The 56714-nt window shown below is 52.8% G+C and overlaps 13 protein-coding genes across 13 annotated transcripts; 8 read left to right on the top strand and 5 right to left on the bottom strand.

Moving 5' to 3' along the window:
- Positions 1–1272: 1272 nt before the first annotated feature.
- On the top strand, positions 1273–5802 carry QC762_203740 (uncharacterized protein; the record flags this gene model as incomplete). Its single annotated transcript, XM_062887269.1, has 1 exon — positions 1273–5802. The coding sequence occupies one exon, from the start codon at positions 1273–1275 to the stop codon at positions 5800–5802; it is 4530 nt and encodes a 1509-aa protein (XP_062747069.1).
- A 932-nt stretch (positions 5803–6734) lies between these two features.
- DCR2 (Phosphatase dcr2) lies at positions 6735–11653 on the top strand. Its single transcript, XM_062887268.1, has 5 exons — positions 6735–7677; positions 7710–7768; positions 7878–9265; positions 9823–11207; positions 11473–11653. Exons 2-4 carry the CDS (start codon positions 7754–7756, stop codon positions 10097–10099), a joined length of 1680 nt encoding a protein of 559 aa, XP_062747068.1. The 5' UTR covers positions 6735–7677; positions 7710–7753; the 3' UTR covers positions 10100–11207; positions 11473–11653.
- Positions 11654–14427: 2774 nt separating this feature from the next.
- Positions 14428–17228, bottom strand: QC762_0034800 (uncharacterized protein; the record flags this gene model as incomplete). Its single annotated transcript, XM_062883271.1, has 3 exons — positions 14428–16027; positions 16085–16922; positions 16970–17228. The coding sequence occupies 3 exons, from the start codon at positions 17226–17228 to the stop codon at positions 14428–14430; spliced, it is 2697 nt and encodes an 898-aa protein (XP_062747067.1).
- Positions 17229–21901: 4673 nt separating this feature from the next.
- Positions 21902–24840, bottom strand: QC762_203720 (uncharacterized protein). Its single transcript, XM_062887267.1, has 6 exons — positions 23382–24840; positions 23102–23346; positions 22975–23037; positions 22832–22902; positions 22481–22767; positions 21902–22420 (listed from the first exon to the last, which is right to left on the bottom strand). Exons 2-6 carry the CDS (start codon positions 23250–23252, stop codon positions 21922–21924), a joined length of 1071 nt encoding a protein of 356 aa, XP_062747066.1. The 5' UTR covers positions 23253–23346; positions 23382–24840; the 3' UTR covers positions 21902–21921.
- A 72-nt stretch (positions 24841–24912) lies between these two features.
- On the top strand, positions 24913–28183 carry QC762_203710 (uncharacterized protein). Its single transcript, XM_062887266.1, has 2 exons — positions 24913–26147; positions 26204–28183. Exons 1-2 carry the CDS (start codon positions 25843–25845, stop codon positions 27669–27671), a joined length of 1773 nt encoding a protein of 590 aa, XP_062747065.1. The 5' UTR covers positions 24913–25842; the 3' UTR covers positions 27672–28183.
- A 296-nt stretch (positions 28184–28479) lies between these two features.
- QC762_203700 (uncharacterized protein) lies at positions 28480–34785 on the bottom strand (the record flags this gene model as incomplete). The annotated part of the gene is made up of 2 exons (XM_062887265.1): positions 28480–31049; positions 31138–34785. The coding sequence occupies 2 exons, from the start codon at positions 34783–34785 to the stop codon at positions 28566–28568; spliced, it is 6132 nt and encodes a 2043-aa protein (XP_062747064.1). The 3' UTR covers positions 28480–28565.
- A 360-nt stretch (positions 34786–35145) lies between these two features.
- On the bottom strand, positions 35146–35458 carry QC762_0034760 (uncharacterized protein; the record flags this gene model as incomplete). Its single annotated transcript, XM_062883270.1, has 2 exons — positions 35356–35458; positions 35146–35289 (listed from the first exon to the last, which is right to left on the bottom strand). The coding sequence occupies exons 1-2, from the start codon at positions 35422–35424 to the stop codon at positions 35146–35148; spliced, it is 213 nt and encodes a 70-aa protein (XP_062747063.1). The 5' UTR covers positions 35425–35458.
- A 1790-nt stretch (positions 35459–37248) lies between these two features.
- QC762_203690 (uncharacterized protein) lies at positions 37249–38070 on the bottom strand (the record flags this gene model as incomplete). Its single annotated transcript, XM_062887264.1, has 1 exon — positions 37249–38070. One exon carries the CDS (start codon positions 38068–38070, stop codon positions 37249–37251), a length of 822 nt encoding a protein of 273 aa, XP_062747062.1.
- A 1782-nt stretch (positions 38071–39852) lies between these two features.
- QC762_203680 (uncharacterized protein) lies at positions 39853–40737 on the top strand (the record flags this gene model as incomplete). The annotated part of the gene is made up of 1 exon (XM_062887263.1): positions 39853–40737. The coding sequence occupies one exon, from the start codon at positions 39853–39855 to the stop codon at positions 40735–40737; it is 885 nt and encodes a 294-aa protein (XP_062747061.1).
- Positions 40738–44374: 3637 nt separating this feature from the next.
- QC762_203670 (uncharacterized protein) lies at positions 44375–46371 on the top strand (the record flags this gene model as incomplete). Its single annotated transcript, XM_062887262.1, has 2 exons — positions 44375–45631; positions 45710–46371. 2 exons carry the CDS (start codon positions 44375–44377, stop codon positions 46214–46216), a joined length of 1764 nt encoding a protein of 587 aa, XP_062747060.1. The 3' UTR covers positions 46217–46371.
- Positions 46372–48198: 1827 nt separating this feature from the next.
- Positions 48199–49632, top strand: QC762_203660 (uncharacterized protein; the record flags this gene model as incomplete). The annotated part of the gene is made up of 1 exon (XM_062887261.1): positions 48199–49632. The coding sequence occupies one exon, from the start codon at positions 48199–48201 to the stop codon at positions 49630–49632; it is 1434 nt and encodes a 477-aa protein (XP_062747059.1).
- An 891-nt stretch (positions 49633–50523) lies between these two features.
- Positions 50524–53188, top strand: ssh4 (the record flags this gene model as incomplete). The annotated part of the gene is made up of 3 exons (XM_062887260.1): positions 50524–51788; positions 51860–52165; positions 52227–53188. Exons 1-3 carry the CDS (start codon positions 51488–51490, stop codon positions 53186–53188), a joined length of 1569 nt encoding a protein of 522 aa, XP_062747058.1. The 5' UTR covers positions 50524–51487.
- Positions 53189–54321: 1133 nt separating this feature from the next.
- Positions 54322–55633, top strand: QC762_203640 (uncharacterized protein; the record flags this gene model as incomplete). Its single annotated transcript, XM_062887259.1, has 2 exons — positions 54322–54472; positions 54737–55633. The coding sequence occupies 2 exons, from the start codon at positions 54322–54324 to the stop codon at positions 55474–55476; spliced, it is 891 nt and encodes a 296-aa protein (XP_062747057.1). The 3' UTR covers positions 55477–55633.
- Positions 55634–56714: the final 1081 nt, after the last annotated feature.

Raw genomic sequence — 56714 nt, 5'->3', positions numbered from 1 at the left:
GGTGAACGAGGGCCGTCTTTAGTGGAGCCTTTCTCGCCCTGCCCTGCCCCGGCCCGGCGACTCCACTGGCAACACAACCCCAGGGCACTTTGCCATCCTACGAAGTACCTCTCTCCCTCTCTCTATGTAATGCATTGCTTCGTCAGAGCTGGGCTGCCTCGACCCATTTCTTTTCAACGGGCCTGCAGTCAATACCACAATCCCTCGTGAGTCAGCAGCAGGACTGGCAACTGAGCTCTCTCAACGGACCCTCTCGCATCTTTTTTCTGCCCAATCCTGCCATTTGTCGGCCATGTCCATTTAGAACGAACCCACATGACTTTGCCGACATCCTCCAAGGGGTTGCATGCAGGTCTGGACGACGGCGTCTACGCCACTCAGGTCAAAGATAGCTCGAGATACAAGTGTACATCGGCCTGGCTCTCCATCCATCCTGTCCAACAGGGTCCAGGAAGCCCTGGATTTTCAATGGCATAGCTAGACATACACCTCTGTGCTGTCTGGGGAAAACTCTCACCGTCTCTCTTTCAAAGATCAAACTGTGCCGTGGGCCTCTCTTCTATTCTCTTCTAATTACGACTTCCCGAGCTTCTCATCTTATTTCACCGGTTCCTCTCCTCGGCAACCCGTGTAAGACCAGCCGTTGAACGGCCTTACCAGGACAGGTCGAGTTAAGGTAGACCCAAGACAGCGCAAGCGCTTCCGCTCTCACGCCCCCACCTCTTACCCGCGTCCGCGAGCTTACACCCACCCACTTGCACCTCGCGGGACACTACCTACCTACCCTAGCGACCCCTCTACCCATTCGACTGTTGATATACCTACATCGATATCCCCTGTCCCGGCGACGACTCCCACCCTTTTTACGTTTCTTTCTATTCTGACTTTGGTCTTTTGCCATCTTTAATTTTTAGTCATCTCTTTACTCTTGGCCCCTTTTTGCTTCAGGGGCGAATTCTTGATATCAACACACACCACGAGGCTCTTTGCGCCTTGTGTCACCAAGGCCTCACCACCAGGCGGCCTGATATCGAAGGCGTTCTGGTCAACAGGAGACTTGACCCGAGTGTCGGTTGCTTGAGGTTATACATAATTGCCCGGTTGCAGATTTGCCCCAAAAGCTCCCCTCGATACGCGGCCGCCACTTTCGCCTCCATCGTATTAGGGACCACCCGAGACAGCTTCCTTTTGCGCCACCTCACGCCGTATTCAATGAGCCACAGGTGATTATGGTCTACATGACCTACTTTGATTCCAAAACATAGAATCCAAATGGCTTCAAGGAGGCCAGGGCCAAAGGCTCTTGGCCGGTCAGGTGATCTTGGGGTCAGAAACACAGGAGCTCAGATGGAAACCCCAAGGGCTACGATAGGGTCCGGCACGAGTTCGAAGACCAAACAAGGTCCAGATGCCCGCCGTGAAGTGTTGCGGGCCATCCCGCAACCCAAGATGTCCAGCCGACTGCCAATGGCTCTCTCACATCGACGACCGTCCGATGGTCAGCTCGAGCCTTCTCGTCTCGGTCAACAGTCACATTTCCGGGCTTCGATCGGCAGCCCCAACACTTTGGGGTTAACAGGTTCAACTGTGACTACGACGATAACCAGCAGCAGGCTTCCGGCCCCCAGCTCCAAACCACGAAATGTTCTCCGGAGAAAACGCTCAGGGCTGGTCCAAGACACGGCCAACCGTTCCGATCTCCACGAGGAGTCGACCAGGACCAACTCCTCAGACTCGGACCCATTCTCGCTGGCTTCACCCGACTTGTCGGGCTTACAGCTTGATCGCGAGCTCACCCAGAGCCCGATGGAGATACATGTTGCTCACCAGGTTGAGATTGCCAAAACCACAGCCCAACCAGTGACAATATACCCGGAACTGGACAGATACGGAGATGTTGTGCTCCACCGACTTGCTACTCATGACCTTCCCCCCCCCACGCCTTTGTTCTCGGGAAACAGCAGTCAAGTTAGCGGAAGCCCCTCAACCAGGTGGTCCGAATCCCCGGGGCCTGGCCCTTACAGCCGTGACACCACACCAACGTCGATGTGCTCTCAATCTCCTGGCCTCGTGGCTCCGTTCCGGATTGCACCGCCATCTACCGGCAGACTACGACAGGCCGAGCTTGTTCAGACTCGACCTCCAGTCACCAAACGCAGGAACGGAAGCATATCAAATGAGGTAGATTGTGCAAGCGTTGATCCTCAGGGGTTGCCGGTGGTAAGAGAGCTGTCCAATTCGTCTTCGTCCAACTCGACAGTTCGCGCAGGGGCAGATGGGAAAGAGAAGAAAAAGAAGAAGATTGTGCTTCCACCGACCCCCCCACCTCGAAAGTCGTCGCACAAGTCCAACGGTAGCCGAGATGAAGGCCAGTCGCCATTTCGACCCGCACGCGAGGCTGGCCAACCACGGACGGCCTCTCCTCCTCCCGCCAAAGCCACATTAAATTCCCGCCCTCGAGATGTCCAGGCTGCGCAGCCTGTCACTTCGCCCAAGTCGACGCCACCTGTCAGACCCAGTCGAGATGGAACCCCGGATCTTCGAGTGCCATTGGTCCAACCTATCCCGGTCGTTCATAGCAACTTATCATCTACCTCGTTGTCTGACCGAAGACATAGTGCCCTGGCGACCCAAGGACCTGCAAGTCGACCTCCCCCTTCGTCATCTCTTCCGGATCGACCGAGCTATCTCTCTCGGCGGCCCCCTGTTCGAGAAGCTACTCCAGCACCTCGGGCTGCGACCTTTGGAGATGTGCCGGCCTCTTCCAAACCAGAAGTTGGGAGGACCACCCGGACACCCAGTCCTGGTGTATCAGTCTTCAAGAGCCGCTTCACGCTCTTTGGCCGGCGAACCAGAACAGTACCGGAGCCAAGCCAGGAGCAAGAGAAAAAGGATAAGACGGCGAGGAAAGGACCTGCGGCTGGCACTGGACACGAGGGCTATGGGCGGTTAGGACATGCACGTCGGAGAAGCAGCACCACCCTCCCTGGTCGTGTAATACCTGGTACCATGTCCTCGCAGGAGGGCAAGCCAGGCGATTCGTTTCTTGCGGAGCGGATGGCACCCGTCATCATTGCCGGGGGCGAGATTATCGAAAACAGAAACGCGAGTGCCGAACTGACACGCACCGAGAGCAGCCAGAGCATGTCTCTTCGACGCCCCAGTCTTGAGTCCAGGAATAGCTCCCAAATCTCGCTGTTCTCTCACGAACAACCACGCAATACCCTGTGGCCGTCACCTATTCCACGCGGTGTTACACCATCCCCTGCGCCTTCGTCTCGTCGCCCATCTGAAAGCAGTGTTTCCGAGGCACAAACGTTGAAGCCTACCCTCGCCCTCCGGAGATCTATGCAGCGGCTCAAATCTGGAGAACAAGAGCCTCCGAGACTGCCTAAGCCGATCGTCACCAGGCCGCAAGTTGTGTCACCCTCTCTCACCAGCTTGGACGCCAGCATCATGTCGGATGACTCCGTCTTTGACCCCTCGGTAGGCCTGGCCAAGGCCAAAACGGAACCGGCCACCTCGACCAACCTCGGCCCCAAGAAGCTCATAAAACGTTCTCGATCTCCCCGCAAGTGGAACTTCTTTGGTCGATCCCATAGCCAACCTGCCGTGGAGAAACAGGTAGAACTAGAGAAGCCCACTGTGGCCGCCGTCGAAGCACCTCCAAGCAAGCCTGTGGCCTTCTACACCTTGATCGACTCGTCAGAGGCAGAGGATGCAGAAACCCCAGACCTTGATGAAGTGCTTCGAGAAGCCAAACGGGCAGATACACCGCCAGCTCAACCGCCAGTGAAGGTTACGGAAGATAAGAGACGCTCGACGCAAATTCCAGTGCCCCAGGCGAATATGACTCCATCGTCTATCATCCCAAAACGTACCGTCACCTCTCCTATCAACCCTGCGCCGATGTCTGCAGTACCAATGTCGCCACCTGAGAGGCAGGCCATGCCTCCACGACAGGCTCCTCCTCGACCGAGCAGACTCCCGCAAGTTGGTCGGATTCCAAAGGTTGTCAGCGCCAGGACAGAACAACTCTCGCCTCCCAGTTTCTCGAGACCCTTCAACAGACGAAGCATCCAAGCACCAGCAGTGAAATCCATTGTCCAGAATGTTGAACCAATGGCCACTGCGCCCATGTCTTCCAAGGACCTGACGCCTGAGCTCGTTCAGGACGAGCTGACGGAACGGAGCATCAGCAACATTTCAGCGTTGATCTATGGTATCCCGAGGTTGTCTCCTGTCGACCCCAATCGCTCTCATCACGAGTTCCTCTCCTTTTCGCCACGGAAGAACTCCCAGTGCACGACAACATCTTCGAGCAGCTCGGGTGGCTTCTTCAACTATGCGGAAGCCACTGCAGTTGTCCCAGACCCCAGCGCTCCGCTTGCAGAGGATGAGATTTGGGACGAGTATAACGATCTGCTTGGGGAGGATACCCCCAGGTTCTCTGCCATTGGAGGCAAGGCCTGGCCGAAACCACTTCGTCTAGAGGCTACCAAACGGATCGAGCCGGCTTTGGAGTCGCCTACTCTCAGCCCTCCGCCTCTGCCTAGTTTGGTGCAGGCTTTGCGTCAGGGCATGGAGCAAACTAGCTCCAGTGTATACACAACGGAAATGGCTGAGGAAGTTCGACGTGCCTTGGATACTGGCATGTCTATCTGCGTCTCTATTCCCACTGCTGACATGCCCACCACGGCTGCCGAACCTCAGAAGCCGGAGCCGGCACCGCAAGTCAACAGCACACCAGCACAAGTTCAACAGACCCGCATCTCGTCCGGCAGCTGCAGTAGCCAAAGCTCTGAGGAGATCACACCAACCTCTCAAGTCAACCTCCGTGTGGGCTCCATGACAGTCTCCAAGTGGCTCACTTTTGGCCATGTGCTTTTCAGTCCCATCCGCGACGAGCTCATTCCTGAAGTTGGCTCCTTGAAACGTCCTTCCATCTTGGTGATTGACGGCCTCGGAAACGACGACTGGTCTTTTTATGCTGCCGAGACGTATCCCGCCGCAACTTTCTTCAACCTTTCTCCTCGGGCTCCTTTGCCTGCCGAGCATCAAAACCGCAGCTCAACCTCCTCCAGCACCACCATCCCTTTAAGCCCACCCAACCACCACCAAATTCAGTACCGCTCGCATCTCGACAAGTTTCCCTTTGGTGCCCAATCCTTCACAGCAGTTGTATTTCGCTTCCCTGCCGCCGGTCCTGAGTCCCACTACCGCAACATCATCTCAGAAGCCCGCCGCGTTCTCAAGCCAGGCGGATTCATCGAGCTGTCCATTCTCGACGTTGACTTTAACAACATGGGCAACCGTGGTCGGAGGGCTGTTCGTCGTTTGAAAGAAAGGATCCATGCCCGCACCCCTGACACCAGTCTTGGTTCCACCTCGGACTTGATCCTGCGTCTCATCAACAGGAAGGGCTTCACCGACATCAAGACCTGCCGAGTCGGCATCCCCGTCGCAAGCCCAGCTACCCGATCTTCAAGAGTCTCCTTTACCCAGACCAACACCAACAAGAAGGATGAACGTAGCCTGCCAGAGCTGATGAGCGAGGAGGGACCGGTCGCTGATGAGAGTATCACGAGCATGGTGGCCAAGGTGGGGAGGTGGTGGTATACTAGGTGCTATGAGAGCGCGGGAGTTGCCAATCCGGGGATGGGGTGGCCTGGGTCGAAGGGAAGCATGTGGAGGGATAGGATGTTGGTGAAGGAATGCGAGGAGTGGGGGACGAGTTTGAAGTTGATGGTGTGTTACGGACGAGTGCCGGATGGGAATAGGGCGAGGGTGGCGAGTATTTAATCTCCCACAGAGAAGGTTTACGACACTACCACCAAGCAACGCACAACAACAACAACAACAACAACAACAACAACATACATTTCTGTCAACATTTCCGAAGACTTATAAGAAAGACAACAAAGAGAAAGACTCAAGAGGGCGCAAGCCCTTCTTTTACTTACTATTCTGTACAACTTGGACATTTATTTTCGCCTCTCATCACTCACGGCCGGTAAACACAGCACGGCGACATCATCATCTTTTTCGCTTCGACAAAATGTCTTCACAATCGACAGGAGCGAGGAGGGACATACATGGTTATTAATAGGCAACATTGTTTTTTTTTTTTTTCCTGGAGATAATACGTTCGACGAGGGGAAGAGTACACCCACTATGATATGGAACACCCACTGGATGGATGGATTACATTGGAGGAAGGGGAGATGAAGACAATGAACGTTATGGAGTTATGAATTTTTTTTGGGGGTATCATTAGTTTGGGCATCGTTTGAGCGATTTGTTTGTTTGTTGGAGAGAGAGGATGGAGATGAGGATGAGATACCCCCGGTCGGTCTTTACTTGCTGTGCAGGAGATATTGGATGGGAGAGGAGGAGGGAGATATTGAATAGCTGGCTGTACATATTGATAGGAAAGATTTTGGAAACAAGTTAAAAATGAACGACTTGTGTGTTGAATTTAATGTGAATATGGAGTTGCATGTGCGTCGGGAGAGATATTTATCTTTCCTGCTGGCCAGGCCGGTGGTGATCACACCATCGGAATCATCAGTTGTTGAGAGACTAGGCGTTTAAGCCATTTGCTCGTGTTCTGGAGTACACTCAGACGGCCATGTTTAAGTTACGCCTTCATTCAACCACACCGAACGTCACCACAACCACAGGGGAAACAGCGTTGGTTACATTCTCGTGGTCGTGGTTGTGACCCAGGAGTTTGGGTAGGGCAGAGTTGATGTCAGGGTTGTGTCGAGTACCCAAAATATCTTTACCGAGAGGATTACCGTTCAGTTCATGTATTGTCTATCTATTTGCCAGCGTATTTACACCAATGATGTGTACTTACCGTCTTCAAATGTCCCTCCAAGAAAGATTCCAGAACGTTTCACCCCTTAACCGTCCCCACCCCACCTAACACCAGGATCTTGGCGGGGCGGCTGCTCACCTTACCCCGGATTGCCGGCACTCCGCCGCCTCAAGCCCCTTGCCTGCCTGTCTTGGACAACTTCAAATCATCCCCTATCTCAACTTTTTTCTGTTGCCAGCACCACGTTCAACGACCTACCCATCGAGGTACCTAGAGCTTTATTGCTATCATTGCAACGCCGACGACCTTAGCTTTCGTGGCTCACCCTTACGCTTCGCATCACACGCGCTCGAGAGCATTTCCAACTGGTTAATAAGCGAGTCCATCACCCTCCTTGCTGCGTCCAACGAATTCGACATTTGGCATACCCACAGAGACCGAACCTTGAGCGACGGCGACGGCGACGACGATCAAGATCGGTAAATACAGAGAGAGAGATAGAGAGAGAGGGAGAGAAAGAGAGAAAAGAAGAGAGAAAGCTTGAGGGTTCTTCTTTGCGTGTGGCGCGACCGGCATGGTAGAAAGATGGGCATAGACCCTCGACCACTGCTGCTGCTGCTGTCCACCCTCCACGACGCTGCTGCTGCTGCGCGGCCGGTCCCAGATCTTTTTTCCTGCGAGTTCGTCTTTGCGTCGAGGTAGAAATATATTGGATCGATCTGACGGACGAAAGCGATACATCCAGTATATAACACATAATACCCGACGGGGAGGGGGGAAGCTCTGTCTACAAGTCCATAGGCCAGACCTATCGATACAGTTGGAGACCTTTCCAACACTTTAGCTTTTGCCTTTTTTTTTCTTTTTTTTTTCTTTTTTTTTTCTTTTTTTTTTCCTTTTTTTTTTCAGTACAGAAATCCAACAGCCACAATGACACGACGAATTGTATGTGCTCTTCTCTCTTGTTCTCTGCCTAGCTTGGGTGTGATCTCATTTACCCTGCATACACGTCCTACCACCGGCTTGCCGACCCGCCGCTAACCCCCTCTCCCAGGTCCGGACAATAGTCCAAACTTCCACCGCCGCCATCTTCACCTTCATCGTCATCTTCTTCCTTGACCGGCACTACCGCGTCTTGCCAAACGCAATCCACACCTATCTCCCCACGCACCACCACGGCTCCGTCATCACGGACATCACCCTCACCACTTGCTCCTCTCTAAACCCCTTCTCAAGCTGCAAGCTTGATCCCAAAAAATGGCACAGGGTAGAGAAGGATTTGTATCTCAAACAGTCGGTGCTCAGCAGCGCCTACCTTCACGTCCAGCGTAAGCGAGAAGAGGAGTTGACCTCAGAAGACAAGGTCGTCATCGACGTAACAGTCGGGAGACTCAACCCTTCCAAGTCGTCCGAGAACTCAGACTCGGAAGAGAAGTGGGAGTCCCGTCCTGGCGGCCTCTGGATCAAGCGCTCCTCCAAACGGGGGGTATCAGACTCGAAATCGGCCGTCACGGCGGTTGATGTTCTTTTCGGGGACGATGCCATCGAGGCGAGGGCCGGGTGGATGCTGACTGGTTCGACGGCTTTGCTTCTCGACGGAGGGAGGAAGTTCCATGCTGCACACATCACTGTTCGGAGGGGGGCGCCGGTCGAGATCACCAAGCCTGTGCCGCGGGTGAAGGATAATGGACGGTATAAAATCATGCAGTTGGCTGATATTCACTTTTCGACGGGGGTGGGGAAGTGCAGGGATAGCCTGCCTGGTGGGTGGGATGAGAAGCATGGGGGCAAGTGCGAGGCGGACACGAGGACGATTGATTTTATCGAGAGGGTTATCGAAGAAGAAAGGCCTGATCTGGTGGTGCTGTCGGGGGATCAGGTTAACGGGGAGACGTCGCCCGACACGCAGTCGGCCATCTTCAAGTACGCCCAGCTGTTGATCAAGCACAAGATCCCGTATGTTTCCATCTTTGGCAACCACGACGACGAGGGGTCGATGTCGAGGGCTGCGCAGATGGAGCTGATCGAGGCGTTGCCGTATTCCCTCTCCAAAGCCGGACCAGTGGATGTCGACGGTGTGGGGAACTATTACATCGAAGTGCTCGCACAGGGGAGCTCGGGGCATTCAGCCATCACGGTCTATCTGCTTGACACGCACGCGTATAGTCCGAACGAGAGGAAGTACCATGGGTATGACTGGTTGAAGCAGAACCAGATCGATTGGTTTCGGCAGACGGCGAAGGGGTTGAAGAAGGCGCATAAGGAGTACAGGAAGCATCATATGGATGTTGCGTTTATTCATATTCCGATTCCGGAGTATAGGGATATGAATCTGACGATTGTGGGGGAGTGGATGAGGGAGGCGAGTACGGCGCCGGCGTATAATTCGGGGTTCTACGGGGCGTTGGTTGAGGAGGGGGTGATGATGGTTAGTTGTGGGCAGTAAGTGATACCTTGTTCATTTGATGTGTTGGCTTGCTGGAAGAGGGATGGGTTGGGCTTGGGGAGGGCGAGGTGTGAGATGGACCATGCCGAGTGGTACGGTTATCTTTCATGGCCGATTTAGGTCTTGGGTGGCCAGCTGGTGGGCCCTGTCCTCAACTGGCGAGGTGTCTTTCACTGTCAGTTTGGGTCGGTCTTTCGTGGCCAGCTGGTGGGCTCTGTCGTATCAACTGGTGTGGCGCATCCATGACCAGTCTGAAGTCTCTAATGGATAGTTGGTGGCTCTGTCGTTGAGTGATGGCGTGTCCTCCATATCCAGTTAAGCCATTCATGGGCAGTTGGCGGCTCTGTTGACGCGTGGCCCAGCCTCTCTCCAGTCCAGCCTGAGGCTTGCATGCCCAAGGCGTTCTGGGTCACTGGGTCCGGAGCCTGTGCTCGTGAGGTTTCGCCAAGCGCTCAGCTCCACGGCCCACCCCGTCCGAACAGCCGTTCCGCCTTGTTCCAGCCTTGAACCTACCACGGTAACAAGGTTAGTTGGTGCTAACCCGCTTTGGCAGTGACCACGTGAACGAGTACTGCGGCCTGAAATCCATCAACGCCGAGGGCCAGCAGCCCAAGCCCGCATTGTGGATGTGCTACGCTGGCGCGACTGGCTTTGGCGGGTACGCCGGTTACGGTGGGTTTCACCGAAAGATCAGGATATTCGATTTCAACACCAACGAGGCGAGGATTACGACGTGGAAGAGGTCAGAATGGGGGGAGGATGTGGGCAAGAAGATTGACGAGCTGATTATTGTCGATGGGGGGAAGGTCGTGGCGCCCATGCAGGGCTGAGGACGACTGCCGTGGGGAGTGTACCTACGTAACGGGGCAAGATATTACATACTGTGTACAAATGACAGCGGTTTTGGGGCAGCTGAGATCTTGACAGGTGATGGCGGGTGGGGAGGGCGGTGAATCAAGTTTCAGGGGCACTGACAACGTCTGACGGATTGGAAGCGCGTTTTGGTATTGAGAGCGCATTTAAGTGCTGAGAGCGCGTTTTGGAGAGGCTGAGAGACCAGCGCTTGATATTGATAATTTGACAGCATATAAAATCATGAAAATTCTACGAAAACGGCATTTTTGCAACGAAAAACAGACGATAAATCCGTCAATTTCAATGTTTCCAACGATTTCCCGTCAAAAGAGCATTTCCCTGTGTTTTTATGACCAGAAATGATATATCTCGATCTTCTCAAGTTCCCAAGCAAAAGCAACCCCTGATTTGTTTGCTTCACGATCCTCTGCATATGCACGAAAAAGGGGTGCTGCAACCCCTGCTTTTCCCGCGTAAAATCCATGTTCCACAAGGCAACTCCCAAAAACAGTGTCATTTTCGCATATTTTCCGCAAAAAAATAGAAAGAAAAAAACCCCCCTTCATCACCATAACACCCCCTTCGCGATGCTTGGGATCTTGTGAACGTATAGGCCAGCCAAGCGACCGTGCGCGCACGGGAAAGGGGGACCAGCGACTGCGCGGATTGACGTTGGCGGGGGAATCAGGCCTCTCCTTTTTTGGATATTCCTTCCTCCCCCTCCTACGCGGGCGGCGAGTAGAGGTAGATGCTGTGGTGGAGTTCGCGTTGTATGTAGATGATGAGGGCCAGGGATGTGGCTGCGGGGGTGGCGTTGGTTGTAAGGGAGATATCTACCTAGGCAGCAGGGTCGGCCGGGAAGGGGAAAGAGGGTGGTAGAGGTGATGATGGTAGAGGTGGCAATGATACTGATACCTCTTCGTTAGCGATGTCGATCAAGGGGTGCTTCTGGCGAGTAGTGTTGAGATCGTCGTCGGGTTTGGAATGCTGGGGGTGAGGTTTGCGGTCGGGATCGTAATCGACGGTTATTGCTTCGGTGTGTGATATTTTTTGGGGACGGAGATGGCGATAGAGATGATGAAAGTCTCGATTTCGATGTCCGTGTGGATAGCAGAGGGTTGACAGGTGAGTGATGGCGTGGTTGCAGTCGACGGGTTGGAAATGCTGGCTTTTGGTTGTTGATTCTTTGATTTTCTGAGCGAGATGGACAATCGGATTCGGGGGTTTTGCAGGATATCGAATTAACGCGCTAATAGTGACTGAGTGTCAGGTGGGAATTGGGGAATAAGTTTCAAATGAGCTGGCGGTGCTTGTTCACAATTACCAGGACGGTGGATAGGTGAGGAAGTCCATTACGCTTCTAAGTGGTAAAAAGGGTAGGTGGGTTCAGCGCTCTCCGGGTGGTTCTGGGGGTAGTCCTAGGGCTGGCAGGTGTTCTCATTGCGCCAGCAAGTTGAATTCTCAAGAGATAGGAATTGCAACAGCAACAGCAACAGCACCAGCACACTGAACGCCCAAGAAATAGAAGCCAAAGAGGACGATGCAAAGTTTCGTGACCTATCAGCAACTCCTCCCCGCCTCGCGCTGGGTAATCTTCCTGCTGGCGGTGTCCAGCAAGCATGTAAGTTATCTTTCCCCATTATGAATTCCTCTTCTTACTTTTCTTTATTTCTTGTTCTTCACGGTCGAGGGAAACCTTTTGCCGTTTCCGGACTCGCTCATGGGGTGTCGCAATAACAAGTCGCACTCCACCCTCCTTACTGGTCATGTTATTTTCAGCATTATCCGAAAATAACTATCATTGCGGCGTTTGAAATTAGCTTATAGTTTTCAAGAGAAGCAAACTATGAATAAGTTAAGTGTTACGCCCCAAGCGTAATACCCCTGTACAGGAACCACTGGGTGGTACCTGTCAGAAAGAAAGGTCTGTTAGCGGTGGCCATGGTCTGTTGGCCGCGGCCAAAAGCAAGCAATACAAGCACACTGAGCAAGGTACAAGGATACCTCAGAAACATATGTAGATAGCTTCACATAAATAGGGGGGAGCGCCTGGCGCTCCCCGTGTCGAGGAATCTGATTCCTCATGCAAGCAATTCAAGTTCATTTGTCTACAATCTACTCTCAGTAGCTCTTTGTTAGAACAACCTGTTGTTGACAGTGAACCCGTGTCTGAGACGCTTGTCACAACCTTCGATCATCCTGTCATATTCACCTCTGGCGTACTGCCTTGCAGTCTGTATCCATTCCTGGTGCAGGTTGTAACATTAAGATATATCTATTGCTAAGATACGTCTCCGGCAGCCAGTTGATTGGGCCCTGCCAGTAGGTGGAAGCAATTACCGTGAAGACTGGGGTTCCTGAACTGCGAGGTACGACGGTTTAAGGTAGCACCGAAGAAAGGCAAGTGTAGGAAACTATGCCCTGTAAATAAGATAGTAGGCACTGAACTACGGAAATCTATGCCCTGGAAGAGAGTGTAGTGAACCAGTATATTGAACTTTAACTGTTTGACTTAAACTTAAATCTAGGAAAGAAAAGAAAAGACCATTCCAAACACATTGCGAGGGAAACCTTTTATAGGCATTCAAGACTTGTACAGATGTACGTGTAATGCAAACTGCGGAACTATATACAATTAGCTAGTTCCTCCGTAATACCTCTTGCTGATTGGCCCATCCGTTGTATCTGCGTTTGTCCGGGTTTATAATGGTTTGGGGTGCGGTTATAGGCCTGAGGGTTTGAGTAAGGAAGTGGGGCTCTCGGAGGATTCAGGGGTTCAGGGGTTATGTATATAAGCGGTCTGCTTCGGGCATTCTATTTTAGATAGGACATCGACTTTTATTTCTTTATATTTTTGTGCCTTGCACGCGTACAGGCAATTCTGGCCCTCTAATCAGGCCGATCAGGTGCTTATTATGTGGTTTGCGAGCCTATAGAGTCTTTTCTTTATCCTACGTGGAGTGCGGCCTGCGAGCGAGCTACTATTACGCGGGTATATTTATTTAGAGACCCTATTAAGGATATATTTATGGTGTTGTAGTTAATTTGTGTATTTTCTTATTATTTTAAATAGAGGTCGTGCCCGGGTTAAGTAAAGTTTAAGGTCTAAACTGGACTTAAAAGTTTTAAGTGCTAAAGGAAATACAAAGCTACGAACGATAATAAGTACTAATAACTTTATTAAACCCCGCGAGGTTCGGTAAAATTAATTCGTTTTTATTTAATTAAACGTATATTTTTATTATAAATTTGTTAACGTGTGGCACATAATAGGTGCCAGGTAAGACTCAGGTGTTGAGGTACTGGGAAGGTCATCCAACTTCTTCCCCACAAACCTACCCGAGAGACATCAAGGGAAGGTTTGTCAGCTGTCGAAGGATATCGAAGTCCATAGAACTTAGCTATACCATCCATAGCTTAGTTGTCCCACAGAATACCTTGCTACTCTATGGGGGCCCAGTGCCCCACAGAGCCTGCTGGAAGACCAGCACACTTATATAAGTAGACCTCTCCTCTCCTCTCAATCCTGTATGTAGAATAAGCAAGCGTAAGCAAGAATATAAGCCAATAACATACATGCACTAAAAGCCTCTGTATTAGACTACGTACAAGCACTCAAAGCCTCTGTACTGTGGCGTCCTGCTCACTGTAATAACAGTGGTCTTGCTTCCTTCAGCACTGCTGTCGTATCCCCCTTTTTTCTCCAGCTTCCGCTACGCACTGCTACAAGCGCATAGTTCGCTGTAGCTCCCCTGTAGGTACTGTATTACAGACCTATAGGGCAACGCAGCAAACAATATATAAAGTCGCTACTGCTATAGATGTTATACTGATAGTAATCGCTGCCATTTGCGACACACAATATACGAATGTTATACCAAGCCAACGACTGACTGAACGGGACTAATCTGCTTTCCATACATGCATCTGCCGAGTCAACTTGCAAGTCAATAACCTCTTCGGCATAGCGAGAAAAGAGCTAGATAAGTTGATAACTATCACTCTTTCCTGCCTATTGTATTAGTGTCCGACAAGTAACATCCCTAAAGTTAATGCCAATAATATCCCTAATAAGAATTCTACAACTTTATTATGCCCATTTCTTAAAGCTCCGAACAACAGCGTTGCATCGTAGTGGTCTTTAGTGTGTAGCTCCGATGGAAACTTAGTTAAACAGAATTGCACTAACATATAACGACCGTGCCGTGTAACATGAAACAATGCCGCCCGGCCATCGTCGTCCTTTCTTATAGCATTAGCTTCACAGTGATGCAGAAGAAGCTTAACTACGTCGGTATATCCTCTAATAGAGGTCGTCCACCCATGAGAAGTACCATACATGTTTATCGAGAGCTGTAATATCGGCACCCCTGTCCAGCAAAAGTTGAACAATATCTCGGTGGCCTCCCTTTGAAGCAGCCTGGAGAGCGTTACCGTACCAGCCACCCTTTCCGTTGACATCGGCACCCCTGTCCAGCAAAAGTTGAATAATATCTCGGTGGCCTCCATTTACAGCAGCCTGAAGAGCGTTACCGTAATCGCCGCCCTGTGCGTTGACATCGGCATCCCCGTCCAGCAAAAGTTGAATAATATCTCGGTGGCCTCCATTTACAGCAGCGTAAAGAGCGTTGGCGTACCAGCCACCCTGTACGTTGACATCGGCACCCCTGTCCAGCAAAAGTTGAACAGTATCTCGGTGGCCTCCATTTGCAGCAGCCTGAAGAGCGTTACCGTAATCGCCACCCTGTGCGTTGACATCGGCACCCCTGTCCAGCAAAAGTTGAATAATATCTCGGTGGCCTCCATTTACAGCAGCGTAAAGAGCATTGTTGTAAAGGCGGCCCTGTATGTTGACATCGGCACCCCTGTCCAGCAAAAGTTGAACAATATCTCGGTGGCCTCCATTTATAGCAGCGTAAAGAGCATTGCCGTCATAGCCGCCCTGTGCGTTGATATCGGCACCTCTGTCTAGCAAAAGTTGAATGATATCTCGGTGGCCTCCATTTACAGCAGCGTAAAGAGCATTGTCGTAAAGGCCGCCCTGTATGTTGACATCGGCACCCCTGTCCAGCAAAAGTTGAACAATATCTCGGTGGTCTCCATTTGCAGCAGCCTGAAGAGCGTTACCGTAAAGGCCGCCCTGCGCGTTGACATCGGCGTCTCCGTCTATCAAGGCTCTTGAGACTGCTGCAAGTCCACCCAGGCAAGCATAATAGAGTCTTAATTCTTGTCGAGAACCCGGTGCTCTGGTCAGCATATTGTCCGCCTGGTACAGCTGAACCCACCGCTGAAAAGTCGACTCGTCCTGTAAAAACTTGATACTTATTTGAACAACGTCTTCTGATCTTTCCGCCAAAGCGGCATAGTCCATCCAATACATCGCCGCATATTGCGCCATCGCAAATCTCTTCTTAATTTCCCACCATCTACCCTCAATATCAGTAAGGTATGTCAAACAAGTCCTGGTAATGACAATGCTAGCAAGAGGTAGACCAAACTGCCCTTCCTTCAGAAGATACTCTTTGACTGAGAAATGGGCAAGGTGGAGCTCTTTTCTAGCCCCGTTATAAGCTAAGACATCAATAACCGACACTAGACTGGGGCAGTACTGTAGAATATCGTCACCGCGAAAAAGCCTGCGCTTTAGGTCGAAGCCTCGTGGCTCCTCATCCGTCTGTGTGGCTATTACCTCTACGGCCTCATGTAGCGTCAACGGCCGCTTGCCGTGGACAAGGAACTGTAGGAGACGTATAGCATCCTTCTTAAGGTTTGCTGGTATGTTTTGGAGCATGCGCTGATATGTCTCATTGAGATCCCCGGGCAAAGTCTTCAGAGCTGTTTCGATATCCCTGGGACTCATACATTTTGCAAGGCTAGCCAATTGACATGCTGCCCATCTGAACCTATGCTAAATGTTAGATATTCGTTTAGCTATATGGACAGCCGGGGAGGAAACCCACATCCCGTCAGCCCTATCTCCGACTTCATTCCGAATCCGTTCGCGAAGATCCTGAGACAGTTCCTTTTCCAAGAAATCGGGACTCTGCTCAAGCTTTGCCGTGACATAGGAGCGTATGTCGGCGTTGACAGCCTCTTTATCGAGTTGCAAACAGTTGTTTTTACCTATCCAACCGGGAATACGTCTCAGAAACTCTTCATCTGGCCGGCCAGTGGCGATCATACGAACATGGCCTAGGTCGGGCGCGTTGAAGAATTCCATCATCCATTGGAGCAGTTCCCCTCTCTCTGTGCACTCGTCTAGTGCATCCATGACTAGATAAATATTTTTCGAGTCCTTCATCATTGCATGGAGTGTTTTTGTTAAACTTGGATTGTCTGGCTGTCTCTGGTAGTCGAAGTGGGATTGGTATAGGCTGTTAAGCTCATTAGAACTAGATCCTAATTTGTAGAGCTGAAAGACAAGAGAGCGCAACACGCCGTCCACCTTCTGTTTCGAAGTGTCGTTGAAATCGAAGTAGAATTGCAGGACTATGCAATCGTTCCTCTTCTGGAGATGATCCACTATCGTCGCACTAAGGACAGTTTTGCCACATCCTGCTAAGCCGTGAAGCCACAGATGATGTGATCCACACTTCCACTCATTGAAGGCAGGGCTATCGAGGAACCATAGCCCAGACCCTTCGTGCCATTTTCTTCTCGCTTCATTGAAGTTAGTCGATGCGTCGGGTGGGCAGAGCCATCTCTCAACTTCAGCGAGGTGATGATTGCGTCTCATAGTTTCGACCTCAGCTTTGGTCTCATTCGTCGTCTGGTGTAGGCATCCCAGGCCCTCTTGGACTGCTCATAGTTAGATGACATTCTATAATTGGAGCTGCACTACTAACGTGAATTAACCACTTCGCCAATCCTCCTCTCTTCCTCGACCTTATTAGACGGGATCTGACGCAGAAGATCCTTCGCATACGCCGCTGCCATCATTGCCGCATATCCTTGCCAATCCTTGTTCTTGTGCGAGTCGGAGTAGTCGCATATCCCGCGGATCACTAGGCACGGGAAATGGTTCATTAAACCGGCCGCCTCCATCTCGAAGCAAAGAACCCCCTTTTCATCCGCTAACTTGTCCCGGATACGCGCATCCTTCATCAGTTGGTTTCCACTGGCAATTAAGCCGTAGTGAATTGCGGGATCGTTGTCCTCTTCATCTCGTTTATCTCGGACCACCAAGTTGGCCTCGTCATTACCGCATGTGATCTCGCAGCTTTCAGACGAGTGCGAAGGATGTACAACGTCGGATCTGTATAATCTATCGCTTGCTGGAGTAGGTTTTCTGTACTTTTTCCGCTTCTTGATCTTCTTCAATGCCATTTCCACATCGGCCACAAGCTGGTGGCCCTTCATATCGTATGTGCCTTTGAGCGTGCTTACAGCCGCCCGCAGCACCGTGGGTGGTTGGTCCAAGAATGCAGTGTCTTGGAACGTCTGATCCTGAATGGTCTTGCCAAAGTCGTACTGGAATACGCCGCCTTTCCCGCCACCGGGACTGCTGACTATTACATCCCCGAGTCGGATATCACGCTTCCGACTAGGCGCACCACCTCCGATGCCGACCATCAATCCAATGCGTACGTTCGGAAAGCTGTGAAGCATGTCTCGGGCTACTGCCGCCGCGGACGTTGTGCCATATTCTGCATCAGGCAGGACGGCAATTACGACATTGTGACTGCCGATCTTGCCCAAGATATAGCTATTGTTGTCGTGCTGGGCGACTGCTTCAAGGCCGCCGTATTCTTCATCGAGGAAGGCTCGGGCTGCTACAGATTCCGTAGTTAGAGCGCAAATCCAGCCGACTGTATACTCCGAATTCGCTCCTTGTCGAGATATTGGCTCCCGATGTCTCCAAACCATCAGAAGCTATTCTCCCCCTCTTTCTACTTTCGGCCGTAGTATTGCCACTGTTTTCCGTACTTAATGGTCGCTTGGACATCATCTAAGGTAGCTCTGAAATGCCAGTTCCGATATAGAGTTGAGTATGGCGCTCTGAGGTAGAGTTTAGCTCGTCGTCAGAAATACTGGGAGCGGGGATGATGGAAGAAGAAATAATGAGAGCACGCAGCAACTCAGCTTCCGAGCTTGATTGAGCGGGGTAGGCACATTTCTACAGCGAAGCCACCGTTGGCGATTGGTCGCGATGTCGGATGGTCCTCCAATTGGAACCCGATCAGGTCCAACCTCCTGGCCTGTCCGCTATCTAATGTGGTTATGAATAAAAGTAAAACCCAATGTCATGTATCGTTGCGCAAGCCAACTTCACCCAACTTGCGCAAAAAAAAACCCCCATGTGGACCCTGCAACTAATCTTGTCGTAACCTGCTTTGTATTCGACTGTAGCTGTCTATATCTTACTGCTCTTGTTAAAAAATTGAATCACCGGCTGGAGAAAGGCAGACCCTAACCCTCTACTTGCGAACCTGCCTTGGTTGGCCAGCCACCTGCACCTCTCTCCCCAAGACAACCAACCAATTGACTAAGTTTGAACCCCATACTGTTGTTTGACACCTATTATAAGCAATTATCGAGGCGATTAGCGAGAGTCCCTGTGGGCTTGATGTGATGCTGACCCTTGAAGGCGGTTTCGATGCCTAGATCATTAACCTCGCATGGTAGGCATTTGATGGGGTTGGCGCCTTAACGGCTGGCGCTAGTTGCGCATGTTCGAAACATCGTGTTACGTCCCAAGCGTAATACCCTTATACAGGAACCACTGGGTGGTACCCGAGGTGCTGGGCACCTCAGCCAATCATTGGGCCAGGGATGGAAAGACCCACAAGCCCCCGTGCAACCAATCAGGAGTTGCTCAGTCTGATCAGTGGCCAAGACCACTGAGCACACTGAGCAAGGTACAAAGATACTTCAGAAATATATGTAGACAGCTTGACATAAATAGGGGGGAGCGCCGGGCGCTCCCCGTATCGAGGAATCTGATTCCTCATGCAAGCAATTCAAGTTCATTTGTCTACAATCTACTTTCAGTAGCTCTTTGTTAGAACAACCTGTTGTTGACAGTGAACCCGTGTCTGAGACGCTTGTCACAACCTTCGATCATCCTGTCATATTCACCTTCGGCGTACTGCCTTGCAGTCTGTATCCATTCCTGGTGCAGGTTGTAACACATCGTTATTGGTGGTGGTACAAACGTACACGGACATCCAAGCGTTATCCAGTCGTTCAGCTAAATCCTCAGCAAAACGCATTCCTTCCGATAGTACATATAATCATGATTTCGTCTTTGTATGCCCAGACATGCAAAAAGTTATGCTTCATGATCATTCCGCTTGAGAGCCTGGAAATACAAGTTCGATGTAGCTACTTCGCCAAGTACCAAAGTACCTTTATTTTTACCGCCCGTTTTATTTTCGATTTCTATTTTCTGTCTGCGCTTGGATGCTTGATGTTCATTGGAAGACTGAGGGGAGTGAATGTAGAAGATAGGGAAAGGAATATTGCTCAGTTTTTGGCAGTATATCTTCCAAAACCAGAACCCAATTTCCCTGGACATGACAGTCGGGATGTTCTGTTTGTTCAGGCGTTTTCAGATGCCTTCACTGTTTTCTTCCTACATCTGCTCGCCTTATAGTTTTGATTTTAAAGCATCTGCAATGGCTCTGGGGACCTTGTTCTTACATTTGCTTGTGCCTTTATTTCAACGGTCAAGGCGGGGGCTTACGAATAGCTTTGGGATTCCGTTCCTGAAATTTGCAAATACCTTCATCGATTCTATCATCACGTCTGCTTATACTCTTTTTCAAAACATATTGAGGGCTTGCGAATGTCTTCAACGATTTGTCCCCTCGTCTCCTCTCCCAACAGGCCAGCGTTGGCGAACGTGGTTACTCGTTTACAAACGCCCATGTTTTTTTTTTCATCCGAGCTCATTTATTCATACTAATATGATGTCTAAATCCCACTCTCTCCCCTAGCCCGCCCCTCGCCTTTAACCTCTACCCCCCCACCAGGAGTACAGTACGTAGCCCCCCTTGCTATCCCCGGTTGTGTGCTGATCACATGTGTGTGTAGAGAAACGCGTCATGGCAATGGAGTTACACGCGAAAGCTCAAGCCGAAGGGATAAGCCTCTGGCTTGGGACAAGCTCACAGATTGGGGGAGGAGGAGATATCTGACGGCGGCGAAGTAAACGATTGGGCAAGAGAAGAGGAAGGCCGCCATTGCCGAGCAAAACGCGAGGAGAGCGCGGGTTGAAGAGGTGGTTAGCAAGCGGGCAACAACCTGGCGGGCAGCAGCTCGCTCAAGTGGAGGACGACATTGTGGCCCCGGGGTTTGGGAGCGGTTGACCCAGGGCTCACAAACGGGAATTTTGGAGGAGTTGAGGGGGAGCAGCTTGCGCAGGCGGGTGAGGAGTCTGTGGACTTGAGTTTGGGGCTGGAGGATCTCCAGGCGCCAGTGGCAAGTCATTTTGAGGAGCGGATGGGGACATCTGATCCTTACGGTCTTGGGGTCCTGGAGGGCATCTGATCCAAACGCGGACTGGCTTTCCATGGACGGATATGAACAGGGTGGTCAGTGAGATGAGATGAGACGAGATGACCCTCATCTTGACTCATCCCACGGACCCAGGCCTTCGGCTCATCCCACGGCCCACACGATGTATCTCATCTCACCGGCTCATGAGACCTCTGGTAGTTTGTTCAGCCCGATATCTTGGCAAGGTTAGTAGCCACAGAGCCACAACCTTCATCATCACCCAGGTCACCCTCACCCAGGCCACAACCGTCACCGGACACCCACACAACATCCTCACCGCCAAAAAAAACCAAACGTCACCACTTTTCAACAGCCAAAAAAGGCTCAAAAATACACCCTTCCTCCCATGAGACGTAAGATGAGACGGAGGGTCGTTTTGGCTGATCTCACGCAAAAATGAGGCTATCTTGGCTCATCTCATTGACCACCCCCAGTCTGAGGGGAGGATCTTTTTGTCCAGTCTGAAGGGAGGATCTTTTTTGTTTTTGGGTTTTTGTTCTTTGGAATGAGGACAGCGTTGGATTTACTTGCATGATACCCCCCTCGAAGTTTTGGAGTCTTGGAAACGACATGGAAATGATGTGGAAACGACACAGAAACGACATCAAACATACAACAATGATACCTATACAGTCTCGGTTTGGAAACGCTGGTTATCATGTAATTTGGTTTTGGTTTTGGAGTGTATATACTATGGAGGGCTACCCGAGGTTGACTGGGTGGAAAGATGACCGACTGGACGATCGTGCTGGCCGCTCTTTTTCCTTGACCCGTGAAGAAAAAAGCCCAGGAAGGTTTTAATGAGGCGACAAATCTACGATAGGTCAGGGGACCCGCGAGACTCGTAGATATCTGGCCTAATAAATGTCATGTTTGACCGACGATTGCTGTGATTCTTCTTGATGAATAATGTGTTGTTTACTTTGCGACTCGTCATGCCTTGATGTTGGATTACCTGTTATCATCTCGTCAATATAGATGTCCTGTGCTATAAGACAACAGTGCCATGTGCCCACCACCTGTGCGGCATTTAGTGTCATGGCCATCACCACGTCTCTCATTAGACCACCACTAGAACCGTCATGATGACCATTGGAAAAGTTGTTGTACACCACTCTATGTATATATTACAGGGACCGGTGCCCTCTCTATCCTGAAGCGAAAACACACCAAACAGCCATAACCAAAATTTTCTTTAACAATCCAGTCCAAGTCATGCACACATATCCTCGTCATTGCATTTTCCCTCCCCCCCTCGTCAGTATATCCAGCAAAAACCCCCCCAGTTGTCAGTCCCCTAGTTGCGAGTAATAACAACCTCCACCTTCTTCGTAATCCCCTCATGATCCAAAATCATCTCGGTGCTGGTATTCCCCTTCATCACATGCCCCTCAAAACTCCCGTCCGTAGCATCATGCACACTGCCCAATTCCAACGCCTTGGACCTGTTGCTCTTCCACGTCCTCATCGCATATCTCGAGCCGACGTCCTGGGAGGCGTAACCAGTCTTCTTGGAGCGGAGACCACTTCCTCCACCGGTGGATTTCTCATTGTAGTACTTGACCAGCGGGGCGAGGGTGGGCACGTTGGCGACGATGATACCGAGATTGTTTTCCACGGCGGACCAGAGGATCAACGGGGCCGAGTCGAGGTAGTTGGCCAATTGCTTGACGGTTTGGATGCGGATGATTTGGATGACGGTGATGAAGAGGCCGAGACCAAAGAGGCCGAGGAGGACGAGCTTTTTGCGGTTTTGGATGCGGGATTTGACGAGGACGGGGAAGGGGGTGAGCATACTACAGGGGAAAAACAGTCAGTGACGGGTCTAGGCTGGGTTGGAGGGAAGAGGGCCTTACACAATAACGTCAAAGACGATGGTGAGGGAGGCCATGCTGGTGTAGAAGGGCACTCCCTTGATGCAGGATCCTTCTGTGATGGTTGGGTCCCATTGTAAAGCGATTGGCTGGCAGAGGTTGATCTGAACGATGAGAAAAGAAAGGTGGAAGAGACAGCAGGCGACGATGACGCCAATGGTCATGTATCGGTAGATACCCTTAGGGATGAAGCGAAGGTAGGAGAACAGCAGGGCTAGTTTGAAGCCCAAGATACTGCTGATGTAGAATGGTGCGCCCATGTATTGAATCTGTTGGTGATGGCGGTTAGCCTCATGATGATTTTCTTTGCTAGGTTGATGGTGGCACACTGACAAGCCCAAAGTTATAAATATTTTCGGGGGGCAAGTCATCAATGTTCCGTAGACCCAGGCCCCATTTTGTTTCTGGACAGCCGAGATGTTAGTGCTTTTCTTTTCTTCTTCGCTGCTTGGTGTTTCTTCTTCGAGGATACTCACGAACAATGGTGACGACGGCAAAGCCAGCCGCACACACCCAAGTGATGAGAATTAGGTAGTCATCTGTGAGTGGACAACTAGGTTAGAGGCGATATCGACACATCCAAATCTCGCGTGGGAGTCTTACCGACACCGAAGGCTTTGATCATGGCAGCCCGAACATAGACCCGGAGACATACCGTCATGAGAGAGACAAAGGTGAGAGCAGCTGAAACTCCAGTGATCAACGGTCCAATGGTAGGGGCATCCGGGTCCCTGGTGTTGAATGTCCAGCCCATGTTGACTGACGATTTCGGGAGGGTTCGAGACCAGAGATGGTGGTTGATCTGCACGTCGGACGGAGAGCGTCGAGAACCAGAGACGAGACGAGACAAGACGAAACGAGACGAGACGAGACGAGACAAGACGAGACGAAAGTTCAGACGAGGCCCTCGAAACCCACGACGTCTCGGGGAGGCAGGAGGAGGGATATACACCGTACAAGCGTGCTATCCTCGAGGTGGTATGTGCATGTTTCTCTGTATCAGAGACGAATATTGACGCCCCCTTGGACCTATACAATCTATGCTAGGTAGCAGGTTTAGGAGAGAGGTCAAGGCAACGCAGCAAGCGGGCAGGGGATTCTGCCACTGTTGTAACGGCAGGCCCGAATCGAATTCAGAAACCATGCAGAAAGCGTTGCATCATGCTCTCTGGGAAAGAGAAGTCGGTCACTTGGCAGGGGTTTCGGGTCTCTTGCTCTGGGGGTGTTTGTCTATTCACCAATCGGTGCGTTGGCCGAGGGTGCGCCACACGCTGGGCTCTTCAAGGCCGCGAAGATCAAGGAGAGCCACCTCAGATACCACTGCGCGGGATGTGCGTGTAGGGGATCACGGGGGGGTGTTTTTTTCAAGAAACAGTGAGCATGGCTGCTTGGCTGCCACAGTTGATGCGAGTGGCACACTGTTGTCGTGGTCAGTGGAGTACACCGAGTTTCTATCACAGGATCGGCCCATGGAGGTTGAGAAGAATGCCACGGGATCATCCATCCGATCGCCTCGTCTTCTTTCGTGTTCGAGTCAGGGTTTCCATGGTATGGTAGCGAATCTTTTTGAAGTGCCGGCGGTGGGAGTGTCCTTCTGCCCCTTCCTTCTGTCTATTCTGCCCCTTACCTCTTCCTTCCTCTCAGCAGCAACTAGCAGGCTCGAGCTCGACGCCCCCAAATTAGGGCCATTAATCAAAAATCACTCATCCGGGAAGGTGGCCGAGGGGAAGTGCCCCCTTCCGGAAGGCGGGATCGTCGCCTCGGGCCTCCACTTTGGATGATGGCGATGAGCTGCCACGATCAGAGTGGATTGGACGCTCACGACGCCGTTGGTGTTGGCGGACGAGAAGGGCGGGCAACTGCGGGGTTTGTTTCCAGGTGCGGCGCTCGCTCCGGGGATGATGCATGGTTAGATTTGAGTCTGCCCCCGGCAAACTGCAAGATGGTGGGCCCTTCCCTGTCTCTCACCAAACTGGGTGACTGGGTGACTGGGTGACTGGGTGACTGGGTGACTGCTGGGTGATTTGGCTGCATATTGTGAACTATTGAAGGCAACGAGAGAATTGCTGATAAGAGAGAGGCATTCTCCTCGAATGTTGAACAGTGTCTCTCTCTGGTTGACGGTTGCTTTTTCTCGAGTGTTCTGGCACCGCAGGTTGCAATATCGTGTGTGACGTGATATGGACGACGTTGGATCGCGCTGTTTGGCAAAGAACAAAAGAACCCTTGCGGCTGAGGCTAGCGAGGCTAGGAACGGCCCCCAGTGTTCCCGGGCGCTCCACGATCCAGGCGGAAACAAGCTACGTAGAAAACCAGGGTCACTGAGTGGGGGCCGGTCTTTCCCACTATCAACCCTGGGTAAGCACACCAATCTTATTCATCCTCATCCCTCGCATAATGACGACCCTTGGCCAGCCTCTTCGGCGCGCAGAAAAAGAAAAAGTTTATCGCTTCTGTGTGGGGGTCGACGCCGGCGTCTTGGAAGAAACTGTGTCTATTTTTTGATTCCACGTTGTAAAACAATAATAGCCTTGTCCTTGACGACAAGGTCACGATAAGACTTTCCGGTTCCGGGGAAGCCGCAGCGCAACATTTCTGCTGACCATAACGAAATGCGATTCATCACAAAAGAAGTGGGCAGCGGGCTCGTTATATGATTACGGGTTACAGCTACAGCGGAATGTGCCGAGGCCTCGGTTGATGAAAGCACCGCAGCGTCCCCAAGATCTGGTCGTGCCTGAGCTTGTTGGTTCATGGTTCATCTCACCCATTTGCCATGTGGCATCGAACGTGTAACCGAACACCCTCCCTTTCAAGCATGCACCTCGCCTCAGTATCGCACTCGTCTCTAATCTACACTCCAGACATTCTCAGCTGCAGGATAGTTTGACGTCTTGACCATCACCTAGCCTGATAGTATAAACATCGAGCGCAAACTAGCAGAGATCAAGCCAAGTCGGAACCAACCACTGACCCCAGCCATGGCCCCCCGTCAGAGAAGCAGCTGGCCGAGATTTGGTCCATGCGTTCTCCATGGCACCCCGACACACCTCAGGCCTTTTCCCCACGAATTCAGACCAACAGATGAACTATTCTCCAGTCTACGAATTACTAACCCCTTTCGCGGACTGTCCCGATAGCCCGGCCGTGATTTACGACGCTCCATTGTAGATGGAAGATCTCTTTAAAAGTCTTGACTTGATGGTTGGCTTGCTGTCCTCCTGCAACATGTTTTCTCCCTCAGGAGATCTTCGCCTCCCCCCACTTCAGTCACTTCTGTCTTTCTTTAATTCCCGATTGACTGCCACTTCTGTCCATTCGCTTCCTCCACCAAAAACAACAACATGAAGTCCATCTTCCTTGCCGCTGGCCTCTTGGCTGCCGGCACCTTGGCCCAGGACGACAGCATCCTCGGCCTGGACCCCAACTCGGCCACCTTTTCTCTGGAATCCTTCCTCTTCGGCCCTCGGTGCAAGTGCTTCCCAGGCGACTCGTGCTGGCCCTCTACCAACGAGTGGAACAACTTCAACCGGACAGTCGGTGGAAAGCTGATCGCCACGGTCCCACTCGCCCAGGCCTGCCATGATCCCAACTACGACCCCGTCAGATGTCAACAATTGCGTGATGGCTGGCAGATGCCCGACATTCAGTAAGTCGATCGTCCAACAACCACCGTGCTGCTGACGCTGCTGACACCCCTGGCAGCATGAATGACTCGGCTTCCATCATGGCCCCTTTCTTTGCCAACCAGAGCTGTGACCCCTTCACTGCTCAGGGCAAGCCGTGCACACTGGGCAACTATGTCAGATATGCAGTCGCTGCTGAGACTGCTCAGGACATCATTGCTACCATCAACTTTGCCAGGAGAAAGAACATCCGCTTCGTCGTCCGCAACACTGGTCATGACTACCTTGCCCGGTCTACCGGTGCCGGTGCTCTGTCTGTCTGGACCCACAAGATGAAGAGCATTGAGTGGAAGAACTACAATGACAAGTACTACAAGGGTACTGCCGTCAAGATCGGAGCCGGTGTCCAAGGCTTTGACCTTCTCAACGAAGGCCTCAAGGTCAACCAGATCGTTGTCGGTGGTGAATGTCCTACTGTCGGCCCTGCTGGTGGCTATACACAGGGTGGTGGTCACTCCGCCCTGAGCACATCTTTCGGTCTCTCCGCCGATAACACCCTCGAGTGGGAGGTCGTCACCGCCTCTGGCCAACTCCTCACCGCGTCCCGTACCAGAAACTCGGACCTCTACTGGGCTCTCTCCGGTGGTGGCCCTGGAAACTACGGCGTCGTCGTCAGCGTTACCCTCAAGACCTTCCCCGACAGCTACGTCGGCGGTGCCACCGTCTCCTTCTTCGCCGCCAACAACCCCACCGAGACCTTCTACAAGGGCATCGACGCCTTCCACGCCGCCCTCCCCGCCATGGTCGACGCCGGCACCATGGTGGTCTACTACTTCACCTCCAACTTCTTCATGATCGCCCCCGTCACCGCCTACAACAAGACCGCTGCCCAAGTCGAGACCATCATGGCCCCCTTCCTCGCCAACCTCACCTCCCTCGGCGTCAACTTCAACGCGGCCTACTCCGAGTCGGTCAACTACTACGACCACTACGACCAATACTTTGGCCCCCTCCCCATCGGCGCCATTCAGATCGGCATCGCCCAGTACGGCGGCCGCCTCATCCCCCGCGACACCTTCACCAAGACCCCCGCCAAGCTCTCCCAGACCTCGCGCTATATCGCCGAGAAGGGCGTCACCTTCATCGGCGTCGGCACCGACGTCTCCTCCTTTGGCCGCAACTCGGCCAACGCCGTCCTCCCCGCCTGGAGAAAGACGCTCGTCCACGCCACTCTGACCACCGATTGGAGCTTTGACCCTGCCAAGTGGAACGACATGATTGCCAACCAGAAGCTCATGACCGAGGACATCATGCCCGCGATTGAGAGCATCACCCCCAACTCGGGCGCGTACATGAACGAGGCCGACTTCCAGCAGCCGAGGTTCCAGAGGGAGTTCTTTGGGACTAATTACGCGAGGTTGATGGCCATCAAGCTGAGGTATGACCCCGAGGGGTTCTTTTACGCGAGGAACGCGGTGGGGAGTGAGAGGTGGAAGGTGAACGAGCAGACGGATGGGAGGATGTGCAAGGCTAGTATTTGGTGGTGAAGGGGGGGGACTGAGATGCAGAAAAAGCAGACAGAGATGCCCTGTCATGTAATGTAATTAATAGCCATGGTGTGGTGTGTGATGGTAATTTTGACCAGGTTAATCAGTTCTCGTTGAGCAAGTGAGATCTTGGTATTATTTGTCTTCAACTGTTCGGTGCCTTGTCCCTTTTTCGTCCTGAATACGAGAGACGATAAAAGGTACCTCAGACACTTTGAACACTTCGATCATCGTCTCAACTTCATGACTACCTCAACTACCTTCCATACTTTGCCCAATCACAATCACAACCATCTCACATCTAGCAAACTTAACCCTCAAAATACAACAAAAACTTTTTTAAAGATTCGGGTATGTTCATGTAAGCCACGCATGCAATGCCCATCAAACTAAACAGAGAAACCCCGACCGCCCCCCCCCCTCCTCCTAATGCTTTCATGACTGCCTGTATGTGGGTATCCCAAAAATCCGTAATAAACCCCCTCCAAACACACCCACCATGCACGCATGCCTCCTCCCCCCCTTTCGAATAGCATGATTATAAACAAGTAAACCCTCCCCCACCCCATAATATGTAATTAACTTTCACCAATTCACACTCCATCTATTAACCCCCCTCAACCTCTGCATCCCCATCAGCAACACCTCCCTCCCCTTGTTACTCCCACTCCCACTCCTACTCCGGCTCAAACTAACCCTCCTCCCCGAACTATTCCCACTCCCACTCCCAACAAGGGTAATACCACTACTCCCCCCTCCACTCCCCACAAGCGTTATGCTCCCACCGCCCCCACCACTGCTACTACTCCTCCCCAAGCTCGCCCCATCTACACTCCCCCTTTCCTTGTTCGCACTCCCTTTACCACCCCCAGAGGCAAAAGGGCCCGCCACCCCCTAAACAACCAACCCCTCCACCTCCGCCGTGACGAGCCACATGATCCAATCCGCCTGCTGACTATTCCTACACTGAAAACACCACTTCGTCACCCGTCCGCTCAAACCCCCCATCCTCGGTGCAACACCCACATTCCCCTCCTCATCCCTCAAGTCCTCCCACACAGAGCACATCACCCCCTTGCTCCCCAAAAGACTAAAGCACTTGCTCCCCAGCACCGCATCCAGCAGTATCAACGGCTTATCCCCCACCTTCTTGCTCGCATGCGTAACAATGATCCTCTTCTCCAACCCATGATAAAGCGAAAGCTCCTGCCTGACTCCCGGAGGCGGGCGCGAGATGTGCAGGATGCAATCCCCCTTGTCCAACCACCGATTATTCTGCACATTAAGATGGCAGCGAATCTCCAACGGCTGATCAGGACTGAAAGGCTTCGCCAACCCCGTCGACCACGCCCGGGAGGCAGACCCCGACAACGACATGTTGACGCTCCTGGGCGGCGTGCTCGCCCCCTCCCCGGAAGAAGCACCAGACGAGTACCCGACAGTGCCCGTGCTCATCCTAGGCGGCTTATCCAACGTCGACTCCTCAATATTAAAGGTATTGTTCCCCCCTCCCAGCAGCCTCCTCAAAAAGCTCCCCGCCGAGATGGTGCTCGACATGCTATGCTGCGACACGCTCGGCGCCCGCGTGCTCGCCCGGTAAGAATTCTTCCTCCCGAACCAGCTCCGTCTCCTGCTGCTCCCGTCCCCATCCGCACTCCCCTCCCCGGGAACCCCCGTCGCCGTGCCGAACGATCTGACTCTTGCCTCTTCGGCAAGCTGAATGTACCTAGCATTATTCAACCTGCTCAAGTGAACCGCCTCATACAAACTGTGCGCTTCCGTCTGCGTCCCAGCGCGGAACCGATACATCGTGCTGTCAGTCTTGAGCCTCGACTCGGGCGAAGCCACACTCCTGACTTCCAGATCCAGCGCCGTGCTGCGGCGGATCATAACCACCGGCGTAAGAATCAGCGCGATAAGCGGGGCGCTGCTCCCAGCGTCCTGGTGGGAAATGTCCACCTCTGAAGTACCCGACGACTGCAGAGGATAAGCCTTGGATTGCTCCTTGCTCAGCCGGTGAACCTCCATAACACCAGGACGCACAACAATAGACGTCATGCCACCGCTGACAATATCCTTCCACATCCCCTTTTTGGAAGACCAATACGAGACAGAAGCCACAAATTTCTGCCCCTCCTCCCCCTCTTGCTTCTCGGCCGCCTGGCTCGAAACCCCGACCTGCGAAGCGGAATGATCAGGCGTGATGCTATTATCATCCGACACCACCGTCTCGACGGAAGCGACCTGCGGCGCGGTCTTGATGCTGTACCCAGGGATCGTGTCCGGCACCTCATCCTCATCAAGCTCATCGCTGGAAGACGACGAAGACTCTGAATCCTCGCTCACCTCGGTCGAGCTGTCAGACGACACATCGGACGGGTGATACTCGTGCTTGAGCGGCGACGACCCTCGGCGCTTGACTCGAGTGACCTTGAGATCAACCGGGGGAGCAAGCTTGTTGGACTTTTTGCTAAGAGTCCGGTGGATAGGCGGAGGAGGGGCGCCATCCTCGCGAAAGGGGGTCGTGTTGGGTGCCGGCCTCGAGGTTTTTGGGGTGTCGTAGGATGACGGGCCCTCCCAGCGAGCTTCATCTCTCTCCTCCGGCGGGTGATGCTGCGCAAATGTGGCTCTGGTAGGTGTCCGCCCAGGCGACACATCTGCATCATCATGAGCAGGAGAGGTGGGAAGAGACTCCACCACATTTCGTGGGCGGTAACGCGAAGGGGTGGTAGGTCTATCAGACCCAAGCTTGCGTTCGCCAACTGGAATATCTTCTGGCTTGGGCGAAGTGCTGCCCATGACAGCACTTGTTGGCCGCCGGCGAGTGAGTGGCGGCATGGGGCTGCTTCCCAGAACATCCAGCCAAAAAGTAATTTGCTCCTCACTGTTCGTGGATAGCTTCAATAGTTCATACCACTCCACTCCATTGTGGGTTCCACGAATCATGACCACCAGAGCCTGGTCCGTCTCGCTAGGACGAGCAGAAATGTACGCCATGGGCACAGGTGGGAACAGTAGCCACGATCTAGAATCGTTGCCAATCTCCCTGATCAAAACATCTCCTTTATCGGCAGGAACATCGGGCTTATCTCGGTGAATCATCTCAACTTGACACTCGAGTCGTTGCCCGGTAGAATGGTCCAGATCGAGCGCGAACACATCCAGCGCAGCGACCTGGCGCGTCTGCTCAATGCCCACCCCATCAAGAGGCATCAGAGTGCGCAGGTCTCGAGCACGAGTGGTGTCCGTATTTCTTGCATCCTCGTCCGTGATACGAGCATTCTCCTCTCGGTGCCGCTTGCGAGCCTTTTCCTGGAGGGACTCGAATACCGAGAGCAGATGCTCCGTGTCAGAAGTATTAACGACAAGCACAGCAGCCTAGACATGGCAACATCAGTAACAAGTTTCGCCCCCACTCACCTCTCACAATTGAAAGGACCAGAGCTATATAGCAGTATCAACTTACCCTAAGGAATTTCGTCATCCACTTGAGCCGAATCAGGGGCCTCTTCAACAAAAACGCCACATCCACCCTCTCCCCATTCTCCCCAATAATATCACCATCCTCATTAATGGGCAGCGCGTTCAAGAGCGAATCATTATCATTCATGCCCTTCAATTTGGGCGCAAGGTTGATAATAAGACCCTGAAACCCAAGCCGCCAAACGTCAACATAACTGTCATAAAGCGGCGATACATCCTCCATCCACGTCAGGAGGTGATAAATGTTCTCGAGCGGCACCTGCTTATGGGAGCTCTTGAGTTTCTCCAGCACCACACCCATGTTGACCACAGACTTGGCCATGGCATCAGCCTTGTTCCTGCCAGCCTCGGAACGGCCAAAGAGGCTGTCACCGCGAAGGACGTGTGTCAACAGCACCGGAATCACACCGTCCACCAAGGTCTTCAGCTCGCGCTGGTAAAAGTACTCATCGTCGGCAAACTCGTCTAGGAGCTCGTCAATCCTGCCCCTGTCCACCCTGCTTGGCCTGCGGTGGAGGCTGCGGGAGGACTTTACGCTTCTTGATCGACTAGGCGGGACGATTTCGCCCGTGTCAGGCAGTGATAATACTGATATCATGTCCGAATGTTTGGTGAGGCGGCGTTTCAAGCTCCCGCCCTTCCGGCTTCCCCTGTGACTTCGGTGACGAGAGAGCTCAGTTCTTTCTGTGAGTGGTGTTGCTGTGGGTTGCGTGACGGTGGTGTGAGAGATCTCGGACATGGTATCCGTCGCGCTCACGGTACTAGCCTCTTCGGAAATGATAGTTGACAATTCATGCCCGCCGCCATTGACGGGAGGGGGTCTTCTGCGTGGTGGCTCCTGAGCAGACACGTCCGAAGACAAGAGTGAGTCGTAGTTGGACGAGTAATATGACGAGTAGTCCGAGATAGGCCTCTTGTGGGAAGACCCAGGGCGCTCTGTGCTGACTTCTGATTCCGTGTACTCAGAGTACTCATCGTCGTACTCGGAAGCCTCACAGCTGGGATAAACTGCAGGGGGAAGCTTGTAACCGCCCGATTCACCGCGGAAGGCATCTTTGAGGATTTCTCTAAGAGGCTTCTTCCCTCCAGATTTCGCAGGAACTGGAGCTCCTCTGGTGGCCCGCCTCCTCTTCAGACCCTCCTGGTTGACCGGTGATTTCGTCTTTTTCGCTGTCGCATCGCTGTCTTCGCCCTGCGAGCTTGCCTTGCCCTTGCTACTGTCTGACTTTGGGGTCTTTGGTCTTTTCGAAGATGGTGTAGGGGCCGGTGCTGCTGCCTCTTTTTCCTTCGCCTTCTTTTCTTCTTCCTTTGGCCGCTTCTCGGCAGCTGGTCGACTTTCGGGCTTTACCGGTGGTTCCAGTGTCTCACGCGATTCCCTTATGGGCGGTTCGCTGCTGATTTGTGTATCCGCGACCGTTGCTGTTTCTGTTGTTGGCGAAGCCTGGACAAAAGGATCAACCGTGTTGTTCAGCCAGGACTCTATGCTGGCCGGTTTGTTAGCGGCCGGCGGTGGCCGTGGTGGCTCGAGGCTCTCTTGGATGATCTCTTTGGCTCCTTCAACAACCTTCTTGAACACCTTTGGCACCGCCTTGAAACTGGGGTTGCGCTGAGCCTTTGGCTTCTTGGGAATGCTCCTATCAGGATTGCCACTCGATGGCAAATCGAGCACGCTGAATGCCGAGTACCCGAACGGAATCTCAGCCAAAGACTTGTTGCCAAGGACTGTCGGGGGCACCCTGTCTGACTCCTCATCGGATTCTGCCGTTGGCCAGGTGGGAATGGGCACCACTTCCGGCGAGTCTCGTCCATTTCGAGACCGAGCCTTGGTGCCGGCTGGGGGACTCTGGCTTTTTCTACGCCTAGAGTTTCGGAGGGAATTCTTCCTCTTCAGGGGCGGCTCGACAGATAGCTCAGTTTCAGCCTCTTCGATAACCTCAATGACATCCTCAGGAGCTTCCTCTCTTCGCTTGCTTTGCGCTCTCTTTAACTTTTCAGCAGAACTAGAGTAAGGTCTGCTTCGACGGGTGGGTGCCTCAGAGGACGATGCTTCGCTCGGCGGAACACGGATGCCGTCGTCTGGGTGCGATGAATCTCTGACAACGGGCTTTACACGGATGCCATCATCGTTGCTCTCCACCGGCCGCACCCGTATGCCGTCGTCTTCAGGTACCTTCTTCTTTTTGCGCTTCAGTTTCAAGCTATCAGCCGGCTTCAGACGCATTCCCACGCTAGGGGGTTCCTTCTTTTTGGGATGCTTCATCTCATCATCTGTGACCGGCCTCACACGGATCCCATCATCATCGAGATCCTTCTTCTTGGTGCGCTTTGGCTCATCTTCCTTGCCCTCAGAAGGCGTTACACGGATCCCGTCGTCCGCAGGTTCCTTCTTTTTACTACGCGCAGATGACTCGCTTTTGGTTTCAGCTGGCTTCACTCGTACACCCTCCTCATTGTCGCTTTTTTTTGGGCGTACACGTATCCCGTCATCGTCGGGCTCCTTCTTTTTCGGTTGAGACGCTTCATCGGCAGAGTCCCTTTTTTTCCGAAGTGGATAGACACGAATCCCGTCGTCGGTTTCGTTGGTTTGCTTTTTTATGTTCAAAGGCTTGACTCGAATGCCGTCGTCGAATGAGGACATGGATTTGGGTCGGAATGATGGCTCTGAAGCGGCCATGCTGGCAATATCCTCTTCTACTGCTATAGTCGCCCCGGATTTATGGCGGTAGTGCTTCACTCGAGGAATTGGCGGTGGAGCCTGTCCGGGATCTGGTGGCTCTACCCTCGCCGCCCAGTCCTTTATTTTGCTTTGAATTGTTGGGTTCTTTGCCGTCTTTTGGAGGAAATCCTTTGGAATTGGCGTGGGGCTCCCTTCGGCTTTGGTCGTCGGAGCACCTGTCCGTGGCGGACTCCTGCCCTGCCTACGCTTCATCCAGTGGTCGTCACTAATAATCCGCTTTTTGGGCGCGTCCTTGGCCGGGATCGGTTTGGATGCCGATGGACCAGCCTTGGTCCCGGATGGCTGCTGCTCCTTTTCTGTCTCCTCGCCATCGCCATCATCATCGTCGTCGTTGTCGTCGTCGTCGTCTTCGATCACCTCAATCTTGTCGTCTTTTGGTTTCTTTTTCTTGGCCTTTTTCCGCCACTTGATCCGTTCTCGGTCCTCTTCGGTCACGCTCTCAGGGGGGAGGTTGGCAGCAAATTCGGTCGGTTCGCTCGCAACGCTCTCGGCTCGTGGCGGTCCACCTGCTTCCTTCATAGCGGCCGCGTTCTTCTTCTGCCAGGCCTTCACTCTGTCTGTTACGCCATTGGGTTGTTGAAGTCTCCGGACAGCAGCGGCCCGCATCTCCTGACGCAACTCTTCCCGTACATGCGCAGCGTCGGCTGCCATACTCTTCCGGCGCTGTTTCATTGCGGCGAGGCGGGCTGGTGAGGGGCGGCCCAGGAAGAAGTCCGTGAGCAGCGAGGGCTCCGGCTTTTTCTTCTGTGGCGATGCATTGTTCGAGGTAGCGGGTGCGCTCTTTGGTGTCTTTGCCGTGGTTGTTGGTTTGGCGGGTGTGGAATGGCGGCGCGCCGCTGTAGCAATCGGTGTCTTGGAGGGATCCTCTTCCTCTTCTTTGGCCGGCGGCGTCATGATTCCGCTTCTGTCGGGGTGAAAGAGTGTTTGTTAGCAGTGGCAGCAACAACAGCTATGACTCTGATGAGACAGCATTCTCTCAAGGTCTGCCCCAATGATCATGACATGAGCCGATTCAGAAATAATTTTTGTTGATCGGAAGATGGGCCAGAACAAGCATCCACTCGTAACTGAACTATCGAAGCGGAGCTGGCAGCTATCCAATCGGGTGATGCATGTCGCAAGCTGGGCCTGGCGATTTTGGTGGAAAGTCAACAAACAAAAACCAGGGCAACCCACCTGTGGTTTTTACCGCTTTTCACCTTGATGGCTCATCCTGACCATCTGCCACTCGAAGAGAAATTCAAATTCGCGCACCTAGTAGGGCGAGAAGTGAAGCCGGCCGTGAGCCTGGAACGGCAGCGTCGGGAGTTCCTGACCGGAGGAGAGATGCAGTGACGTTGTGCAAAGCAGCAAGGACGGATGGATTGGCCTGGCGGGCCGCTGCAGTTTAGGGGGACCCTGAGAAGCGGCGACGGCGGGGTTAGCTGCGAGACAGCGTCTACTGCGGTAGTGGAAAGTAAGCACCCGTGGGGCAGCAGTGACAGCGACAGCGTGAAGAACAGCAGAGGAATGAGGATTCAATCGATGGATCATGGAAAGGAAAGCCGCGCCGCCTGCGGTCCAAAGCAAGCTCCTCCAAGGCAAGACACAGCGCCGCCGTCAGCTGGGCCAATCGAGATAAACAATCGTCTCAGACATAAACAAATCGCAGCCTCTCAGCGCCCCATCGCTCCACCCTTGCAGAAGAGCTTTCCTTGGTCTGACAGACACCCACACCCACCTCAGTCGGGATCCAATGCACCAATCAGCGTCAAATGACCCGGAGCTCCCTGTCCAACCTGTCAGCTGCGCAAACTCGCAGACCGTCGATGTCTTGAAGAATATTCCCTCGGCAAGTGCGCATTGGCGCTTTCATCTGATAGCTATCGATGCCATCCCATCTCATCTTCTATCAGACCCCTTGTCACACAGTCTTGTTGGCACATATCACAGAGCAGTAATAGGCTCTCCGACTATAGTCCGATATCTCAATGTCCCTCCTCCCCGCATCGCCCATGTCTAACCCTTTCAACGTGGCCCTGACATCATCATCATCAACCCATGAACCCTTTCCAAGCCATCCTCGAGTGGATCTTGCCGATGCTCTCCGTTCCCGGGCCCATCGATGTTTGCGCGATGTTCCCGCAGACAGGGAACCAAGGACAAGGACAGCGGGCAGTGGGGCCAGCAAACTCACCATCGGATGCCGGGATCAGCCAAATGCCGCCGCCGGCCTGCCGCGATAAAAATAAATGCAACCACTGCCGACGACCAACAAATCCCGATGATAACGATAAGCCTCCCTCTCTCTCTCACCTCCCCTTACTAACACCCACTCCAATCCCGTATCACATTCAAAGGTCACAAGTCATCGCAAGTCGTAAGCCTCTTTCACGCGGTGAACCGTCCCATCTCACCTTGGTACACACTCAAAACAAGTTGGTGGTGACCACACGACACCACACAGACCCACCCCCACCAGGAGAGAAAAAGAATGTCTTCGTAATCATAGCATGGCCGAGTTATATGTTACAATCACTCTCGTAAAACCAAGGAAACACACAGCACCACCACGTTCACCTGAAATTCTGATAAAAATCAAGATCCAAGCTCGACATTCAAGATTTCATCTGATCCCGGACCTCCGTATCACATACACACACTTGTTCTCAGCCCATGTAGCACTGCACAACTCATCTTTCCGGGTGGCTTTTCGGAAGATATAGGGGGGATCTCGATGGTTTTGTACAAAAAGCCAGGTGCAAAGGTAACACTCGGTGACCTCTTCACGGGCATATAATTCCCTCAGAGGGCTGAGACATATAATTCATACGACAGACATCCACGTTCTTAAGGGGGAAAAACTGCAGAATCTCGTATTTTGTGCTGCGAAGCAAAAAGTATCTTGCAAACATGTAGAAAGATGTAAGAACCCCCAAGAAATAAACCATGGGAGGTATGGAGATCAGAAAATGCCAACCTGGTATCAACCTGTATGAATGTATCCTCCTATGATGATGATCAATGCAATTACAACGGGGATAATGATGAGAATCCCTTACCCCGAAGAGCCAAAGAGCCAGCCAACACCAAACATGCGGTTAGGAAAAGCAGGAGAAAAATGAAACCGGATGAGATGCAGTAGACAACCAAGGAAGTTCAAAAACCGGACACAATGCAACAGATAACCTCCATACAAACACTCAAGGAAATCCTCCTAATGCAAACCCAATATTCTAAGTAAGGGGGTAATCCTATTCCAAAGACTTCAAAAAAAAAAGAAAAAAAGGAAAAAAAAAAAGAAAAAAAAAGCATCTCAAAAAGGAGCAACAAACCACCAAAAGATGCAGTATACATGTTTACTCAAAAAAAAACAAATCAGTAAAGCCCCTCCTCCTCCCCAGGCAAAACAAACCTCACCCTCTTCACCATCTTCCCCTTCCCACCCCCCCTAGTAGTCCCCTTTCCCTTCTTCTTAACATCCACCACCCCCGTTTCCTCCTCCCTCGGATCCTCCTCAATACTCCAAACATCCGGACTCGGCTCCCTCCAGACATGGTGATGCCCCGCATGCCTCTCCCCCCCACTCCCCTTGGTAAACTTGCCCCTCTTCTTGTTCCCCCCAGCAGCATTGGTAAAGTCCTTCAACAAAAGCGGAACACCCCCGTAACCGCCCATCCGATGGCGGTAGTATTCCTCCATGAGCGTGTCACCTTCCGGGCTGGCTCCCAAGCTCCCGTAGTCAAACTCCAAATCGGGGGTGCTCACAGCAGGGGAGGAGACCCGAGGGGGAGTAGGGGGGCGCGGGCCGTCAGGGCGGGAGAAGCCTGCTAGGCTGGAAGGGCTGACGCTCCTGACGTCGGCCGAAGAAGAATCGTCGATGCCGGCCGAGTAGTCAAAGTAGTCAAAGTCGAGCATGGCCGTGTCGTCGTCCTGTGGGTAGGGGGCCGAGGGGGTTGGGGGGGTGAGGAAGAAGGAGAGGGGATCGATGCCTGGCATTGTGAGGGAGAAGTCGTCGTTGTCGTCTGGCAAGGGGGAGGAGAGGTGTGTTGGTTTGAGGGCTGGTTGGGAGGGTGGTTGGAATGGAGAGGGGCGTTGACCTGGGCGGGAAGAGGAATAGCTAGACTGTGCTGCTGGAGAATAGGAGTATTTTGATGGGTTGGTTGAGCTGGTTGTCGTCGAGTATCGGGAGGAAGACATGATGTCTCAAATGAGGGTAGATATATACCCCCGGCCGCGTATTCGTCTGACCCGATCAAAGCATGAGATTCTTCGTTTTTGCCGTCGAGCCGCCCTTGTGTGTCGACTGGCTTAGAAAGACACGAGTCGATGTCCTATCAAATAATAGACTTCCCGAAACGAGAGAGGCCGCACACAGACGTTCTGTGTGTCTGTCCCCAACTGCCGTGGAACTCGATCAACAGAGAGTGAACGAAACAAGAGAGAGATGAGTGGATGGGTCCCCAAAAGGCGGCAACGCCGCAGTTGATATATACTATCCCAAAAGTCCAAATGACCGCAGCTGGTGTTCCTTACATGCCCACCATCTTCCATGAGAGACAAAACAACAAAAAAAAGCCATGGATGGTCGGGTATACGCAGAGTCACCGGTCAAAGTTCCCTAGTGATGATTACCGCTTAGATGCTGCCTTGTGGAGTGAAAAGTGACCTGTCTGTTTTCTTGACGGCCACCCACAGGATGCCATACACACCAACTTCGAACTCGGCCGATGGCCGTGTGTGAGTGGGGTCATTCGCCCATTCGCTCTAAGGTGTGGCTGCGCCTTTCGCGGCCTAGGGTGAATTAACCATGGCTAGTCTGAAGAGGATTGCCGATTTTGGTGAGAGGTGCAGAGACACCAAGACTATGCGGAACATCACGGGGATCACCATGTGGGTTGATTAAACTTGGAACATTTCGAGAATGGCGTGAATGGTGACTCGAACCGGCAGGTTATGGGATTTGGGCCTTGGAAATGCCAAAGTAGATTACGAGCAGGCGGGGAATTACTTTCGTGAAGGTTGTCATAGATTGGCTTGTGACATACAACTCAACCGGCTGAGCTGAGACACCGACCAGGTTAGTAGTGGGATTCGATATCTGATTGTCCAACGAGCACACCCTCCCGGAGATATCAGAAAGATGCCGAGTACACCGGTGATTTTCTAAATCCCGTCAGGATGATAGTATGGAATATTTGGAAGAGGATATACAGGCTTCTGATCGTCTCATACAAGATGAGGGGGGCGATGAAGGTGAGGCAGAACGTACCTGCAGGATCTCTGCCAAGACCCTTTGGGGGGCAGATGATCGGAGCAAATCATCAAGGTTCTTTTCCTATGAATCGATCGAAGAAAAAAAGATCGAGAAGACGGGCAAATGCTGACGAGTCACAGCTCGTGGGAGGTCAGCCTCGAAGCAGGAACGCTGCAAGAACTTCTGCACTTTACATTACACTGCAGTTTCCCGCACTTTTCCACTTGGAGATCTCGGTCTGTTGGAAATACGGAATGTAGAACTCAAAGTTACACGATCGAAGCACGTAATCAGCTCAAAATGGTGGTGCAAATAAATGCCGTGGTTTCTGAATTTGGTGGCCTGTGACCAAAAAGGTCATCGGCGGTCGAGGACTTGAGGTCAGATGGTTGCGGGGTTCTTGCTTACATAATAGGAGCTTATCTAGAATGACGTAGTACAAAGCTTGACGCGACAGCTGCCTGTCACTGTTGGCCTTGTCTCTTTTCCACGACGCGTTTCTTTCTCAAAGTTCAACTGTGAACACGCTCTGACAACGTAGCTTTCAGCTTCCAGACGGCTATCGATTCTGCTTCAATTTCACTCAATCTTCATTCATCTCTTTTATTCACTATCGTATTATCGCTTTTACGCCTCTTCAGTGAAGAGCCCGTTCCTTCTAGGCAACCACTCACTCATTCAGGACCGCTTGCACCAGTTCCAGGAATTTGCTCTAGGCAGTGGTGATGGACACCACCAATTCAACCGGCATCGCCACACGCGGCCCCCTTCCGATTCGTCTCATTACTTTCAATGTTCGATATGCCACCAAGACCCCCGTTCCGGGTGAGGAGCCATGGTCTATTCGCTGTCCAAAGCTCTGCTCACAGTTGAAGTTCATCACCTCGGGTCAAGACTCGCCCTTCATATGTCTCCAGGAAGTTCTTTATTCTCAGCTCATGGACATCCAGGACAGGCTGGGGAATGCCTGGCATCATATCGGCCAAGGCCGGGAGGATGGTAAACAGGCTGGCGAGTTCTCTCCCATCTTTTTCCGAGTGGATCATTGGGAATGCGAACGCCAAAAGACTTATTGGCTTTCCAAGACACCTGATCTCCCGTCCAAAGGTTGGGATGCTGCCTTGGAACGAGTTGTTACCGTGGGATTATTCCGGCACAAGGATACTGGAGCTCGTGTGGTAGTCATGAGTACTCATTTCGACCATCGCGGAAAAGTAGCTCGGGAAGAAAGCGCCAAGCTGCTACTGGAGATATCTCGAACATGGACGGCCTCGGCCAGTCGAGGGACACAAGTACCAGCTTTTCTCGGCGGCGATTTCAACAGCACACCAAGTGATGGAGCCTACAAGGTGTTGGCCGCCCCTGATTCCGGCATGACGGATATCTCTCAGCTTGTGCAACAAGATGATCGGTACGGCAACCAGGATATCACTTACACCTCTTTTGGAGAGCCAGAAGAGACGCCCAAGAGGATTGACTTTCTTTTTGTTCGGGAATCGCAACAGTTTACTAGTCGCAACTTTGGGATTCTGCCAAATCGCTTCGATGACATGGTCTACCTCTCGGATCATAGAGCTGTGGTGGCCGACATGGAGTTGATATCGACCTGAGAGTCATGCGCCTGAGACCCAGAGCTGTATGTCGCCTGCACCCCACGCTGGATTTGCATCGGGATCGAGCCGAGTGACGTGACGGCCCGTCTTTGCTTCAGACAGCCGGCCAAGGACACGAGCAGACTCGGCCATGTGAAACAGAGAGAGGACCTACATTGCCGACGGCACTCGCTGAGTATACCCGGATGTCTCAGCTTCGTGGTTGGAAGGACAAGTGCTTGCCATCACTGATCGATCTAAGCCTCCCTAGGATCAGCCACCCCCTCACTCTTCATGTCATTACCTGCCGGCTCAAAAGGTTCGGCTGATGGGAGTGCGCACAGCGATGGAACGGTGGCGTCGATACTTTGATGCAGGATATAGTGCCGGGAGAGAGGGAGACCAGAACCAAAAGGCGGTGAGGAGTCGAATGAATCAACTCGCCGCAGAGGTCCGGGTTGCCATCGATTTTCAATGCACGATGATGGTGATTGTCTAAGGATTCACAAAAGGTGCCCCTCCGGACAATGCATGAAAAAGATCTCGCCCTCGGACTGAAGATTCAGCAAAGATAGGGCATGCGGCAATCGGTCGATCTTGGGCCCTCAAACAAACGGCGGCATGGACAGGATTCCGGAGTGGCTCCGGTCAGGCTGCTATCTTTCGGTCCCCAAACGGACCCGACTTCCGGTTGTGCTCGGCAGCGTGCTTTTCGGAGGGCCTTCCAAGCCCAGAGGAAGACGCTGGCTTTCTTTTACATCTGGGATGGTTCATGAGCTCTCACGTCACATACCTAGAAGCTGCATTGGCCGGTGTGTCACGGGATCGTCTCGAACGCTTGCGTCAGAGAGTTGCGTGCAGGCTTCATGGAGTCTATCTGAGGAAATGGCGCCAGCGTTGCCCAAGAGGTCAATGACTTTCTGTAGGACCCCCCCTGCATGCATCCTGCTTTCAATGCATTGGATGCGGAGTATCCGGACCAGTCCGTCTTTGGATTGGCTTGGCCATCCTCCCACTGCCCAAATTGACTCACATCTGGAGGGAGATGGAAATGAGACTGGGAACCTGTGTTCTCGAAGAGCTTGACGAAACAGCCGATAATCCGCTGTGGATGCCCGTTCAACGGCACCCAAGTGGACGGGATCGCCTGAGCATGGCGATACGGCATGATGTGCAGATACTCGCGCTTCTCGCGCATTTGCGACGGTGGGAACAGCCATTGTTACAAAGAAGCCGTCCAATCAAATCCGAAAGGTCCGGCGCGGCTGTCCTCTGTTTCGTCGACGATACCAATTTCTGTGGGGAAGCAACCCCCAACATTCGGTCGAGCATCTTTTTGAGGAGGGTATAAGAACGTGATCATTGGGCACCCGATGCTCATCTGTATGCTCGAAGCACCAATGAGGCAAAGGCGAAATCAAAATCAAAACACACTTTTATATGCGAGCGCGGTTCTGGTCTGTTCCTTGGTATATATGGGGAGGGCAACAGTTTCACCCGCAGCAGTTCGACCTATTGAACTGCGGCTCTGCAAAATATGCCGCATGAGACGATCGTCTGTTGGATGCTTCCACGACATGGCTGTGGAAAGGAACGGCTGAATTGTCGTCGGACGGTCCGCTGGCGAGACGAGTAAGCAATCAAGAGAATGTTTGACGGAACCAGTCACCAGATCAGAGGCCGTATCGGTTCCTGAAAAGCATCTTGCCATACGCCAAGTGTGCTCCGATCACGACGTTGCCAGTCCGTGTCTTGAAAATTTGATATCGAAATGCGGGTGCAGTACATATAATTGAAGTTGGCCGGTGACTCCAAAAATGCGGACCCGGCAAGACCAAGACACAGAGAACGAAGTAGAAGATTGTTGGGGGCGCTCGTCGCAGTCCTGCCCTATGAGAGGCGTCAGGCGGCACCGGCCTGCAGCATTCTGCATTCCAGGCCCGACGGCTCCCAATAATAAGGGTCGAAACCCGCGCAAGCGTTGACAGAAATGGTGTGTGAGCTGGCGCCCTGCCTGCCGTTGCCTAGGGATGAAAGGTGGTTGCCTTTCGCATTTTTTCTCTCTCTCTCTGCATGAAGAGAGCATCATTCGGTGGTCCGCAGCTCAACTGAGTTGATCCTCTATTTCGCACGCATTCTCGAGTCTTCATCGCATTTCTGCCAAAAGCTCATGATCAGACGGCTAGATATCGCTTAGGCCTGGCACAGCCTGTTTTTGATGTCCATCCAGGACAGAAGTTCAACGCTGATTGATCACTGCGAGACCGGCACTCGGCCGTGCCTCTCAATCGCTGCCCAAAACAGTATCGGGCATTAAAGGCGCGAAACGAGTGCTCAGCTTCGTCACGATTGTGTCTCGGCTGCCGCTGAGAAGGGTCCCCGCCGAAAAAAAAAAAACCCACTCAGTTGAGGCCTTACGCACACTGGCACAAGCAGTCCACCACACACATGCTCCCAAGTTGCCATACGTGCAAGCGACTTGCAGGCTCTCATTGGTTCGCCACAGAGCACAAGTATCCCGTCGTCTTTGCCCAACTATCCCAACCAGCGACATCGCATCGCGTTTGATAGCTCTTCAGCAGAAGCAGAGTCTTGTGTTGCGCCGGGCACTGTTGCTCCGTGTCCCGCATCTGCCCGAGTCTGCCAGACGATCTGCCTGTAATCTGCGAGACACACGCAGTATCTGAAGTCTTGGAGGCTCAAGCCAGAATCCGTAGTTCTGGAGCTCCAAGGTAAGGCCGTCCATAGCCTTTCCCCCCACGATCAGGAGGACAAAAAAAAAGGTGAAAGAGAAAAAAAAGCATTGGACCCATCGGGCAACGTATCCAAGCCGCTGGGCAGGGCAGTGGAGGGCAGGGCACGACAATCATCCGCCTCAGAATCAGGATCAGCATTCAACCAGCATTGACCAGCATATCAACACCAACATCAACACAAAAGATATCTGGTGCGACCAAAACAGGTGTGTGTGTGTGTGTGTGTGTGTCAAGCCGTCACCTGGTCGATAACGGAACGGAGGAGAGTGTTTGCTCCCTCGGTATCGCATCGTCTCGTCTCGTCTCGACTTGTTATCGATAATTCTTGTCTGGGGTGCCCCTCCTCAGGTGCCGTTCCCACCGTGTTCTTGGTCTTTTGGTGTCTGGGGGATTCTCACACCCCTGTCGTCTCCCGTCTGGTCCTCCTGTGGTTGTCAGTGGCTCTCCCCCAATCCCCAGCGAACCCCAGAGCCTGCTCCAGGCAAGCGAGACAGCGGTCTTCCTTGCCGCCCTCCACTCACAGCATACCCCCCCGCAGTGAATAAAACTGGTCACTGTCCCGTTCCTCCACCTTTTTTTGTTTCCTTAGGACAACCCATCCCATTTTCTTTCTCTAGGCGAGCGACTTTTCCGCCACCATCGCTGAATTTACCATCCTGCCATCCGAAGTCGATCACTTTGTCCCTGGTATTCGCTGCCCTCGCACCCCACAAACCGCCTTGTCCTCAACGCTCGAATTACCGCCGCTGCCCAACCTGCCACATCAACCCACAATCCCATCCACTCGAGACTGGCCGGCCTCTTTGTCGAGGCATCGTTGCCTCTCGCAACAACACCAAATTCAACCATCTGACTTGGAGTCAGCCCGCCTGCAGACGAGCGGGGGGCTCGTATCGGCAATGTCTGGGAGGAATCGACCATCTGCTGCATGCGTCGAAGACGCTGACGACGCCGGAACTGTTTTTGAAGGCACCGCACGCTACGCTACATCTTGTGCCCCAGGCAGTCCCATCAAGCAGCCAGCAAACACCGGACGTGTCCGGAGAGAAAAGAGCAGGAAGAGCGAGACCTCGCCCATCAACGCCCACACCGACTCGGACTCGACGCTCCCTCGAAGAGAGAGAGATTCTACCAAGAAGCCCAGCACTCACAGGGATAAGTCTGCTTCGGCCAGCAAAAAAGCACTCATGACTTCAAGACCTGCTCTGAAGCCCACGAGGACGGCGCCGCCCGACGCCCGTTACTCACGCAAGTCTGTAGACGCACACGATGCGCAATATTTCGGCGTCAATGAGCCAGCACCTGCCCCGGCGCCTGCTGCCACTCGTCCCCGCTCCAAGACCACGAGACCGACCAGTGCCTATTATGGCAGCTCACCTTCGAGACCACCTTTAACCCACCAGAACAGGTATTACAGCCAGACGCCAGGCCCGCAGATGAACTCGGGCTTTGCGCCACCACCTCTTCCGAACCCACCTCAATGGAGCGGTCCTCCCCCTCCCGGCCCCCCCCCACCACCGGCACCCATGTCAACGCCCATGCAGATTCCTTATCCTCAACCAGGGTCGTCCCCTGTGGTCATGAACGGATCAGGACCAGAGTACTTTTCGCGGCCACTTGAGTCTCGCTTCGGCAGCTACACCCGGCCACAGTCAGCGATGGGCTATCGCCCTCAGCAGCCACCTGCCATTGAATATGGTAACGAGTGGGAAGAGCCACAAGCGCCTCCCAGCAAACAATTAGCTCGGCGTCCATCCACCAACAGGAGGATGTCCAAGGTTGAGACGGACGATAAGCGCATGATGCCGCCACCTCCTCGCAGACCCCAGTCTGCCAGGCCGCTCCCCAGTAGTGGGTTCCAACCCCCTGCGCCCTCGACGCCAATCTCGCGGCGAACCCTCTATGATGATATTGAACGAACCGAGGATGACCTCTTTAACCTCTCCCCCATGGGCCCTGCCGATTACAACAACGCCGGCCACAGCACCAACCTAGCCTTCCGTCCCAAGCCACCTAGAATGAGCAGCGGACTGGCGGACGAGGCGTACGGCGACTACGACTATAACCCAATGCCGGTGGAGCCTTACGGGAAACATTTGCGACGGAGCTCATACTTTGGCGAATCGGCGGCTTCCAGCAGCGCATACGAGGATCAAGTTCGTTCAGCCACCCGTTATCAGGAAGAACTCATGGGCGGGTCCCCGCTCCCGCTAACCGCTGAAACTCTCGCAAAGGCCCGAAACGGAGGAAGCAGCAGAAGCTCAGGCAGCCGCGACGAGAGCGATTACCGACAGTCATACACGACGAGGACCACGCACACCAGTGCTCACGACGAAGACTTCACCATCAGGGTAAAGGGTAATACGACGCTCAAAATTGGCGGTGCCGAAATGGAATGCCATGATGGCGCCGAGATCAACATCACTAAGAACGGTGCTACGCTAGGCTACCGAGGCGGTGGTAGCGACGCGAGCTATGGCGACCACGATGACCGCCACACCCGGGTTGACCTCGATGACCGCCGAACCCGAGTCGATTTCCCTGTCCGGCCACGCACCCGCGGAGCCTCCCGCGCCAGGTCCATTCCTCGTGCCCCGGCTTATCCCGCCTACCCCGATGCTGCCAGCCCCGAATATGAGTACGTCGGTGCTGACGACTACGCCCCCTCCATCCCACCCTATCCCCAATACCCTACCTCGTACTCCTCCTCCCGACCTGACGACCACTACTTTGGTCGGTAAACGGCCTGTTGGAACGCCTGGAGTGGCCAACGGCCAACCAAATGGCGACCCCGAGACGATCCAAGATGATGAAGATGATGAACCCCAACAAAAGGATGATGACGACGATGATGATGTTTTTGTTTATGTGTGCATAACTCTTGTTTCACTGGGGCGAAATATGAGCGAGCGTTTTTGCTTTTTGATTTTTTTTTTTTTTTGGATACTCTTCTCAGTTGGGTTAACTGTTTGGGCGCGGGCTTTATACCCCCTCGTTCCTTTTGGTGGACAAGTTTGCAGAGAAATTCATGATGGGGAACCTTTCCTTACACCATTCTGTTTTCTTCTTGGGGACTTTTTATGTCCATGTTTAATCCTGTGCTACTAAAATACCATGGCGGCTTGCGGCAGGGTGGTGACTCTAGAAGTTGAGTCTTTGCGTTGTTGGCTCAAAGATATTGTCATGTACTATGATGTGGTTTCATGCTCCCTTTTGATCAAGGGGAGGGGGTATGGAACTTGGAAACTTTGAAAGGGGCACAGGGTTAAGGTTTAATATTGGGAGGTTTTTTTTTTTTTTGGCTTTTTGGGAAGAAACTGTATAGGGTGTTTTCTTTGTTTTCTCTACCGGGGTTAATTCTGAAGTTTCCATCTCATTATTATTTTCCTTGAGCAAACCGTTTCAAGCCAGATTGATATCATTAACTTTTGTTTTTGGAGAGTTAACAATGAAAGAGAGAATTGAATGATAAGGGGTATCCATGCTGTGCAATTGGGATGCTGATCTCATGATTTTTGGAAGAAATTAGATTCGCCGCTACCTTGTTGTAAAATCTGCAGATCGACACTGCCTCTCTGCCACTCTCGGACCTGGCGTTGTACACGTGTTGCCAATGAGAGTTTGGTTTACCCCTCTTGAGGCCGAACACGTTTAGCTGTGCCTGATTATAAAACGGGGATGATTGTGGACCATCATACTATTATCCGTACTGCCAGTTAGGTACCAGTAGGACGAAACGGAGTGTGAAAATTCCAAATAGGTTGCGTTGCTATGCGGATGAGAAGGTCAGGTAGTCAGGACAACTGTCAGACGTCGTTCACTTGGGGGGGGGATAGAGGCATGAGCCCCCAAATTAAACATGGCCAATTAATTTCTTTCTTGCAGCAGGCCGGGAGTGCTCGGGAGAAGGGATAGAGACACGGCATGAGGAGGTTATTGACCTATAACATGCGGGTTGATATCAGCTTGGAGATTGGTGGTTGGTGTTGACGGGGAGGACAGTGAGAGGGACGGTGGGAAAAGGCGGACACTGTGTGGGGTGGGAGGAACCAGCTGAGTGGGTTGTGACTGAGTGTCAAGGAAGATGGGGCTTGGCGAGGATGCGGGGTGGGATTGGTTGGAGGGTTGGAGGGTGTGAGGTTGTGTGGGTGGTTGCTGGGTGAGGATTATTTACTTTAGTTCAAACACAGGTTATTGACAGGGCGGCATGGCAGATATGCAGATTGCATAAAAGTTGAAGAAAGGAAGGGTGGTTTCCCTGGTGATTTTGATGATGATGACGAAGAATAAGGCTGAAACTTGATTGTGTGTTCTGCAAGGAAGAGGCTTGGATTGATTTTCAGTGGAGTTGGAAGGCTGGGTGGCTGGGAAGGAAGGAGGGAAAGCTGCAACCCCAACCTCCTCCGTTTCTGGGTTAACCGGGGTGCGCAAGTGTGCGATTAAACCAACAACACCCACTTTTCGCTGCACCTTTCTCTCTCCTGCATTTGCAGTTGCACACACATCCCACGGAATCTGCTAATTTATCGACTGTTTTTTTTGTTCTTTGTTTTTTGGACGATCGTGGATTTTTGAGTGGGGGAGGTTGTTGTCGACAAAACATACCAGCGACTTTTCACCTTCACAACCCAACCCAACCTCATCCGAGACTTGACCACACACAACCTTTAGCCGGTCAGCCATCAGGCTTGACATCATCATCACATTCCAGTCAGTAGTCACCATGGCACCAACAATCCTCACTCTCCTCCGCCGTCACCTCCCCTCCGACATCCAATCCCTCGGCCCCCTAGCCGCCCACACCATCCTCCTCGCCCGCGACGGCGACGACACCAAAGACGACCCCGCCGTCAAGGTCACCCACCCCGGCGTGATCCACCCCAACGAGGTCAACAACAACGCCATCTTCGCCGTGTTCGGTCTTCTAGGCGCCGGGTTCGTCATCGTCGGGATTTGGTTCTTCTTCTGGGCCAAGAACGGGGGGTTTTACTTCAAGGAGGGGGATTGGGAGGATTACAAGTCTACCGTTCTTCGGCGTCCTAAAATCGGGCCTAACGGTACGGTTTACAGCGATGTGACTGCGTCGACTGTTTTGGGCGGCGGGAGTGTGTACAAGGATGTGGATGATAGGACTGTCGTTACGGGGGTGACGAGGGATGGCGGGGGGAGGGATGATGATTTGACTACTGTTGTTTCGGCCACGACGGGCATCACGGGCATTACCGGGGGGGTGTCGGATTTCTCGGGGAGGGAGAAGAGAAGGATGAAGAGGGAGCAGAAGGAGAGGGAGAAGGAGAGGAAGAGGGAGGATAAGAGGCGGGAGAAGGAGAGGAAGTCGAGGAGGAAGGTTGGAGCGGATGGGGAGGTGGTGGATGAGGAGGCGGAGAGGTTGGCTGAGGAGCAGCTGAGGATGTATAGACATGAGAAGGCGGCAAGGGTGGGGGGGATTAATCGGGAGGCGGATGGGAGTGAGTGGGATGGGAGCACGAATCCTTCTTGGTCGGAGGTGAGCCCGAGTGGGAGGGGTATGGCGGAGAGCACAGCCGATGGGGGCAGCGAAGTTACTGAAGGCTTGATGGCTGGACAGCAGAGGACGCCGAAGAAGGAGGAGAAGAAGGAGAGGGGTATCAGAAAGGTTTACAGCACTGCCGACAAGAATGCTGTGAGGGAGAATGAGAAGATCAGGGCCGAGGCGAGGAAGTTGAGGGAGGAGGGGAGACGGGCGGCTGCGCAGGAGAAGGCGCTGCAGCCGAGGGAGTCGAGGAGGATTAAGAGAGATTTCAGCTTTACTGCCGGAGCGGAGGAGGCGGTTGCGCTGAGGAGGATTGATGAGGGGAATGAGGTTGCGAGTGAGGGCACTTCGGCGAACACCTACTCTGATTACACGAGGGCTAGGTCCAAGTCCAGACCTAGACCTCCACCGAGTGAGGTTTCGAGCAGCATGCCGGGTGGATGGGCTCAGAGTGAGGTCAGCGCCGCTACTGCCAGCACTGACGACTCGGGCACCAAGGTCTACACGCACTCTCACCACATCCCCATTGCCTCTTCCGTGAGCGACTTTGCGTATGCCGAGGACAAAAGGAAGAGACGCGGTGGTGCCGGAGCCAGAAGGGAGAGAGAGAGGACTAGACGGGATGATACCAGCAGCGTTGATTAAGAGTTCTTCAGGAAGGGATGGATTTGGGACCCACGGATGGAGGGACGAGATGATGTTGGATGATGTTTGGAACAGGATGGGACCGGCTATGAAAGCAGGCGTTTGTTTATTTTGTTTATCTCACCGGTGGCGGTCTGTTTTACCTACTTGCGAAGCAAGCCTGTCATTCGTGTTGGGATTATGTAGAGTTTATCATGACGGATCAGATCAATAAATGTCATTACATAGACTTTGGCCCTGGCCTCAGACGTTATCGTAGGATGAGATTCATCCCTGTGTCGATCGATGGCCGGTTCGGAGGTTGTCCGATCCATGAGGCCCGAGAGACGTTCGTTTCCGGCATTCCAGGGACCCGGCTGTCTGAGAGCGGACCGTCTTTTTTGGGCTTCCATAACAATTGTCTCGGTTGGGTGTTCCATGGGGATTCCATTCCAGTCCTTTTGTTCAGTGTCCAATTCCACTTAGGACTCGACGGCGGCGGGACTCAGAGCAGGCGTGAGCATCACAAAGTCTCAATGTTTGCGGTGGTTCTTGTAGATTGGCCGTTCTACTTCGATGCAGCCATCTGTCGCAACCTGCAACCTCCACGTGGCTTCCTGGCTATCCATCAGACTACCAACAACGGCCGGCCCAAGAGGATGGTCCGAATTGCGCGCTGGCGAAACAGGTGGGTGGTTGTGGTTTACATCATCAGTGAGCACGGCACCAAGCACAGGGCAGCAGCGGCTTTGAAACTCGGCCAGGGCAGATGGTCCCTCGCCAACGCGCACCCGCCGCATTCAGGCGCTGTCTCAGGTTTCAGAGACTTGGGGCGGCGCAGGGTCTGCTGAGTTTATGCATTCGTTCGACGACTCCATTTCTCCTTCAAAAGAGAGATACTGCAGAGACCTTGTGGTTTGGATTTAGATACCCAACTGCAAAACCACTGCAAGACACATCAGCGAAAAGAGGGGACAGACCCCCTAGGTAACCCCTCAGCGTCACCACCCTCCAATGCTTGCCGAGTTCCCCGCCACCTGATAGCGCCTAATCAGCTGGCCGAGGGGGGAAAGGCGGCTGCCTGATAGCGCGCCAACACCCACGTCCCTCTTGGCGCCAGAGACCGTGGCAGGAAAACCCAGCCTTTTGGTGTGGTGACCTGTTCCGGGCCAGCCCCATCCAATCCATCCATCATTCACAAACTCCATCTTTTCTCCCACCACTCCTCCTCAGGTCTTAGGTCAACTGATCTGAACTGGTCCTTTCTCCAGTCTTAACATACGCAGACAAACTTGTTCTCGTCTGTCTCTTTTCTTCTTTTTGTTCTTTTTTTTTTTTCGTTTCTTGCGTTTGTCTTTTGCCGTATACCCCCCCTTGCGCAACCTCGACGACGAGTGGGCAGTGCCTCGATTCCACTTCCCCGTTGCTTATCAGCCTGCTTTCGTCATTCGTCATCTCGGCGTTCGTCCTGCGCCAAAGTCAACGTGACACCCCAAACGTTCCTGATCTATCTATCCATCCATCCATCCATCCATCGCCTTGTGCAGCTGGGCAAAAAAGTCTACTGCTTTTTCCAACGAACCCCGCGTCCACCGCGAAAAGCCATCGACCGCTGTGCTGCGACATCATCACTCGAACGGCCCGCCCGTCTCTCTTTCATTCGCCGACGCCTGGTTCTTGGGTAGTTCGCTACAGGTCGCTCGCCCGCTGGGATTGAGCGGAACGATTAGGGACAGAAACAGAACAGAACAGGACAACTGTGGACATCAAGGAGAGCAAGAGTTGGCCTTATCTGAAAGGGTGTTGCGGGTGCATGTGATCCAGCCGTGATTGCCGGCAATCGGTTGTTCGCAGTGCGTGAGAGGTGATATCCAACATGACCAACAACCGCCACTCTTTCCACACAATGGATCGTTACGATCACTACCCCTCGAATCCAAACCCGGCCCCGAATGGCATCATCATCGGCCTGCTGTCGTCGTTCGGGTCGGCCATCGTGATACTCTGCGTGTTTCTCATCATCTACTATTTTAAGTACACATCCTCGGGCCGCATCTTCCTCGACCGGATCGGTCGTCCCGGCGAGTACGATGACGAGCAGGCGTTTGCACGGGAGGAGGCCGAGGCATTGGAGACGATGGATGACATGCAGAGGACGGAATATTTGAGAGCAAAGGGTACGTGCCCGGCCCTAACGTATTTTCTATCCAGCAGGGCCGGATCCGAACGCTGACATTGATTATTCTAGCCTTCATTGCTGCCAACCCCCCCGAGTCTGTGCAGACGGACATCTCGCTATCGCAGTATCTGGCTATTCAGGAGAAGGGTGTTTCTGCTTGGGAGTTTGAGCCGGAGCTGGAGATTGCCAACTGCTTTGTTGAAGCCCGTACGGAGATTGAGTTCTTTGATTCGGAATGCACCGTCATGAGCAATCTGCCGGTACCAAAACAGAACGAAGTCTACTACTGGGAAGCCAAGATCTACGAGAAGCCAGACAATACTCTGGTCAGCATCGGCATGTGCACGAAACCCTATCCGCTGTTCCGGTTACCAGGTAGGATAGAGACCTCTCTCTCTTGACGTTTGTGTTCAGATCTCGCTAACTGATCTGCTAGGCTTCCACAAACACTCTGTTGCCTATCTTTCCAATGGTTCTCGCCGCTACAACCAACCGTTCAAGGGCAACCACTACGGCCCCCAAATTGTTCAAGGTGACGTTATTGGCGTTGGATACCGACCTCGGACCGGCGCTATATTCTTCACACGAAACGGGAAGAAACTGGAAGAAGCCGCCCACGGCATGAAGACGCAAAACTTCTTCCCCTCGGTCGGAGCAAATGGCCCATGCATCGTGCACGTCAACTTTGGCCAGGCCGGATTTGTTTTCATCGAGGCCAACGTGAAGAAGTGGGGTCTGGCCCCCATGACGGGCTCACTGGCACCACCTCCGCCATACGGCTCTGAGCAAGGCAGCATTCTTCTCGAAACGGGACGGAAGGACGGATACACAGGGTCATACACTCGTGGTCATGGCGGAAGTCAGTCTGTGCAGCTTTACCCTAGGCAAGGCGGACCCGGTTTGGATCCCGGTCATACCCGTTCGAGATCTGGTAACTTCAGAGTTCTCCCACCCACCAGCCCAGGGCCCCAGCGCAGCCCAACCGATATCTCCCTTTCCCATTTGGTTCCTACAGAAGACGCCGGAGAGCCTAGCAGCGCCGCGGCAGCTGAAACACATAACGAGGAGGGGGCGCAAAATGCAGGCCTTGGTGTTCACGACCCCAACCATCCGCCCCCACCGGAGTACACAAGCCCAGAACACTCGGATGCCGAGCACGATGACAGTGACGATGAGAACCGGCCATTGATCAACATCAGCAGGAGCCGTAATGGCTCCCTGGCTACTGTTCGAGCGAGGAGCACTAGCAATGCTCAGGGTCGGCCCATTCAACAGCGCTCGTCACCAAGTCCTCCCATTCCAAGCTATCAGGATGCCATCTTGCAAGGAGCTGGGCGTGACAGAAGCGGCAGCGCCATGTCGTCGAGATCGGCGAGATCAGGAAGGACCGGGAGGTAAATAGTAAGGTTTGGGAGATAGGAGTGGGAAAGGGCGCACAGACGAGGCTGCCTTTTGTTGTCGTGACACTGCATTACATCACATCACATCACATCACGAGATACCATCAACCTTGCGGATTCGAGACCTTTTTTTCTTTTCTTTTTGGCTACACAAACAACGGGTTTAAGGGGTTATGTGGCACCACCAACCTCCCAAGAATTCCAGCCGAGATACCCAAAGACAAAACGGTCAACTTGTAGAAAGTGGGCGGAGGCGGCTTCCTTTTGTTTCTTTTGTTTTCTTTTCACCGCGTTATTCACTACAGGCAATACCCGGAGCATCAGCATGTTGTTATATGCAAAGTTTGGGCAAGGGGGGAAGGAGGGCTTGGGGTTTTTCCCTTGGTGGATGAGGGTTTTCTGCATCTGAGTTATTCGAGATATGGCGCATAGGGGAAGGGTAAACAAACGGGCAAAAGGCATACAGTGTTTTTGTTTTTTTGCGCTCTCTGTCTGTTGGTGAGGGGTTAGAAGTTTTCATTGTCATCTGGAGAATTGACTCTTGAGTATTTGCTACACCTTGTGTTTTGCCTCTAGAGCTGAGTTGTGGTGGTGGTGGAGGTGGTCTTGGAGATGACGTCAGTTTGCTGGTGGTTTCTTGGGGGTTGCGGCTAAACCCTAACCCCTGTTGGCATTAGGAGGAGAAGTTGCGTTGACATGGCTTACTGATGATGAGGAGGAAGGTGCGAGTTGGAGAGTGTTTCTACTGACGATAAAGCCTGTCTATTGACAATGATAACTGTTCAATCACCAAAGCTATACAATAGGTATCCTCTCTCTATCGTACGAATAGCAGCGACGATGCCAAGCCGCAGGTCCGCATTGTGACGTTTGCCGACAATTAGCCACTGACCCCTGTTGACAGCGCTAGCAGCGCAGAAACTTGGAGCGACGCGTTTCGCGTGACGGCAGCCCTCTGAGCCTCCCAGTGAACTTCATCACCGCCCTGCACCAAACTTCCTTTCATCTCTGGCCATCAAGTACTGCGATAAAAGCATCAACAGTCTCCCTACACTACCAACTCTACACACCAATTCCTACTTGCGCCACTCGCAGCTGCCAGCTGCCCCTTTTTTTTCTTTTTTTTTTACAATGGCCGACTACAACAGCATGAAGGTCCCCGAGTTGAAGAAGGTTCTTCAGGAGCGCAGCCTACCGTTGACCGGCAACAAGGCCGACCTGATTGCCCGTCTTCAGGAGGACGACAATCAGAAGGCCCCGGAAGCTGCAGAGCCCAAGGCCGGTAAGCCTACCATTACTCTCCCCTCCCTGCGAATGCGATCGCAACTGCGGTGATGGGTTATTCTACCTGAGGATTGCGCGTCGTGAATTTTCCATCTGTTCTTGCGCAAGCGATCAATCACACACATCGGTTGCGATCGTATCTTCATCACCTCCTTCGATCGCATCAGCCCCTATCTTGTCGCATTCCAAACCTCGAAGCGCTTCCTCTTCTATTTCATCATGTTGTTCGACATCACTGACAGCGAACTCGATCTCGGTCTAGACACCAAGCCCGCCGCCGCGGCGGAGGATGAGATCGACTACGACGACGATGACTTTCCTCCCATGGCCAAGAAGGCTGATGCCGCTCCCGCCGCCACTCAAGACAAGCCAGCAGAGGAGAAGAAGTCGGAGGATGCGCCAGCCGTTGTCGAAACCAAGGCTGATGAGACTGCTGCCCCTGCCACCACCACCACCAAAGACGACAAGCCAGCTGAGACCACCGCCACAGAGGAACCCGCCGCTGCCCCAGCTGCACCTCTCTTCTCAGCGAACCTAGCCGCGACCAACGCGCAGACGGAAGCAGAGAAGCGGGCTGCTCGCGCCGCCAGATTCGGCATCACGCTAGACGAAAACTCGGAGGAGGCCAAGGCCGCGGCGAGGGCTGCCAAGTTCGGGGTGGCTAATGACCAGATCTCGGCTCTGGACAGCGCGCTGCCTGAGCGGGGGCCGAGGAAGAGGGGGAGGGAGGCGAAGGATGATGGGAGCAAGGTTAAGGGTGCTGAGGGCGGCAACAAGCGGCCGCAGCAGCAGCAGCCTAGTGCCAATGTCCGGAACAACAGCAATAACGGCCGTAACCAGCAGGGACGGGGCGGTCGTGTGCGTGGTGGTCCGGGTGGTGCTGGTCGGCAGCAGCGCAATGGGGGGGGTGGGGGTGCTGCTGCTGCGACGAAGCTGCCGCAAAGGGAGGAGGATCCGGCGGAGAGGGCTAAGAGGGAGGCGAGGGCTAAGAGGTTTGCCTAAGGGGATGAGTGCGGGAAAGGGGTGAGTATCTGGTTTTTGCCTTGTTTTTTTGCTGCGAGGTTGGCATTAAATGGGTAGCGGAATGACTCTTTTTGATTTTTTTCTTCTACATGGATGGTTTGTTTTTTCGCTATGATTGTTGGAGGGTGGGAGAGGTTTATGTTAGATAAATACACTGGGCGGGAGGAAAGGGATACGGTTGGTTGGGAAAGGGGGGCCTCTTTAGTGGAAATATAAAGCGGAAAATGAAGTGGTGGTTTTGTTCACTTGCTGCTGTGTGTGATGTGATACTATGGGGGGTGTCTTTGGAGACATTGGTTGGTGAGTGCTGTGGGTTCTTGATATGTTGCTGTCTAGGTGCCTAGGGTCAAGCACAGCTGATAATACTTGTGATGAGGGGGATCTGGAAAGGTATGTTTGCCTGAGTGTGAGGACGACAGGTACAGGGAGACTTGACCTTGTTCAGTTCATTAGTGTCCCGGCTCAGAACTCTTTTTTTATCCGGATTTCATCGCCTCTTGCTGGTGGGTCTGTAGTTACTCATTGATGCAGCTGGACCACTGGGTGGGCTTTTGGAGAAGATGAATCCAGTGTTTAGAACTGCTGGTGGTGACTTCTTTTGGTTGGTTGGGCTTTGGGTTATTCGGATCCCCTCTTGTATCATGTTATTGGTTGATAAGCATCTTTGTATTCTCTTGAGATTTGATCTTCTTTTTTTCTTCTTTTTTTTTTAAAAAAAAAAAAAAAGCTTTGTTGTGTTCTGATCACTCGTTACTCCTGGGGGGATCTTTTCCAAGCTCTGTTTTGTTCTGAGCTTTGTTTTGATCTGACCTTTGTTTTGATCTAACCCCTATTTTGCTCTGGCCTAGAGATCCTCATGAACTCTTGTGTCCAGATATTTGCCTCTGCTGTTTATCCCCCTCACTTCCGGGCTCCAAAACCTCGATCTTAATCTCAACCTCGATATAAGAAGGAAAAAAGGTTTCTGATGAGTTGAACCTAGCATTTGAGTCTCAGAAGGTGCAAGTATCAGTGGTTGTGTGGGATTGGAACAATTAGTAGTTTTTGGTGATGGAATATCTCCGTGGACAGGTGTCTACTCAGTTTCGTCTATAATGGGGGGGCGTAGATGTTTTACTAAATCCTGCAAGAGGTATCTGGAGAGTGACCGAGACTTTTTGGAGCCGGGGACGATGGTGTGCTGGAGATTTTTTGTATGAGATGGGCATCTTAGGTAG

This window comes from Podospora pseudocomata (assembly GCF_035222375.1).
Source record: "Podospora pseudocomata strain CBS 415.72m chromosome 2 map unlocalized CBS415.72m_2, whole genome shotgun sequence".
Lineage (NCBI taxonomy): Eukaryota > Fungi > Ascomycota > Sordariomycetes > Sordariales > Podosporaceae > Podospora > Podospora pseudocomata.
Note: the sequence above shows the minus strand (reverse complement) of the source record. Positions and strands in the feature narration are given on the sequence as shown.

Coding starts and splice junctions, on each gene's coding strand:
- DCR2 (XM_062887268.1), top strand. Junction 9,266..9,822: donor ATGATGGTTAGTTGTGGGCA/GTAAGTGATACC, acceptor CCGCTTTGGCAG/TGACCACGTGAACGAGTACT.
- QC762_203720 (XM_062887267.1), bottom strand. CDS start 23,252: ATGGGCTGGACATTCAACACCAGGGACCCGGATGCCCCTACCATTGGA. Junction 22,903..22,974: donor TGCCGTCGTCACCATTGTTC/GTGAGTATCCTC, acceptor TCGGCTGTCCAG/AAACAAAATGGGGCCTGGGT. Junction 22,768..22,831: donor ATATTTATAACTTTGGGCTT/GTCAGTGTGCCA, acceptor CATCACCAACAG/ATTCAATACATGGGCGCACC.
- QC762_203710 (XM_062887266.1), top strand. CDS start 25,843: ATGAAGTCCATCTTCCTTGCCGCTGGCCTCTTGGCTGCCGGCACCTTG. Junction 26,148..26,203: donor TGGCAGATGCCCGACATTCA/GTAAGTCGATCG, acceptor CACCCCTGGCAG/CATGAATGACTCGGCTTCCA.